We start from the raw sequence: 72,089 nt of genomic DNA on the forward strand, positions 1-72,089 counted from the left end.
GAGATGATCTCGTACGTACATGTGATCTATAATTTGATTGATAATATTAACACACGAGCAAAGATATTAATTATTAAAACGGGAATCATAATCATCTCATATATTTCTTGATCCAGATTCAAGTTTGACTCAAACGAGATAACCCGAGGAATTACTCAAATTCATAAATTGATTTAGATAAGAGTCTAAAATTTTAAAATCTCTGACTGATTTATTTACCCATTCAAAGTCTTTGAAGATGAATTAAACTATATATATATATATATATATATGTATATATATATATATTTATTATGAGCAAAATTGAATTTTCAAAACGGTGGACCGTTAATTTTTCACTTTTACAAATAAAACGTTGCGAAATGTTGTTTTCCAAAAATATATCAAAACCAACCGAATATCATCCTTTAAATCTAGCATCCTGTTTGCCACTCTTCCACGTACAGACACAGGTGCCACAAAGGTGGACAAATTTAGAGATTTAGTATGATCCTAATAGATTATGAGAATTTGATTGTTAATATATGATTGGATGAAATTAAATTAACTCAGGTAAAAAGATAATAAATAATATGAATCAATGTTTTTATGACGGACTTGTAATCGATCCGGTCTATATTATAAAATGGTCAAACAAGTCGGACCGGTTTAATCGGATGGTCGAACATGTATACTGTTAAATTATATAAATATTAATATATTTTAATTTTAAAACCTAAAAAGATATATTTAAATATACAAAAAAATATATTTACCAAAATTTTAAAACTAAATAAATATATACATATATTCAAAATACCAATTATTGTTATATAAATTTTTTTAAAACAAAAATAATATATTAAATAAAGAGTAGTACTACTAAAATATTATTTTAACGAATTCCAAAATTCAAATAATTATTTATATATCTCTAACAAAATATTAAATTTAAGATTTATATTTTATAAAAAAACTATTAAACAATTTTTGGGCTATGACCGGATCAGACTCTTGATTGATTCTCGGTCAAATTGACTGATCTAGTATGATTTTGAAAACACTAATACAATATAAATAGCAAAAGCTTCAAAAAATCTAATAAACTATTTCTAACAATCACTTATTATTTTTTAAACTATCAAATTCATAGATTGATTTAGATAGAGGTCTAAAAATTATAAAATCTCGACTGATTTTTTTATCCATTAAAAGAGTGGTGAACAACTAAAGTTAGTTGAATATATANGTATATATATATATATATATTATGAGCATCATTTATTTTTCAAAACGGTGGACCTTTAATTGAGGAGGTAATTCCCATTTTACAAATAAAACTTGCGAAAAGTCGTTTTCCACAAATATCTCAAAACCAAGCGAATACCATCCTCTGAATCTAACAAACTGTTTGCCGCTCTTCCTCGTACAGGCACAGGTGCCACAAAGAGGATGAGACAAAAAGGAAACAGATCATGATCTGGGATTCACCTGTTCTCGCCATGATCATGATCTATTCCATTAGTCGTCCATTCGGTTCCGGTCCGAAACTTCTGATTGATTCCTTCCTGAGCTAGACTCCTTTTGATCAATCGTTTCCGTATTAATCTAAGTCTCGTTCTTGGATTCTGAGATTTTCTTGGTTAATCCGAAGTATGCGAAATGCCGGTGGGATCATTCAAATGTTTCGTGGAGCAGAAGCTCGGGAAATTCCCACATTTCTTGATATATGCAATTCTCGAATGGGTGATGATAATATTGCTTTTCGTGGACGGTTTTCTCGCCTTTGTTTCGAATGAATTCGCCAAGTACTTCGAGCTGAGGATTCCATGTTTACTCTGTACAAGAATAGATCATCTTTTTGCACACAGGAACTCCAACTTTTACTACAATGATTCCATCTGTGAGCTTCACAAGAAAGAAATCTCGTCCCTCGCGTATTGCCACGTCCACAAGAAGCTATCGGATTTGCGTACCATGTGTGAGGGGTGCCTTCTGTCATTCGCCACGGAAAAAGATTCCGACTGTGATAAGTATAAGTCCCTTGTTGGGATTCTGCACAAGGATATCGATTGCTTTGTTGAGGATAACCAGAAGTTGCTGATGAATTTGGGAAATGGCGATGTTGGTAAAGAGATATCTGATGAAAAGAGTGGTGCACAATTGTGTTCTTGTTGTGGGGAGGCTCTGAAACCGAGATCTTCCTCGAAATATGGGCGGAGTTTGTCTATGAACGCTCCGGCCCCATCTCCTCGAGCTCCCTTGATGGCGAGGAGAAACCACGAGGGGCGTAGCATATTGTTGCCACATGTTAAGTACACTGAGCTGAAGTTTATGTCAGATGCTGAGCCGGAGCTCTCTGAGTATGAAGATGCTACAAATGGAGAGAATCAAGGTGAACATTTTCTTTAACTTGTCTATTTCTGTAACAGGATCTTCTAGTACATGATGTCGGATGGTTTTCTTGTGTTCTATAATAGGAAGAGATGATGTAAAGTCGGCTTCGGTGCCATTGCTACCAGATTCAGAGGAAATAACCGAAGATTCTTGCAGAACTCCTAGTTTTGCCAGAGGGACCAGATTTTTCGGAATCCCATTGTCAGATTCAGCTCAAGTTAGTCCTAGATGGGGCTACAAGGTGGGTCGAAAACAACCAAACATCGATTGTGTTCCTGAACCCAATGATTCAAATTCATTCAATGAACTAGATGGAGACATCTTGAACCGGTTGAAAAGACAGGTTCGTTTGGACCGCAAATCCTTGATAGCTCTATACATGGAATTGGATGAAGAAAGAAGTGCTTCCGCAGTTGCAGCGAATAATGCCATGGCCATGATAACTCGTCTGCAAGCCGAGAAAGCAGCTGTGCAAATGGAGGCCTTGCAATATCAGCGAATGATGGAAGAACAGGCGGAATATGATCAAGAAGCTCTGCAAGTGATGAAAGACATGCTTTTAAAGAGGGAAGAGGATATAAAGGCACTGGAGTCAGAACTGGAGACATACAGAGAAAAATATGGGCTTATCAAGAAAGTAGGAAGTGATATATGTGAAATTGATGCCGATGACGATTATCAAGACATGAAGTCTCAGTCCTTGTCATCCTATGGTGAGAGATCAGAATGCGGGAGCTCAAATGAATATGAACGTCACAATAATTCGATGGAGGATGGGGGAGGGAGTCCAAATGAATCATCTTTGGATTTCGAGGGCGAGAGATCTTATCTTCTTGGTCTGTTGACAGATCTTGAGAGAAAGATCAATTCACCTATAGATGAACTATCCAGTTCCTCTGAGTGCATCACAATCATTAACGAAGATGGATGCAAAGGTAATCAAATGTCTAGTTTGGTTTATGATAATCTAGTAGCATACAATGATTACATTGATCATTATTGGACCTTGTAGGAGATAAACAGGACTCAACAAAAAACTTGCATGAGTTAACAACAATATACTGGAAACTGTGCTGTAGGAAAATCCATTTTGTAGATATGAATAACTCTAAAAGAAAACGACCATATAGTACTATCCGAACTTGTGTATGTTAGTGGTGATCTTCGACCTACATGATTTACCAACGAATGGTTCATCAGATGCAGCATTGAAAAAATAGTTATTCACATCCTCTACTTTGTCCTTCAACATTTATTACTCCTGATTTCACATTCTCTTTTTTTAAGCCCAGATATTTATCCTTTTGTGTTTGATCATAGGAAAAGAACTAAAGGGTATCCTTAAAAGAGAGGTATCACTAATAAAGGAGAGATTGAGGACCATTGAAGCAGACAGTGGATTCTTAAAGCATGCGGCCATGACGCTACAACGAGGAGGCGAAGGAACTAAACTCTTGACTGAAATAGCTCAACACCTCCGGCAGATTAGGGACTCAAACAAATCATCAACAGAGGATTCAGAAGCATGAAACTTATCCTTCAGGTGAGATTTCAAAGTACTATTCGCCACACCACAAGCCTACCGCCCTATTGATAGAAGAATTAAAAACAACTAAATTTCACACATTACAGCAGGCCTGTAGGTCTAGGGGCGTGACAATACACCTCTCTTTCATTCGGAATTTCATTTTAATGCCCTTGTTGAGGGTGACTTGAAAATCTTTAATAAATAAAAACTAGGAAAAAGATTGCAAGATGAGGAAAATTTCCTTGAAATGCAATGAAATCTGATGTTTCCCCCTACTTTCTTTGGTTGCAGTTTTCATTTTTGTTCTCTTCTCCATTCTTTTCTCCACAAGTTAGGATATAGAAACCTGTACATCATGTATTTAGCATTGGGATCGCATGTCACGCCGACGAGGCCTCGCTTGGATGCTTCATGAGCTCTTGGTTCTCTTATATCCTGATTGCATTTGGGAAAGTCAGTTTTTTTTTAATCATTGACAATGTACAAGTATTAATACATAATCAGCACCACTAGATAAGAATGTAAAGTGCTCGATCTTTTCTTGTTTGTTTTAGGACAATTTGTGCAACTGAACAAGAATTTAAACTATTCGAGCTTCTCCTACAACACTACCCATTCACGACTAAAATTCGATTAACTTGTCCAAATTTTGGGTCCCGTTGATTTTTTCAAATTTGGGGAATTTATTAAATATATATGTGCGCTTGGTCTCATTAAACGTAAAACCTACCATTGGCGAAATTGTGAATAAATATCGCTTTAAATATTAAGACAATTTCAAATTTTTAGAAATGGGAAATTAATTTTTTTTATCCATCAACTTTATCTATTTTGAGTTTTGATCCACTAAATTTTTGAAATATGATTTTGGTACATTAATTTTGAATTTTTTTGACTTTCAATCATACTTCATCAGAGTCCTGATGTGACACCGAATATTTCTACTTATATGATGTTACGTCATTTATTGAGCTAAAATAAAAAAAATATTAAAATTTAAGGTACCAAAACAAAAATTTGAAAATATACTAGACCAAATCCCAAAATTGATGAGTTACCGGACCAATCATTTGCCTTCATAAATTTAAGACAAGGAGAGAGCATATCATTTTTTAAATGTTAAAACTTCCTAGTCTTTATTAACATATAAATTTAATTAGCCAAAAAACTAATCTCAAACCCCTTCCTCGCTTGTCATCGCTCAAAAGCCAAATGATAAATTTCTTACTATAAATATATCTTAAATTTAATTTAGTTTAATATCTTCAATATAAACCAAGTAACTCACAATCCAACCAACAATATCCTTTAAATCAACTGCTTTAATGTCTTCTTTAATTGAAAAATATTCATCATGGAATGTCATATTCTTAGCACTTTTTCTGCTTACACCATTTACTTCTTATTCAGCAGATTTGTTGGTCTTATGTGCGACATCTTGAGATATAAATATGAAAATAAAGAATGGAATTAAACACTAAAATTTACGTAAAAAGCCCCCAAAAATCATTAAGGTAAAACCACGGATAAGATGAAAAGATTTTTACTATAATATTTTATATGTTACAACCTCTCACTGTATTTTCAAAGAGAACAATCACTCTCTTAATACATGAAAAGAAATTTTCTCACAAATATTACAAAATAAACACTCAAATAATGCTTATGAGATGAGAAGAACTTGAGAATGAGATGATTAGAAATCAGAGAACGAAGATTTATTTATAGAGTTCTTTTATTACTGTGTTTCCTAATGTGAAACACCAACCACTCATTAATACCACCAACCATTCTTAATTTTGCTGATATTTTTCTCCATAGAAGACAGTGACAACTAGAAAGACAAATGATTAGTTTTCTTTGCAATATCATACAGACTATTGATTTACATAAATAGATTATAAACAACTGAAGAAAATATCACCGATTTTTTTTCAAAATTATCACCTACATCAACTTTTGGCAAATCAGTGTACAAGTTCGGAATACGAAGAGCTGATGATTTCAAGTGATGTTTACAATAGAGGGATCAATCAAAGTTGTACTCTTTTTCCTCGTATATTATTTTTCCCTCATGGCTTTTCATGACAAGTTTTAAATGAGGCAATTAACAATTAATGAAAGATGTCGTACTTTTTTTCCTTCACTAAAATTTTGTCCCACTGGATTTTTACTATCAAAGTTTTAACGAGGCTCATCTATCGTCGGGAAGAAATCCAAAGAAAGTATCTATTGATGTACTCTTTTTCTTTCGTTCGGATTTTTCTTAATGGGTTTTACTGAAAAGATTTTAACGAGACAATATTGATTCTCGATGAAGTTTCTAAGCATCCATCTTGCCAAATGGTTATTTGACGAATCGATTGTTTGTGCAAATAATCATCTAAGATAGAGTGTTATAAATATATTCGCATTGTAAATGATTATCTTATTTAGTTAAATTTGAAAGATTTGTAATCAAGATAAATATGATAATATAATATCTGTAAAGATTTGTATGCTGTAATCTTCTCCTATAAATAGGGTATTTGTGTTCAATGAAAATTACACCTGAGTATTGATCCATTCTCTATTTTCTTTTATGAATTCTCTATACTCATTTCTCTTTATTTTATGGTTTATAATAATATAATTTTTTTGTTACCATATTAATTGCACACATTAATAATTAATTGCTATATATTGAGTTTTTATTAGTGTGAGTTTTTAAAATATGTTGAATTAGACACGTGACAATCAATGGTTAACATAAAATGTTATTGCAGAAGAAATTTTCCCGAAACGACTGTGTGTTATTCTAATTGTCTTGTGAGAATAAACATTACTAATAAGTGGACATAATTCTCGTATTGATAGTACTGAAACACTATAATTCTTATATATTTTTTATGTGTGATACTCACTGAAAATTTAAGGTTTTCCAACAAACGACACTAATCCAGACACAGGTTTCGAATTTGCTCTGAACCTGAAATCACGAAGAAGACCGTTAGAAGGGGGCGGGGAGGGTGTCCCGGCGTAACCCCTCCGACGCTCAAGTCAGAGACTGAGGATACAAGGGGAGAGCAGCTAAGGGTGCTGCTGAAAAATAATAAATATTAAATATGAATGAATTAGATACTCAAACCTGATATTTATAGGAAAATACATGGGTCTGTCATGAGACTGCCTTCTATTTGGGCTAAGGATAGTGCCAGGGATAGTGGGCCCATCCATGAGATATCAATATGTATTTTAATTTTTTACAGCTTATTAATTATTGTCGTCTCGATTATTAGGATTGGTGTTAAAATCCTAAAACATTCCAATCGGCGAATAATGAAAACTGGAAGTGTTATATAATATATAGTAATTAACAATAATTTTATATTTCTAAATCTTATAGTAAGAAAAATTATATATAGAACAAGTAATGAATTTTAGGTTTAATTAGTTGAACACTCGTCCTTTTCCATGGAAACACAAAGTAGGATCGAGAATAATTGTGGCCATTGATAAATAATAAATATAATGTATTATTTTTTTTGTTAATTAAAAAATTGATTTATACTTTATAATTATCTCCTACTAAAACAATTTTTTGTTGAAATAAGTTTTGTTTTATCTTTTTCTTAACATTAATCTAGCTTTCTGCTATTACAAGAATTTCTTATAAAATTGTGTAGGCATCCGTTTTTATTGGATTTTAAAAGTTTCCTTAATAAATATTTGGGTCGGAATTAAGCAAAAACATAGAAATAAAGAGACTACAAAACTATAACCACTCATAATAAATTTTAGTCCTTCCGACTTCCAACCTAGAATTAAGGATGTAAATGAATAAAACCATTGGTGAGTTATTTGAAGTTCGATTAGATAAAAACTCGTTTGACTTCGTTTAATTAGACTCTTTATGATAAACGAACCAAGCTCAAGTTTTACGATATTCGTGTCGTTAGCTCGTGAATAGGTCCGTTAGTAGGTTCATGAATCAACTATTAGGTGAAAAATAATAGTTTTGATATTTTATTTATTGAATTTGCACTTTACTTATTAAAAAAATAAAAAATCTATTCAAGAGTTCGGCTCGATTCGATCACATTACTGCTAGAACATCTCTTTGTTTTGTTGAAATTGAATCCCAAAAACCGTCGCCTGTAGCGACGGTTTTTCTGAACAAGACCGTCGCTAATTTAGCGACGGGTTAAATACAAACTGTCACTAATATTAAGCGACGGTTTTACATAACCGTCGCTGCATAAAAGCGACGGTTTCTAAAAACCCGTCGCTATACTAAGCGACGGTGTTTAAATATCCGTCGCTATATTAAGCGACGGTATTTGAATATCCGTCGCTATATTAAGCGACGAATTTTCGAAATACCGTCGCTATATAAAATGACGGTTTTTCAAAGGACCGTAGCATAATTAAGCTACGGTTTTCTGTAAAAAAAATTAAAAATCATCAAAATACTACGCAAAATTTCAAAAATACGATACACCACAAATATTAAATTTTCGATAAAAAAAACTTTAAAAATCTTACTTGCGCGAAGATATGCAGATCCACGTAACGCTGAAAGATTACACCGACGAGCAAATCTACGAAATTAATACAAAAAAAAGTTAGTACATGTAAAAAAACAGAAAATGCGAAAAAATTGATAGAATTCCGCTAAAAAGTAAAAAATCCGAATAGGCGAAAATTGCTGCAATTTGTTCGCGAACTTCGGTATATAAAGAATTATAGCGACGGTAGTTGAAAAACTCGTCGCCATTAGCGACAGTTTATGATAAACCGTCGCCGATCACTGTCGCTATTGGCGACGGGAAATACAACCGCACTGTTGTTGTAAAACCGTCGTTATAATAGGGACGGTTGTTGATAAACCGTCGCTTACTTTAGTAGACGACGGGTTTATGAATAACCGTCACTATTATAGCGTCAGTGTATAAAAACCGTCGCTATATGAGTGACGGTTGGTCAAAACCCGTCGCTAATGTAGCGACGGTTTATCAAAAACCGTCGCTATATGAGCGACGGTTGGTCAAAACCCGTCGCTAATGTAGCGATGGTTTATCAAAAACCGTCGCTAATCTTTGAATGCGACGGTTTATAAAAAACCGTCGCTATAGTAGCAACGGTTTATCAAAAACCGTCGCTATTCCATCCGTTTTTTTGTAGTGTGTTAACATAAACGGTACAACGTAGATCGGCTATGCAGAAGTCCTGCAAGGGATCAGGATCGGCAGAATGGCAAGGTATGGGAAGCAAAAGTAGATGGAACATTATCATGAAGAAGGAGATTGAGCGAAAGATGCCATTTTTGGTCCTGTTATGGAGAAAATCAATGGAAATTTGATTTATGATGCAATGCAATTTGAAGACGTGCATGCAGTATTTATAGCACATTTTAAAGAAAATAATACTAATGAAAAAAAACAGTGTATAGTGCAAGTCCTTTTTCTGAAAAAATTATCAATAAAATGGAAATCTAAACATCAAATTAATATGTTCCACGAGGTAGTTATTGATGCACGTTGTTTCTAGTCGCGTTTGAACTTTACAGAATCATGTTATAAGAAACAATCGTTAGCACGCAGGAGCACCCCACGTTCTTGAACCGATAGCCACGTTCCGGCTAATTTAGTCTGCTCTGTTGCTTGGGACCAAGTAGGGGTAGCGAGAATGTGTGATTTAATTAAGTGTGGTGCGGGACAAAATTCCATTTGTGCTAGGGCCATCTTTCGAACATTTACGAGAACCACCTTTCTGAATGTGTAACAGCCACCTAAATTCTGGTATTCGGTGGGCAAGCATGTCACATTCTAGAGTAGGTAAATTGTGAGGCTTCTAACCCATACACTTTATTTACAACCTCATACAAAGGCTAATCTAGTAACTTAAATTAATCATGTTCGCAAACATAACATATTCGAATTATATCTTTTATTTATGCATAATCGCGATCGATATGTAGCGCCTTACTGCATTCCTTCTTTTGGTCGATTGCGTTATTTACGTGCCTAAGACATGACTATGATCCAACTCATGAACCATTTTAAAGAAAATGCCGATCAACTTGATCGTCTGTTTTCCATGTGAGGCATAATGTTCTAGCTCGAACAATGAATATTCAGTTGTCATGTTTGGGTAGTTAATTTAACTAGTTGTTAAAACGATTAATTGCAAACTCTATCTGTATAAAATCACGACCTTGCTAAAATTTCATTAAAATAACGATCTATTAACTTCTCATGTTTTCAAATTTTGACCACACACACTCTTATACGTACATGTTTTTAGCAGTACGTGTGCTCAAGATTTGAAAATACGTGGAGTTAATAGATAATTTTTTTCTTGAGAAATTTTGAGCAATATGGGGATTTAATTATATCTTGTCAATGTAACAATGAAATAATGAACATTTGGCTTTGTAAAACATTTATTATAATTTTGAGCACACTACTAATATAAAATTCAAAATTATTCTCGGGTCATGAATTATAAAACCATATTCATGGTACGAATCCAAAGAAAGATTCCTAGACCAACGATTGATATATTATCATAAATTGAGTAGATTAGATAATGCTGACATTGGACACCATAAATTGACCTAAAAATAAAAAAGAATAGACTTGTAAGAGCTCTTTTAAGTCAACTGCAAAAGCAAAAGTCTAAGGGCGATCAAGGTGCGCTTTTGCGGTGTTATAAAAAATTCAAACCGAATTATCATATGCGGTCGGTTAGGATTTTAAAAAAATAATCGCGGTTTTACATGTATAATTAGTCTTATGGTTTTGTACGGTTTCAGACGGTTTCGATTGGTTTACGGTTTTTTTAATGAGAAATATTAGAACATATATTCTAATTTATTTGAAAATAACAATAATATAGTATCTTCAAATATAAAATATAGTTCAAATCATACAAAGATAAAACAATAATCAAGATTCAAAACTAAATTAACAATTTAACAAAACAACACAACACAACACATTCACAACAAAAATGACATTTATAGTATTTTATCCTTTTTTTATTTTCAAACTTCAAACAAAATATTGTGGTAAAAAAATAAATACTCTAATAACATACTAATACGAAGAATAGTTAAGAAAAATATAAGTTTTTTTTGTATGAGTAATAATTTTGAAAAGAGTTGAGATATAATGAATGATGATTTTTTTAATTGAATATATTTGTTTACAAATTATTATAATCATAGGCCAAATATTATGGCAAGCGGTTTAGGCGGTGCGGTTTTTGACAAAAAAATAACCGAACCGCGTATGCAGTGCGGTTTATGATTACTATTTTTAATTACGATTTTTATAAAATGAATTAGCATAAAAGTCATTTTAAAATGATAAAATCAAAAATTAAGAAAAATCAAGATATTATATTTTATCTATTGAAAATTATTATATAAATTTTTGTCCACACCATATTAAAATCCTGGTTACGATTTCGATATATAATGAATATTGAAATAATAATTAAAAAAACAAGAAAAATTGCAGTATATGATGACTATTATGCCCTCGTGAAAATCCCAAATCCGTGCATTAGTTAGATTCTTATTCCACAAACGTTACTCTTGATTTTTACCTCTATTCAAGTGGGTTAATGAGATCCGACGGGCAAGTGTGTAAAGATTCTCACTTTATTTAGATTTATTTGGAGAAAGTAATTCTCCCATAAGATTAGTCCGATTAATTTTGGACACTGAATTATATATAATGGACTAAATATAATTGGTAAACATATTAGTGATAAATATGTTGCTACTAATTAATGAGTATCCATAAATATTAAACATAGTAAGAATTGGGGTTTTTTTAGCCGTTTAAGCACATTTTTTAATACTTTAATAAAATAAAGTAAAAAAAAAATTTGACAAAGTAACGTGTCACGCCTCTTGAAGAGGCGTGACTTACAAGCACTTACCACAACACGTCTGAAATATTCATCTCCGAGCTGATAACCGTAATCGATTTGTTGAGGCTCGATAGGAGATATGAAACGTCGAGTTATAGAATCATACCATGTCTCATAATCATATGTCATTCTAAAATTTTCAACCAATTCACTGTCAACGATCAGATTATGACGATTTTCCCACGCATCCACCATTGGTCTATGATGTTTTACCCAATCATAATTTTTGCGCCCCCGCCTTGAGCATTCATGTAATTGATCTCCATCAAGTGCTGGTATTGGAATGTTTTGTGACATTCCAAATTGCCGAAAAACTCGATTTGGGTGATGCATCTCGACAATGTGAAAACATATCAGTGGGCACACACTTCGTCAGAGAGTGGGATGTCTACATTCTAAGGGCAATGACAAAACATCCACAGCTTCAAGGTCGTATACGAGCCATTTAAATTACAATGAATAAACAAAAAGAATCATGTACAAAAGTAATAATATCTGACATATTTTAAATTTTATATTTTAAACAATGTAAATACCTGATCATCTCTCATTTTGTCAAGCACATCACGAATGAGCCGCACAGAGTGCATAGGTGTATATGTCCACGTGAATACATTACTCTATCTGCATATACATTAAGTTTGCAAGACTTTAAAATAAAGATGACTTTATTAATTTTATATCATATGTTGCAATTATTACCTTGCTCCATATGGTGGAATTGGAAGAATATTATCACCATTATTTTGATTTTCATGTCGCATTATTAGGTTGTATCCTAAGCGGTCATGACATAAAGGAGTCAACTTTATCCAAATCTATAAAACAATTGAGTTTCATAAATGTGCACCAAAGAATAGTATATATTCAAATAAAAAATATAATAAACATACCTGTAAAATGTATAAATGACCTGCGATTTCTTGTTTCCCTGATTCACATGCATGACATAACTCGTGATATAAAAATGCAAGTACAGTGCTTGCCCAACTCTATAACTACGAACCTTTTGCAAATCTTGTAAAAAATGTAAGTATAACAATTTGACCGCACAACCTTCAGAATCAGGTAGCATACAACCACCAATAACCATCAGCGCAACACATTGGGAGTATTGTGCGACTTCTATGTCTGTGTTGTTTTCACCAATTACCGTTTGTGTATAGTGTAAGTACAAACTAGTCAAGTTTAAACTATTTGATATAAAGTCTGTCTCTAGTGACACAAAACCTAACCAATCATAACAGTAACCCTGCCATACATTAAACTTGCGGGATACATCAGTCTTGATGATAGGGTCACCGTCAACATTAAGCCCCCAAATTATCGCAACATCTTGTAGTGTGATTGTTGTCTCGCCAACTCGAAGGTGGAAAGTATGAGTTTCTCGCCGCCATCTTTCGACAAGAGCAGTTATCAAATGATTATCGTAAACAAAATCACCACAGCAGAGGATGCCATAAAAACCCATTTCATGTAGACATAACCGAACACGATGGTGTATTAAATCACTTTTCCACAATTCCCAAATTAAGTTATCTGATCTACGTACTCTTAGGGTGTTATCCAAGTTGTTAGGTGTAATAAAACTAGATATATGTGTTTGATGCTGATAAAGAACAATACCATCAACAGGTCCAACATGTAATGACATTATGTAATTAATAACAAGAATAATATATTATTATCTAGCACAATATTCTCTAAAAATAATAACTAAAAAATCAATTAATAAAACAATTATATTATATAAATATTAACTATATGTAAACCAATTTTCATATAACAAAACAATTTATTTAACACATGCATTATTATTTATAAAAATAATAATGCAAATTATTATGTATTAGAAAAAATAATAAGGGAAGTCACGCCTACCAATGCAAATTATTTGAAAAAATAATAAGGCAAGTAGGCGTGACTTCCTTTTTTATATATATAATTATGCAAATTATTAATGGAAGTCACGCCTACCAAATATTAATGCAAGTAGGCGTGACTTCCGTTTTTTATATGAGATAGTATATTTTTTCAAATAAATTATAAAACATGATATTTTATTTTAAAAAAAAACTATGTGATTTTATTCCTCATTTTTATTCCTCATTTTACAAATAATCTTTTATATTAAATATGAAATAAATATATACATAAACAAATAAATTTAAAATTATTATTATCGTACTATACAATTATATAATTATTATAAAACAATAAAACAATAATAATAACGAAAAAATAACATAAATTTTTTTAACATTTTAAAAAAAAAATAATAATGATAATGAAAATTTATCAAAAGTTTCTAAAAAGAGTCAGATTTACCTCTAAATATCCTATCCATGAATAAGGTTAGAACGATTTTGAAATTTCTTTATAAAAATTAGTAATAACTAAAAAATTACGTAATAATTAAAATTAAAAAAAATAAATAACACTACAAAATTAGTTTAACATAAATAATAATTTCATTTATAAATTTAATATTTAACATAATAATTTATGTTAGTATACATACTATAATATAAGTTGGAACTAAAATTAACCTGCAAAAAAAAATCAAATTAATAAAAATATGTAGGAAGTGAAAAAATAAATTCAAACATTTACGAGAACTTAATGATGAAAAATATGAAAAGGGTGAATGAAATGAGACAATGAAATATTCAATTTATAGAGAAAAATATATAATATTATAATGAATTCGAAATTATTAAAGCTATGTTGCTGCAGCTTTTAATACATGTGCTGAGGCGGCGTGCAACTCTGAAATAATGAATTCGAAAAAAAAATTCATATGGCGTGACTTGTTTTTTTAAATAAAAAAAATTAGGCGGCGTGACTTGATTTAAAAAAAAAAATTTGTAAGTCACGCCTCTTCATGTTACTTTGTCAAAATTTTTTTTTACTTTATTTTATTAACGTATAAAAAAATTGTGCTGTAAACGGTTAAAAAGCCCGTAAGAATTGGCTTTAAAAAAAAACTAAAAATCTATTTTGAGAAATGAATCAATTGTGGGAGCAACTTTTAAATCATAGGTTTAATTTATTAAAAAAATTTAAAAGGTAAAAGGGTAAAAAGGTCATTTCGCACAAAAATAATCTCATTTGTTGGGGTATAATAATTGTTTCTATTTGGTAGAACAATCAAAACGTGGTGTTTGAACTGCTTTACGATTTAAAATATTATTATAGTTGTATCGTTACCTCAAACTATAACTTTTTGTAAAGCGACAAACGTTCGGTCCGAGAATTGGTATCAGAGCCAATGTCATTGGTTCAATTCTTGTTGATTGCAATGAATGCAATTATTAGGAAATGAATTGTTGAAGTGAAATAATTACCTCTATTTGGTATATCGATCGAAATGTGGTGTTTAAGCTGTTATACAGTTTAAAATATTAGAGTTGTATTGTTATCACTAACTATGGTTTTTGATAAAACGATAAGCGCTCGATCCTACATCATTAATTACCCATACATGAAGCACAATCTGACATTTTGGCAAGTGATTAGCCAAAAATAAATTATCTTCTAGTGTCAAAGACTAATGGCTGTATCCTCACTCATTGTAGTTCGATTTTATGGCCCTTGTTCAATTTTTAATTAACTGTAAACTATGAAAAGTAAATTACAAGACAAAGACGAAGACTTTTTATCAATGACATTTCTAAAAGTTAAAAAAAGACATAAAAATTTAATTTAACTGGTTCGTAAAATCATGATAATTGATAATATTTTATTTGATAAACGAGACGTTAATAATGTTTTAAGTAATTTATTAGACGACTTGAGAATTATGAGAACATCAAAAGCAAGAAATACAACGTTGAGAGAAATGTTGACCAGACATTCTTTTCAATTTAATATTACTCAATGCAATAAAAAGTAAACTATATTGATAATGTTATATATTCTGAAATTGTAAAATTATCTTCTAATTAAAATTTTCTTGTTACGTTGAATATGTTGATTGAAGATCTGAAAAACTTGACAAATGAGACAAGTAAAAATTTGTTGGTTGCGCGAGGTTCTGATAAAAGATGATGTATTCCATCCACAACAGATCATATCATTGTCAGAGTTTTTTCTCAAATCAAATTCATGCTTTTACACTTAATGAACATGATAAAAAAAATTTGTGAAAATGAACCGAATATTATCTCTAGCCATTGAATAATTTGTAAGCATTATGCTTTTCTACGATTTGAATTCTTAAAAACAATCCAACCCTATGTAGATGGTGTATTATTGTTCTTATGGGTTGTATACTTAGGCACTTCAATCGCTGCTATTTATATACATTCACATACATCAATGAGTGAGATTAGGAGCTTGAATGTCAAAAAGAAATGTGTATGCATGTCTCAAAAGTCTAAAGTTGTGACAATATATGCATCTGCCGTAAAAAATCGAAGCTATTGTCGATTGCTCAATTTAATATTTGTTTTATATGGGTCATGATACCCCATGAATGGGCCCATCAAGATCGGGCCCAAACAAGACTTTGGACTCCTGACCCATTTCTAACCTATGAAAGTGGCCCATGATAGATCTCATGTTCGCTCCTATAAATAACATGTTTGAACATCCAATTCATTCATTCACTATATTGATTCTCAGCAGCGTCCCTAGCTGCTCTCTCATTTTATTCTCAGTACCTAACTTGAGCGTCGGAGGGAGTACGCCGGGACACCCTCCTGGCCCCTTTCTAACGGTCTTCTTTGTGAATTCAGGCATAGAGTGAATTCGAGGTCTGCATTCGGGCTAGTATCACCTGCTGGAACCGAATCTCATATTTCTAGTGAGTATCACTTGACACCGTCTGTGGGAAATTTGAGCTGAGACGTAAAGATGATAAGTCGGAGAGGGAGCAGAAGAACTAACTCAGTGTCGTCACGTCCTCAGACGAGACCCGAACAACCTCGCCTCGAGGAGACGAGACTTGAACAACTTCGTCCCAATGATACGAGACCAGAACAACCTCGTCTCAATGAGAATGTAGGGAACTTGACCCTGGAACAGTTAGGCCGATTCATTACCAGGACAGTAGACGAGGCCATGAAGAAGAACCAAGAGTCTGTGTTTGCCGAAGAACACGCTACTCGTCAAGAACGAGAAAAGAATGATGAGGGCCATCAAAGCAGGGTTGAAGAGACGCAGCCCCTCCCAAGTGAGGAAAATCCTGAGATGGAGGAGATGTTGAAGGAAATAAGAATGGTGAGGCAACAATTGGGAAACAAAGCTCCAGCGCCCAAGAGAGAGAGTCTTTTTTCTCCCGCCATTTTGGACGAAGGGCTTCCTCCAAGTTTTCGACAATTCAGCCTAGAAGAGTACGACGGACGTACTGACTCAGAAGAACATTTGGGGAGATTTGAGAATGTGGCTTTGTTGCATCAGTACTCGGATGGAGTTAGGTGCAGGGTGTTTCTGGGTATGTTGGTGAGATCAGTCCAACAGTGGTTCAATATGCTGCAACCCAATTCCATAAGGTCTTTCAAGGAATTTTCCAAAGCTTTTTTGCACTGGTTTGCTAGCAGCAAGAGGTTTCAGAAAAATTACATAATCATGTTCGTGATGAAGCAAAATGAAACAGAAATTTTGCGAGAGTTTGTGTGGAGGTTACCATGATTAGGAAGGGAAGAAGTGAGTGACTTGGTCCTGAGGAAGGTACAAAAAGAGCAGAGAGGAAAGTTGGACCCAGAGTGGGAGGGTCTTTTCAGAGCAATCGAGAAGCTTGATTATGGAGCTTATTATGTGGAGATTGCTCAAGGCAAGACTTTAAAGAGGCCCTGAAATGCTTACCACTTTAGGAAATATTACTCTCGACTTTATCGTTGATCTATTTCATTTTTGAATTAGTCCTATATAATCAGTTGAAATTTAATAAAGGCGAGTTCTTATATTAAGTTCGTGGATGTTGTTGCATTATGAGGATGATATGAGTTAAATTCTACCTATTGAGGCTGAGCATAGTAAAGGAAAAGAGGTGAGGAGATTGAAAATAAATTTTACCTACTGGGGTTGAGCCTAGTATAGGAGGAGAGGTGATGAGACTGAAAATTAATTTTTACCTACATAGACTGAGCCTAGTAGAGGAGAAGAGGTGGGGAGATTGAAATTAAATTTTACCTGCTTAGGCTGCGCCTAATAGAGGATAAGAGTTGAGGAGACTGAAATTAAATTTTATCTACTGTGGCTGAGCCTAGTAGAGGAGAAGAGGTGAGGAGACTGAAAATTAAATTTTATCTACTGGGGCTGAGCCTAGTAGAGAAAAAGAGGTTGGGAGATTGAAAATTAAATTTTACCTACTTAGGCTGAGCCTAGTAGAGGAGAAGAGGTGGAGAGATTGAAAATAAAATTTTACCTACTTAGGCTGTGCCTAGTAGAGGAGAAGAGTTGAGGAGAATTAAAATTAAATTTTACCTACTGGGACTGAGTTTAGTAGAAGAGAAGAGGTGAGGAGATTGAAAATTAAATTTTACATAATTAGGTTGAGCCTAGTAGAAGAGAAGAAAAGAGCAGACTGAAAATTAAATTTTACCTACTTAGGTTGCGCTTAGTAGAGGAGAAGAGTTGAGCAGATTGAAAATTAAATTTTACCTACTTAGGTTGCAACTAGTAGAGGAGAAGAGTTGAGGAGATTGAAATTTATTATTTTCTTGCTAATGCATCGCTAGCAGATGAGTCAGAGGGTGAGGATGTGAAAATTTATTATTTTCTTGCTAAGGAATCGCCTAGCAGAGGAGTCAGAGGGTGAGGGGGTTGAAGTTTTATTTTCCTGTTAAGGCATCGCCTGGCAGAGAAGTTAGTGGTGAGGAGGTGAAACTTTTATTTTCCTGCTAAGACATCGCCTACCAGAGAAGTCATTGGGTGAGGTGGTGGAAATTTTATTATCCAGGCTATACCTAGAAGAAGAGTTAGGTCGAGGGTGAGGTCGTAAGTGGTCTTTCATATTTCCTGCTAAGGCGCGGCTTAACCAGAGGAGTTACGAGATGAGGAGGTGAGAGTTTTATTTTCTTACTAAGACTGAAGCCTAGTAGAGGAGCTTGAGGCGGTGAAGGTGAAAGTTGAATCCTAGTAGATGATCTTGAGATAATAAGAGTGAAGAGATTGAAAAGTGGAGAGTGATGGTTCACATTTTTCCTACGAAGGCTGAAGACTATTTGAGGAGTTTGAACTGGTAAAGGTGAAGGCTGGGGCCTAGTAGATAAGCTTTAGGTGGTGAGGGTGAAAAGCTTGAAGTATGGAGGGTGAGAGTTCATAGGGTTCATAATTTTCCTGCTAAGGTTGGAGCCTAGTAAAAGAGCTTGAGCTGGTGAGGGTGAAGTTTGGGCCCTATGTAGAGGAGCTTGAAGTGAGAAGAATGGTGTTTAAGTATGGAGGGTGAGTGAAGTACTCATTTCTCCTACCTAAAACCTAGTAGAGGACCTTGAAGATGGGGACGAGGAGGGCGAGCTGTGGCATGTGGCTGTGGCGCGAGGAGCGGCGGGACTCGAGTGTCGAGGCTAGCGGGTGAAGGAGTTGCGGGCGAGGGTGCGGGGAAGGCTGGACGAAGGGGATGCTTGGGGCGAGTGTGTGCGGGCGTGGATGGCGCTGCGCGGTGCGAGTGCAAGGACTGTGGCTAGGCACGTGCAGGAGAGAAGCTGCCGGGGCGAGCGGTCGAGGCTGAGCAAAGGGGAGGCTTGGCGAGGCTGGGCAAGGGGAAAGGGAAGAGTGGCGGGCGAGGCGATGGATGGGGCGAGGGCGAGGCCAGACTACGGGCGAGGGGCGAGGTTGGCGGAGGGGCGATGCGAGAGCTGGTGCAGGGGCGAGGGCTAGCGAAGGGGAGGCTGGGCGAGGGGAAAGGGAAGCGTGGACAGGCGAGGCAATGTAGTGGCAAGGGCGAGGGCTGGCTTGTGAGGTGCGCGGTAGGGGCAAAGGTGAGAGAAGAGCGTGAGTAAGGCGAGGGCATTAGGCATGGGTGTGAAGGAGCCAAACGCAGATTTGGCCCTTCCAAAACGAGAAGGTGATTCAATTTGTTTTCAAATTTTTGGAGACTAATGAGTAGCAGAGGAAGAATGCATAACTCACATATTGTAAACCAAGGGCAACATAATTAATCGTACTTCGAACATGCGATTCAGTTCGACCTGGGAGGGGGGGATTGGTGATATTCCATGAATGGTCTATCAAGATCAGGTCCAAACAAGACTTTGGACCTCCGGTCCATTCCTAACCTAGGTAAGTGGTCAATGATAGATCTCATGTGCGCTCCTATAAATACTAAGTTTGAACGTCTAATTCATTCATTCACTATATTGATTCTCAGCAGCGTCTCTAGCTGCTCTATCATTTTATTTTCAGTACCTGACTTGGGTTTCCGAGGAACTACGTTGGGACACCCTTCTGGCCCCCTTCTATCGGTCTCTTTTGTGATTTCAGGCCTAGAGTGAATTTGAGGTCTGCATTCGGACTCGTATCACCTGCTGGAACCAAACCCTATATTTCTAGTGAATATCAGGTCATTATATGGTTTGATTTGTCAATATATATCTTTCATACAATCATGAAGTATATATATATAACTCTTTTCAATGAATCTATCTGTTATTTTTGTACAAATCGAGAATAATTTGGTTCCCATTTTCGATCGGGTAAACCGAAAAACTTCAAACTTTTCTTGCTATGCATGCATCGACTTTTACTTGCGTATCAATCAATATTTCTTACCTTGATCAATGTGAAAAAGAAAATATTTGGTCAGCCCCAAATATAAACGTAACTGAATATTGACAATTTGTATAAAAAACAAGCATCAATAAAAGTAAACTTATCCCAACAAGGAGAGGCCCTGGGTGTGATTATAGATGGTAGCGGGAAAAAAACCCACCCATATAATAAAATTATTATTACTATATATTAAACTTGAGGTATCTACACTAACTGATTTGGTCCATCAATATAACACCAATATCAAATTACATATCTAACCTTGAAAGATACACGAACGCAAATATCAAATCAAAATTACACTATCTGATTGAATCCATTTATCACCTCTAATTTGAAAATTGCATAAACCGCTTATCAACTTCTTTCACTCGATATTATTCAAGTTTTTATCATTCCTTATCTTCCTCATTTATTTTAAAATCATTATCTTTCTCAAATTTTGCAGCAACCAACTCTGTAATTTTCATTCTTATCAAAATATTATTTTACAAATGCCACAAAACTTCTCCCTTTTCACCTATATGTAGACCCCCAACTTCATTCTCTATAGTGATACTACTTATTTTAAGTAGTTTTCTTTTGAGACGGTCTCACGGATCTTTGTTAATGAGAAGAGTTAGGTCATGCACGTATTTACAGTAAAAAAAATAATATTTTTGACATAAAAAATAATGTTTATCCATGGTGACCTAAATAGAATATTTGTCTCACAAAATTAACCTCATTAAATCGTCTCACAAGGATTTTTTGTAATTTATTTTATGACATGCATGGTGCATGTGTTTCGACTATATAATTAAACATCAGCTAACAAAGCTCCAAGAATAATCAAAGGGTTAAATTTGGCTAGATTCCTTTATTATGATCACTTCTCTCGTGCTTATATTGTGGATTCTATAAATAATTGGAATTCATATTATCACATATTCTATAAATTATGGACTCCAACTATTATTTTCACATACATAAAAGAAAAAAAAAATGTAATCAATGAAGTTAGTTTCTCAGTACGTTAGAGTTCTTCATCAGAAATTAATATGCGTAACAAGAAAAGAAATCTTTTTTTTTTTTTTAAAAAGGAACAGTGAAAAACAGAAAACCATCAAAAACCAGCAATGTGAAAAGAAGAGAACCAAATCACCATATCTTCAGTGAAGCATTGTTGTCTTGTGCCCCTCTTCTTCTCATCGTCCATAGCATAATCCTGCATCGTAAACCGGCAAATCGGGCACGTCTTTCTGCAAGAAAAACCAAGCCATCTCTCGACACAAACCCTGTGAAACTCATGCAAACAAGGCAATATCCATGCATCGTCGCCTCCGTTCAAACTCGACAAACATATCGAGCACTCTTTATGATCTTCCATAGCGTTGGTGCCTTTGCCATTTCTTTTCTTCGAGAAGACACCGGTGAGCATAGACCATATCATGTCCATTTTATTACAAGCATTGATTCATTCATTAACATTTGTTACAGATTCCATTACCATCGGATTAGATAAAAATGAATTAAGATGGGGTGTTGTATAGCTAGTAATGGGTCACTTTTGCTATTTTGCTTGGTTTCAACGTGAAAGAGTGGTTGAAGAAATTGGAACTGAAGATTATTGTGATTAAATAAAATTGGTTGCACCAATATAAAGATTGATGATACCTTACTCCAACTTTAATTAAAATTTGATTTTAATTGCATATATTACCTCCATTGTAATTCAAAAAGAGATTTTCTTTCGAAACTTGATTTTTTATTAAAAAATATTCAAAAAATTTGTTAATTCTTATACATTGATACACAAAAACTCTTGTGACACGGTCTCATGGATCAATTTCGTGGGTCGAATATCTTATTTGGGTTATCAATGAAAAAAATATATTACTTTTTATGCTAAGAGTATTACTTTTTATTGTAAATATCGGTAGGATTGACCTGTCTCGTAGATAAAAATTCGTGAGACCGTCTCACAAGAGACTTACTCTCATTGATAAAGCTCCTATAAATAAATCATATGTGTGTGAAAGTGTGCTTTTTTTATTTCCTACATTTTAAATTGATTTTGCATCTTTTAAATTGAAGAGAAATAGAGAGGTATCCAATTTTGGGAAAAAATTGTCATGTTTCATTGCCCTTTTCCTTTAGTTGTCAAGGATGAATTAATGTTAAGAGACCGAAAACATTATAAATTCATAAATTGATTTAACTATTGACACACACAGTTACACACACTATATACTAGACGTATGTGTTGCATGCTTGTAAAATTTTGTATTAATTTGTAAAAATTATTTGGAGCTTAATCATATTTTTGATAAATTCGATTTATATTAAAATAAAGATAATATCATAACAATGTAATTTGATGAGTGGCCAACTACAATATGGTGGGAGGCATTGAATAGTAACAACATTTGGTGAAACCTATTTTAATTTTGAAATTGTCTTCTCATACATTTAACTCTAATACATATTTAATTTTGTAGAATATATTCTCATTTTAATATTTTAAAATGGTAAAACAAAATCATCTTAATTACATGGCAAATTTAATATATATATATATAGTTTTGATATCCTGCACAACTATGTGAGCACCGATGAGGTGTCACTCACCCATTGGATGTGCAATTTCTATATGCAAAATTGTATGTGACCTTATCGATCAACATTATCAAACTCTTTTTCCTGCATTAAGATCATCAGCAATGATCGCTATAATATCACACAAAAGATTCAACTTCAAATCATCCCCAGCTACAGGGGATTTATAGGGGCTCTTGAACACACTCTCACAATATTGACCCGCTTCAGCAGTTTTTTTGGCGTGCACGCGAAGATCACGATACCGCCCGCCGTCCAAATCATCCAATATCATTGCCAAACTACGTATAACAGTTGCATTGGCGTTTTCACACAGGCCCAGAAAGCCTTTTAGCTTAGGATCAGTTGCTGAAAGCAAGGAGTAATGAATCTTCATCTGTGTATGTGTCGCAAGAACTTGCGCGGTGCCTATGGCAATTCTTCCGAGCAATGGGTAATCGGCAAATCTTGTGCGTGAGTTTGAACCAAAATCGTATAAGCAAAACTTTTCATCTTTGCATCGACGACATACTTCTTGGAGGGGTAAACCATTGGTTGTGGCAAAGAGCAATCCGTTGGTAACAAGAATTAGATGAATGAAAAAGATTACTTTGGCAAGAGAAAATTCCATTTTCTTGATTTGTGATTGTGTGACTGAGATTGATTTACGCATACATATAATATAAATGTAGCGTTTTTGGAATGTTTAATTTCCCTAAACTTAAAATAGGATAAAACAGATAGGAAATAAACTTAAATTGGACACGAGATACTTTAATAACAGGAATGGAAGATAGAATCTTGGCCTACATTTCACCTCCCATCCAAGTTATTTGTTATGCTAGATTGATATTCGGTGCTGTCTTATTCAAATATCTACGTAACCGTAAAACTTCTAAAAAAATCAAAACCCATTTAAGAGAGATATTCAGAATCTTTTTATCCCAGAAATTATGATAAAAATATTCGGGTAAAAAAAGCTACTTTAGAAATACAATTAAAATATTGATATTACACAGAGTATGCATTCAAGAACCACAAAATTTATATTTGCATCCACAGAACTTTGGCAGGTCTAAAACATTTTAAAATCTTATGAAACGTACATATAAGCTTCTTTAAACCTCAAAAAGCAACGTAAACACAACGATACAGCCATGAGCGGGGAACTCTCGATTACTACGTCAATCACACACATACAACTTATCTAGACATTGGTACCGATCAGTTTCTGTTAGTTTCTATCAAAGGAAAAGTAACAGCATAAAGCTAGCAGGTTTTATTTCTCACTTAGAACAAAATATGTAAGAAATTCCGAGCCAACCTACAAGAATAGTTTGTGCAGCACAAATAAATGTCTAATTCCAGGGACTCGGAAGCCTGCCATCTCTGAAAACGGAAGTGCCACCTGATGCTGCAGGTGAAGGAGAGGAGGCTATGTAACTTGTTCCTGTGACAGAGACCGAAGAATGTACTTGCCCAGCAGGTGCAAATCGTGAAGGACTGGGACTACCAGCAACCCCCAGCGAGTTTCTATGAGTTAGAGGTACCTGCTAGGACAAAAACAAATTTATCTGCCCCATGCCTAAATCAAAACAACATAACATGTCCCTATATTGTTCATTGCAAAAGCGAAAACTATAATATATATTTTGTAATAGGGGGCTCAATTTTCAAAAAAGCACTATTACATGAGCATGTGCGGACGGATAAGGGGGTAAAACAGTAGTCTCTAAATCTAATGAGACACTTACCACGTTAGGGGGAGGCTTCCGCTGTTGACAATCTGACGATGGTGAAGTACTGCTCATGCGTGGCACATGGCGAGGATGGATATTATGATTTAATACATCATCAGATTCTCCTCCATCCAAATCACCACAAGGAATTCTATCTGAGACCATTTTAGGGGTGTTAACCCTTGACATTGACCCTGTATCAGTTGTGGTATCTACTTGTAGTGGAAGAGGAGGACGACCAGAGGTTCCTTGCATACTATTCTGTCTCTTTAACTGTTCTTCTGCAGTCAGAATCTGTCACCACATTCCACTGCATGAGTATGACTATTTCAAGTATAAAAAAAAAACAGAGGCAGTACGATTAGAAAAAGGCAAAGAGCATCCAGAATATATATGCTTCGCAAAACCAAGAAAATTTGTGTTACCTGTTTCAGCACTTGTACTAAACTATGTTTTCTCTCATTCAAAATTTCCAATTTCTCCTCGATCTCCTTCCGTCTTTTCTCTTTATCATTTATAGCATCTTCCGGTTTGACTCTCTAAAAAGAACGAAAAGAATATGACAAATATTGACTGCAATATTGAGAAGTAAAAGACAGGTGTGTAATCAGTAATATACTAGACTAAATATTAGAGTTATCTTTTATTCAAGATTTATGTGAACCAAGACTGTCAAATTAAAGGTCAAAAGGCTCAACTCCAACAGAGCAGATGATTTAAAACACGGACTTACCTGCCTGATACTCAACAACTACTTGTGCAATAGACTTTAAAATTAGGTGGTATTTAAACGTTCAAGATATAAATCAATCTCCCATGCAAAGACCCAGCCCCCTGCCCCAGTCCTCCCCCTTAACAACACCCCAAAAAGAGAAGAAAAAAAAGAGAAAAAAATAGGGGAAAATAGAATCTTTTAATATCAGTCCACAGTTCAGGTTTATTATATCAAAAATGATGCTTGTCCTTCAAAGCTAAAGTTCAAGCCCAAAATACCTAAACGATTAAAAAAGGCAGCATTTGGCTTCAGTCTTCACATTTAAATGATGTTCATATCATCGTACATGTCTTCATTCTAAAATCAATATTTCAACTATCTTGGCCAGGTCTTTAGAATCAAGAGTATAAGAATATTGCAATACTTGACACAACACACTGTCCATGTCCCAAAATGCTCATCCAACAACCTATAAGAATTCTCAATTTGTATTTTCTTATGTATGTCATTAGGAAAAACAATTTTTATAATGGAAGTGAACTGTCTAATTTTAAACTAAATGAAGAACGCAAAGTGGTTATACTGATATGCATACTACTTCTGTGATTTTCCTTGCATGCATTATAAATCATCTTCAGCAAAAATTATGCACACCCTGAAAAGAATAGTTAAAACTCGTTATCTAAAATTTGGTTAGATATAAATTAATCTCAAAACAAATCAACACAAATCCATCCAAATTGATCCCCCATATACAGCATATCAACTCAATTTCCTATCTCCTGTAGACTAGCATAAAATTTGTAATATTGCTGCTCAGACTCTTTGCCACCACAAATTTCACGTCAAGTTTAAGCGCTGTATATACAAAATCCATCACAATCACATATCTTCTCACAAGAAACTTATCTTACATTTATCACAGAAACATCATCCATCAGAAACACATGCATTTAAACTTACAACGGCGATAAATGTGATCTCCACTAGACCTCCTACATGCAAAATTCCATGACAGACCCCAAAGATTGGCATATTCACATAATTTAAAAATCAATAGAAGATAACTACATTAAAAAAAATCTCAAAAACAAGATCAGAACTTCAGTACCTCGTCCTCCGTATTATTAACAACCTCAGTTTTGTCCTCATTCTTCCCAGTTTCCTCATTCTTCTTCTCCTCCTCCTCCACTATCGCGTCACTCTTCTCCACCAATTCCATCAAAGCATCCTCATTCACCTCCACGTCCTTCGCCCCAATCACATCCTTCAAATCCTCCTGCCGTGGCAATTCAGGTCCGGTACTGGGATTATCATTGTCTCCATGGCCTCCATCGCGATTATTGTCCAAATCATTATCCTTCGGGATTGGATCTGGCCTAGAACTGACAGGGGTCAAATTTGAGGCAGGGGTAGGGATTGAAGCCGGGGTAGCGTGAGTGGAGGATCGGATGCGGGCGAGGGCTCTGGAGCGGCGGCGGAGCAGGATTTTGAAGTCCTTGAGCGAGATGTTGGTGGTGGGGCGAGGCCACCGGCGGGGCACGTCGGGCACTTTGTGCAGGTTCCCCTTGTACAGCGATATTGCCACCATCTCCAATTGCAAGCGAGGTTGGGGCGTTCGATAAGATGAGCAGAATAAGTAAATCTTTACCTAAATTTATCAAACGAAAAATGTTTATAAAATCAATTTTGTGATCTACCTTAAAATTTTTTTAAAAAATTGCTCTCAATTCTTTTTAAATTATATATATATTAAAGCTATGACCGAAAAAACCAAAAATACAAACGCTCATAAACATGTAAATAAGTAAATCATACGTTTTAAAATTCATCCAATCATTGACTAGAAAAATAACAGCAGTTACACGAAATCTTAAAATGTGATATGATCAAGAAGTTACTGTTTAACAAAAGAACATCAACGAATATCTAAAATTCTGGCCATCACCAGAGCATAAACGAAAATCATAAACATGTTAAACTACTGTTTAAAACCCCAGACTCTTAAATATAATATGCGGAAGAATGCAAGGTTCTCGGGTTATCATGTACACCCCAACTCCGCCTACTCAGTTTTTAGTATCTCCAGTCTTCACATCTTCATAATCACCTGCATTAATTACACCTAGTGAGTTTAAAGTGTAAGGTTTAAGAAATTCGAACTACATAACATGATTGCATGTAATATAGGGTTTTACTAAAATATGTGTTTAATTATTTTTTTGCGATTATTGCATGATAGGTGGTTTAGTTAATTATTTATTTAAAGTTTCATGCATTAGGGCTTTAAGTTGCATTCCGCGCTCGAACGAGGAACGAAGATCGGGAATATTTAGAAAAAATATTTTTATTAAATAATTACTTTTAATTATTTAATATTTGGAGTAATTAACTGTGATTTTTGAAAATGGACCTTGGTTGGGTATTTTTACTTGTCGAGTCATATTTTTAGCCTGTACATAAATTTTAGCGATTCGGAGGACTTTTTGAGGGCTCGGACAATATTTTCAAAAACGTATCTAAACGAAATATTTTTCGGGAGTGTTATTGAGCTTGACGGATTTATTTTATTGCTTAATGGATCTAAAATTCTTTTAACTCCTTTAATTATTATTAAGAGCCCATTAGTATATAATATTATTAACTTAAACACTACACAACTAAACCCTAACCCTACTCCCCAAGCTCTCGGCCGCCCATCCCCTAGCACCTGCAGCCTTTCTTCAAAAAAAAAATATAGCAGCCATTTCAGTTTTCTCTCTAGGTTTTCAAGAAAACTCCTTCCCTGCTTTTCCAGTGCACGTTTTTTTAACACTCGAAAAATTCAGTACACGTAAACCGCTTGCATACAAATGATTTAAATTGCATATTTATTTTATTTAATTGATTTTAAATGCTTAAATGATATATTTTACATGCTTAAATGTTTAAAGTGCATGATTTCATGAAATTGGAGGATTTTATCCGAATATTCGATAATATGCTAGGAAAAAGAGACCAGAGACAACCAAGATAAATATTTTTTTCAATACATATTTTCAAGGCTTATTAATATGATTATATACGATTAAATTTTTTTTAAAATGGTAGAGTTCAAATTATTTTACTAGACGAGCTTGATTTTATACGAGAATCCGATTTTGGGAAAACAAGAAACTTTTAAAAGATCAAAATCATTATTTTGAAAACTAGTTTTTATAAACTTTTATTTTTCAATTGAATATGTGTTATTGGATCTAATTTACCTAAGATTAATAGGCACAATTGCTCCTAAACCCCAAGGCTCAAAACCTAAGCCCATTATCAAACAAATTAAAATCCATAAAAAGAAATCCTAGGTCTTTTGTACATCATATTAGCCGAAATCAAATGCACACAACACACACAATTTTCGAAAATTTGAGGAGAAAGAAACAAGGATTCTTCGTCGCAAGTTCGTCCGTCTTCGCGCCTTACGCCAACGATAGTATATTCGAGCGTTTTAAATGCAAAAACACATTTCTAAATTCCTTTGATGCGTCATTCAACCCATATTATTCTCTTTTTAATTATTTTTGCATGAAAAATATTGAAGCATGATTCATTTAACGATATGATAAATATTTTCAACGTTTTGACGATTTTACGCTTGTTTGAAAAACGTTATGATTTCCAAAGGACTGGCTGCCAACATAAGATGTTTAATGAGTGAAACATGGATGATTTAAGGTGGAAACGAGGGCTGGAGTTGAGCTTGGCTAGGAAGAAGAGTCCTAGGGTTTCCTATGCGTGCCGTGTCTTCAAGGCCACTGCTAGGAGAGAGGGTGCACCGGGGCTCAGGCAGGGCTAGTCTGGTCTCGGTGTGGGACGTGACTAAGGGCTAGGAAGAGTCCTAGCAAAGGCTACCGGTAAGGAAGAGTCCACAACCACATGGACCCTTCCCATGCACGCATAGGTGCGATCTCGGAGGGGACGGTTAGTGGCTTGGTTGGGGTGGTATAGGCTAGTCCAGTAGGGTCTAGGGAGGATGGTTCAAAGTCAAGGCTGGGGCTTGTGCGGTCGTGGCTTGTGGTGGCGTAATAGGAGAGGGAGAATAGGAGATGTGCGTGGCTGGTCTTGTAATCTGAGGGCTGGTGTGCTGGTCCAGGAGGGTGCGCGAGGTCCAGGAGGGCTAGGGTTAGGTATGGTCAAGGGTGGCTCAGTGGTGGCTTGATGGATTTGGGCCGTGGCTTGATGGGGGGAGCTAGGGTTCGAATTCTCGAGTTGAATGGCTAACCATGGTCCATGGGGGGTCGGTTCATGGTTCACGACGGTCGTTTAGGTATGAAAAGTCGATGTTTAAAGTTTGGAAAGAAAATATTTAAGTTTTAATTAATTCGAGAATTAAGCGCTTTAAAATTAGTAATTAAGAAATTAAATCGAAATCCTCGAGTTTACGCTAATTAAAAATATTAGAAGTCAAATTTAAGCTTAAATAATTATTTGGGATAGTCTTGAGTCAATAAAAGTGATAAAAGGTCAAAATCGAGAAATTTTTAAATCTAGGGTCAAAACAGTCATTTTACACCTAGGTAGTACGATAAGGATTGACAGTATCACGAGGGATCATAACGCATGCTAAATGATATTTTAAAACGTTTATAATGAAAATATGAGATTTTATGATTTATGGTAAAGCTGTAAAATTTTTATTGTTAAAATGCTATTTTTCAAATGTGGAAAGGAAACAATATTTTTTGATTAAAAAGAAAAAGAAAAATTTTTTGAATGATGTGAATTGACTGTGACAAAAATGATAAGATATATGATTTTTGAGAATATCGCGAGGGAGAAGGCCCAGAGGGAGCTCGTTTATGAGAGAAATACCCAGAGGGAGCCCAACGATCGTATTTCCATTTTACGTCGTACCTAGTGCCTGTCCCCATGCGCAATGATGAGCTAAGACTGATCAGTCGACTAGAGGATAAAGGCTAGTCACTTTCAAATATCAAACTTCATCCAAAATGATAAACGATTGAGAGCTTACGATTTGACGATTTATGATTTATTTATGCTTACAAGTTTATTTTAAATAAAAATATGATCATAATGCATGTGCTTGTATATGTATTATTTGTTACTCTTGTTTAGAACGTGCTGAGTCATTAGACTCAGTAGGGTTTGAATGCTGCAGGTGATGATGATATTGAGGTAGGCGCTGACGCTTGAGTAGATCGAATCCGGCAGTACACTCCCGAGGGATTTTATTTTCCGCATTAGCTTGATAATCAAAGTTTTAAAGATTTTGTTAATGATTTAATTAGAGATTTTTATGCTTTATTTTGAAGTTAGTTTGATCATGTTAAAGGTTGAAGTTGAACGTTGTTAATTGACGATTTAGGGTTTTTTATGCACTTGAGATTTTAAATGTTAAATTATTTTGATTTATGGAAATGTTAAGTTATTTTAAATTGTGAATTTCGAAAGTATGTATGGAAAAAAAATTTAATAGGATTTTAAAGTTAAAAAAATAGGAGAGTTTCAGTTCTACGCAAAGTTTTCAAGTGTTTGATCGCAAAGCACGCCCAAAAGCTCGTTTTTCTCTTCATTCACATCTTAATACGCTGGTTTGTGTGTTTATGCATGAGGAATTCTATGATCTATTATGCTGTATCGTTTTGACATAGTTTTGACATGAAATATGCATTGTTTAATATGTAACTCACGTTTTCCTTTGTTGTCGTGTAAGGGGCTTCCGATCTATGATGCTAGGGGGCTAAATATGTCGAGGGCTAAGGTGTATAAGTGCTGGAGTCTCGAGTTAGTCACTTTTTGTAAGGGCCGGTCGCACGTCTTTGTCGAATGGCATAGTTGTGGTTAGATCGGAAGAAATGAGTGAGCCGGCGGTGCAAGGGCTGTTCCAAGCCTTGGACCAGACCCTGGTGGGTCTGAGTCGTGGCCTAAGATCACTCGAACACTACTGGTCATGGTCTTGGGGCCGGTCGAGAGAGTTAAGTTGAGGGGTGTCTCAGATGGGCTTGTTTCGATGGCTCTCGGGTCGTCGCGCTTAACAGCATGCATGGGGCTAGGGTCCTTGGCTAGGTTGGTCCAAGAGGGTCAAGTGGGGAGCTACGAGTGGTTGGTTCGAGTTGGTTGAGAGTAGGGTAGAAGATGGCTTCGAAGTGTTTGGGATGCTTTTCTGCCGCAGGGTTAGCACCGCGGCGCTGCCTTTTAGGCGCCGCAGCGCCTAGTCTTTGAGCTGGTAGTGCCGCAGTGCCACAGTGTCAGCGCCTAGGCGCTAGTCCAGAGTATAAGGGGCTTTAGTTTTAGCGGTATTGTCTCGTTTGGGTATTGATACGTCGTTATGACCGAGTTTAGCTAGGGTTAGATTGGGTCAGAACAAAAACCAAATATACATGCTCAACCAAATATCCAAATAAAACAATCAATAAATTCAAATAATATAAACCCCATAAAAAGGATATCGAGCACTCCGTTAAAATTTTATCTATGAACAAAAAATTAACTTGTAAGTGATATCATGACGCAACAGTCAAACACTGATAGTAACTGTAAGGTCCAAAATACCATGGCATAATCCAACTGCATGCAAATCTAAGAAAAATAGAAAATGACTAATTAAATGGTCTTAAGGGCATGAATTAATTTTGATATGCATGATTACATGTTTAAAATAGGGTTTACTATTAGAATGCACAAAACTGTATTTTTAGAAGGTTATTCGATACGCGATCGAGGAACGGAGACCGATGACTGAAGAAGAGAAAATATTTTTATTAAATGATTGTTTTTAATTATTTAAAATATGATTTATGCTACATTGTATTTTCGAAAACGAGGTGTTTTGAGGTGATTTTATACACCGAGACGTATTTTTAAACGGTATTCGATTTTCGACGAAAATCAAACACACACACACACACGAGATTTGAAGAGAAAAGCCACGGTTTTGAGGGAGAATTCAGCCTAAGGTTCTTACGTTGCCGTTTTTTGCATCGCCAACTCGTTTCGTGCGTAATAAACGCGAAGGCACGCCTTAATATCCTTTTTCTCATCTCTCACACCATGATATTGATTTGAAGCATGTTTGCATGAAAAATATGTTCACCATGTATTTATTTCGTTTTTTGACATGCCATGATCAAGAACTTGTGTTTGTGTGATTTAAAACTCATGTATATGTTGCATAAATGGGCTGCCATCCTAGGATAATAATAAGGGACAAGTTTAAGAGGGTTTAAGGGCCTAGACAAACGTAGACAAGGGATGCACGGGTTGGGAGGAAGCTTGCACGAAAATATTGAAGTTTCATGAGTCTTCAGCTAGGGGGAAAGCAAGCGTGCGGCTCGACCAGGGCTTGACCAGAGCTCGGGCTGGACTTGGTTGGGTGTGAGGAAGAGTCCTAGCCATGCAAAGCGGTTAGGGAAGAGTCCATGCTAGATAGGACTCTTCCCATGCCAACCGAGGGCAGTAGCTGTGCAAGAGATGGCACGGCTTGGCCAGGGGGTCCAGGATAGGTATGACAGGGTCCAGTGATGGTCAGGAGGGTGAGGGCTCGGTGGTGGCTCGGGTAGAAGGGTCCTCTTCGAGTGGGAGTGGTATTATCGCATTATCGGCCACGGCTCACGTGCAGATCTGTGGCGTGGGCTAGGGCTGGTTCAAGGGGTCCGATTTTGTCAGTAGGGTCCCTATGGGGTCTGGTCAGAGGTTGGCTCGAGGTGGCTCAGGTGTGGCTCGAAGAAAACACAAGATGGCTCGGAGGTAATTAAGCTAGGTTTCCGTTATTTTGAGTTAAATGGTTAATGGGTCGAACTATGGGTCACGGGGGTTGATTCACGGTTCACGAGGGTAGTTTATGTATGAAAATTTCATGATAAAAGTTTGGGATTAAAATATTAAAGTTTGAATTAATTCGGGAATTAATCGTTTTACGAATTATAAAAATATTTTAACTTTAATATAAGCTTAAATAATTATTTAGGATGGTCTAGAGTAATTGAAAGTAAGAAAAAGTTAAAATCGAGAAATTCTAAGTTTAGGGGTAAAATGGTCATTTTAAGCCTGAAAATAGTATACGTCATAGCAGTGACCTGAATGCTGTAAAATATGTTAATATGTTTATTAAAATGTTTATGAAATTATATGATGAAACGTTAATGCTAAAAGACATGTTGCATGCTTGGTTTAAAAGAAAAATGATTTTATATGTGCATGAATTTTTATAAGTGGTGAAAATATGAATTTTTCTAACATCCTCTCAAAAAACTCTCAAATCATCATAAATCATAAAATCTTAAAAGTATTTAAATCATTAACATAAGTCATAAACATAAGTGCGAAAAAACTAGTGTTGGTTCTCAGGTTGTGTGGACCTTCAGTCCAGCAAAATCAACCATCAAGTTCCTCAATAACATCAACATCATGCTCACCTGCATCGATCACACCTAGTGAGCCTATTGACTCCACAAACCTTAATCTCGAAAAAAAGTAATACATATACAATCATATGCAACAGTGAAAATACTTTTACTAAAAATATCTTTTTATGAACATGCATAAACTTAAACATTTTTTCTTTTCATCATATACGTATACGTTTTCCTTTTATTGAATTCGGATTGTTAATTTTGACTTTTGTATCAGCTGAAGGTCGATGGATCCATCAACGTGTAGCCACAGTACTGGGTGGTAGGGACATCAGTGACACTCTCACCCGTCAACTGGGCCTTGGTCTTACATATCATCGTATCATCATAATCATCGTATCATCAACATGTTGCCACAGTACTGGACGGCAGGGACATCAGCGACACTTCTAGTACTTTTTAAGAAAAACGAGTCGTGGACATTTCAATTGGTGTCAGAGCAATATTCCTGTAAAGGGTTGTGCCACCGCCAGTTCCGGAAAGCTCAGTCTTCAAGCCTCAAGTCTGTAAGTTTAATTGCTTTACTTGCTTTTTAGGATGATACCTGTATGTTTACATGGTTTATACGTTTACGCTACATGTTTAAAAACTTTTTGAGGTTAAATGTCATGTATGCTTAAAAGTTGCTTATAAAGGGATCCGTATATGTTGCATGATTAGAAAACTTAGATTTAAATGCATGTTTGTTACGTTTAGAATTTGGAAAATGTTCAGATATAATGCCTCCTAGACGCGCACCTAGTACTGATTGCAGTTGAGAATACTGAGGATCGTCAAGGGAATGCACCCCCACATCCTAATGGAGATACTGCTATTCGTGCACTGGAGGGCATGGCTCGTTTATTTGAGTAGCAGTTTCAGCAGGCTCCGAGGCCACAACTTGACGTTTATGATCAGTTCCGGAGGCTAAGTCCGAAGGAATTTTTTGGCACCACCGACACATTTGCTGCTGAGGGTTGGATTAGATCACTTAAGGTACACTTTCGATATCTGAATATGGGAGACGCTGACAGTGTTAGGTGTGCCACGTATATGTTTATTGATGATGCTTTTCTTTGGTGGGAAGGGGCAGAACATGAGATTGATTTGGCTACACTTACTTGGGTATGATTCAAGGAAATATTCTATGAGAAATACTTCACTGCTGACGTCTGAGGACGCATGAAGAGAGAGTTCATGAGTCTCCGCCAAGGGGACACGACTGTGGCCGAGTTTGTGAGGAAGTTTGATAGAGGTTGCCACTTTGTGCCCCTCATTGCTAGAGATGCTGCGGAGAAATTAAGGCACTTAATGGATGGCCTTCGACCTACTATACGCCGTGATGTGATAATGATGCGACCGACGGACTACGCAGCTCCCACTGTCTATGCATTCCAAGCCGAGCAAGCCCTTAAAGATATTGATTATGAGATGCAGCGCAAGAGGCAGCAACACCAGCAGAGCTCTCAACCAAATAAAAAGCCATTTATTGGACCTTCTAGAGCTCAAGGGAAGCAAAAGACCCAAGGGCAAGTGAAGAAATCGGGACAACCAAAGCCACCACAACCAGGAGCACCAAAACCTACAGATAGACCACTGTGCAAAGAGTGCAATCGCTTACATTTTGGCAAGTGCATGTGGGGGACATATAGGTGCTTCATATGCACGGAGGAAGGGCATAAAGCTGTTGATTGGCCGAAGAAGAAAGCACCCACTGTGGGTAGAGCTTATGTTATGCATGTTGAGGAAGCTGAGGAGGAGCCAGACACGACTCTAATCACTAGTAGCCTAGTTATTTAACGTTTTTTATGTTGCTTTTATTGCATGAAATGTTAAATTGGTTATGAGAAATGATGTGGGATGATAAAGAACCTAGATGAAGTTAGGTTGCATGCTCTACAATAGATGAATTTATGGAATGACATTAAAAATTATGGAAATTGAGCATGAAATATGAGCCTTAATAATGCAAGGAATATAATTAAATCCAAATAAGAACGTTAAGGCTTAAAATTGAGAGATAATCGAGAATTGGACATGAATAGACATTTTCAAAAATTTTGAGGACCAAAAAAGCAAAAAAAAAAACGAAACTTAGGGGTTTAATTGCACATAACCGAAATTCAAGAGGCTAAATTGAAATTTTGAAGAGTTCAAGGTCTGAAATTGAGGTAACCTGTAATAGCCCAACCTTTATCATGTTAATCTCTATGGTTTATTATTGTTATGATCATGTTTTATGATTTAATGGTTGAGATTATGTTAAATGGGTTATTGTTTATGGTGTTGTTTATTGAAATGTGATTAGAATGATTATGGTTATGTTTATTGGAATAGTTGTTGGAGTTATGTTATATAATTGTGATTGGGAATGATAATGAATGGGTAGAATAGAAAGTTAATCTTGAGCCAAATAGGAAATGGAAGTGCAGAAACAATATGAAAAATGTGGCAGTAGTTGTGATTTTTAGCATAATGTTTTTTATATTGATCCATGTGAGGCCACTTTCATTAGAAAGATAAGATATAAGGCTATAACTTTCATGTTTTGAGTTTTGTTCAAATCATTAGGGAAGATGAGCCAAAAGTGACGCGAAGTGTGTCGTGTGTATCGTTGTTCTTGCACTGACACATGTTGGGAGAATGAGCAGAACTTTTTACTCAGACCTTCAAATGCCATGAGGCTAATTGTAGATGCAAGCCAAGACATAGAGCTACAACTTTCATGTTTACCACTTTTCCTAATTATGAAGGAAAGAGGCATTTCTGGAGCAATATTTGAGGAAGCTGCGCGCAGAACGCTGCAGGAGGCAGCGCCTAGGCGCTTCCAGGGCCGAAGCTCTGGCGCCTAGGCACTTCCACAGCGCTGCCAAACACGAAGGGCAGGCACCGCGGCGCCATTCTAATCAGTGCAGAAGTGCCATTTTAAAACACGTTTTTAGGCACTAAAAGGTTTATATATTGCATTTGATAGGGCTTATTCTTATTTCCAATTTCTTTTCTCTTCTCCTTGATCGATCAAACCCTTCTTCCCTCAAGTTTTTCTTCCCTTCAATTCTTCACTCCAAATTTAAGGATTATAGTATATTTCTTAGTTGCTCCTACCTAAATCTTCAAGCTTCAAGGTAAGAACTTACTATTCTTGGAGTTTATATGGGTTTGGAGTATTGAGGGTTAAGTTGGGTTCATGATTCATTGGATTATTGAAGATGATTTATAATTATGATTATGATTATTGTTGTAGGATTCATTCTCATTATAGCCATCATAGTGATTGTGGGTAGTAAGTGAAAGCTCTTCCTTATGCTCACATGATTTATATATGTATCAAGCCATGTTATTATTAACTAGCTCCTTCCATTGACATATAATTGATATGTATATTATATATATTCATTGTTCCAAGATTACTATTGAATTCATTGACAAAAGAGCTAGTAACTCATTGTTCCTGCCAAGTGTTTGATGTATTGCCTCAATGAAGTTTCCTATAATTAAAGCCAAGGAATGATAGTAATTCATGCATGTCATTGGCTAATCACATGATTATGAAGTATCTCTCACAGTTTTGATATTTATATCAAAGAGATACTTGCCACAGGTCACAGGTCACAGCACTGTCATTTCCTTCCTTTAATTCATGGCATGATACCCTTTACATTGATTTGAGACTTATGATTCATTTTTCATTGTCATTGCCAAAATTCCATTGCCATAGCCATGTTTTAAGCCAAAGCTATATATATGTAATTGCTACGTACAGCTTTCTATTTACTGAGTTTATTCTAATTCCAGTTAATGTCATGTGATGCAGGTGATAAAAAGGACTGAAATGGATTGTTCGAGGCGGGAGAAGTCATATAAAATTCCATGGGAAAGATTTTTTGGTTATGTCACTTTAAATTGTGGTGGAGCGAACATATGTAAAGCTTTAAAATATCATGTATTTTGGTAATGAATGATGGGAAAACTTTGTATTGGCTTATGATTATGTATAAATAATATGTTGTGACTAGTAATGTTGCTAGTTTTAAGAAATGGTTATCATGTAAATGCTATTTAGTACTTTATCTTTTTGAATGAAATGCTTCCGCGTACGTTATTTGTATTAAATGTTATTGTCATGGGAGTGGGTTGTTTCATATGATGTCGAATTCAGGCATTGGGAGCACGATGAGATCTGAGAGGTGGAATTTTCTATTGAGTTGATGTCGGGCACTGTACCAATTTATAAAGCGCCCCATCGTCTATCACCCACTGAAATGAAAGAGTTAAAAGATCAAATTCAAGAATTGCTGGACAAGGGTTTAATTCGCCCTAGTTGTTCTCCGTTGGGTGCACCGGTATTATTTGTGAAGAAAAAAGATGGAAGTATGCGACTCTGTATTGACTATCGAAAGCTGAATAGAGTCACCATAAGAATAAGTATCCTCTACCTAGAATTGTAGACTTATTTGATCAACTACAAGGAGCATCGATATTCTCAAAAATATATCTTCGTTCGGGATACCATTAGTTGAAAGTGAAAGAGTCCGATGTTCATAAAACGGATTTTAGGACTCGATATGGGCACTACGAGTTTATGGTCATGCCATTTGGGTTGAACAATGTGCCAGAGATCTTCATGGATCTCATGAATCGCATATTTCAACCGTATCTGGATCAATTTGTTATAGTCTTCATCGATGATATTTTAATTTATTCGAAGAGTAAAGAGGAGCATAGTCAACATTTGAGGATAGCACTGCAAGATAGAAAATTATACGCAAAGTTCAGCAAGTGCGAGTTTTGGCTCAAGAGAGTGGCGTTCTTGGGCCACATCATTTCTAGAGATGGAGTTGAGGTTGATCCGAGTAAAATCAAGGCAGTGAAAGAATGGCCCGTACCTAAGAGCGTAAGCGAGATCCGTAGTTTCTTGGGACTAGCTGGCTATTACCGAAAGTTTATTCAAGGATTCTCTTCTATTGCGGTACCCATGACCGCCTTTACAAAGAAGAATGCAAAGTTTATATGGGGATCGGAATGCCAAGAAATTTTTGACAAGTTGAAGCAAGCTTTGATTTCAGCGTCAGTATTATCGATGCCATCGGGGCAAGGAGAGTATGTTCTTTATACAGAGGCTTCGAAACTTTGTTTGGGCCCAGTGTTGATGCAAAACGATCGAGTTATAGCTTATGTGTCTAGACAGTTGAAAGTTCACGAGAAAAATTACCCCATACAAGATCTTGACCTCGCCGCAGTGGTATTTGTACAAAAGATTTGGAGACATTATTTGTATGGAAAGAAGTGCAAGATTTTCACCGGTCATAGAAGTTTGAAGCACTTCTTCACTCAAAAATAGTTGAATATGAGGCAGCGAAGGTGGCTAGAGTTGGTAAAAGACTACGACTATGACATTAGCTACCATCTGTGAAAAGCTAATGTAGTAGCAGACGCATTGAGTAGGAAGACAACAGTCATGTAGGGACCCGAACCTAATTCAACACTTAATTGTTATTAGGATCAAATATAACAACTAAGTAATGTGGGACATAAATTTTTTTTTAATATACAACATATACAAGTGCGGAAACGTAAGGTATTCAATTCTAATACACATATACATCTAGTGGTACAAATCATGTACATCATTTATTTATTTCAGCTAAAGTTTAGTTACTAGATCAAGTACTAAACCACTCTACTCTAAGTCCGGATCTCCACGCTAATCCTGAATCTCTCATCCTCTTCCTACTCCAGGTCCTGCCCCACCTGTTGTCATGCACACATATAAAACAAGACAACAGCCGGATAACTCCGGTGAGAAATACATCCCAGTATAAACAATGTAGACATGCAATCATATAAAAACATATATCAAAGCATATAACAACTATCATTAACATGTAGCAAATCAACAAACATGAATGATATAAAACTGTAAATCAACTAGTCATCTCAGACTCGACTCAATCGACGCGTCATCTCAGACTCGACTCATTCCTAATCTAGGGATCCCGGGGTATGGATATTGACAAATATATCGAATCTCAGTCGATAGGAATGAATCAACCCTAAACGGCATCGATATAATGCATATATCCAGTATCTGGGCGAATCAGCCAACAGAATAAGCGAATCAGCCAATAGAATAAGCGAATCAGCCCAAGGACTCAGCGAATCAGCCGAAGAATAGGCGAATCAGCCGAAGAATAGGCGAATCAGCCTATAACTCAATACATACATTGTCTATGAATCAATAGATCACACACATCAATTCTCATAAATTGCAAATATCAATGCAATAAACTAAAGTATGTGATTTAGGGAAACTCGAGTCAAACCTCACTCGAGTTGTGCAATCCCAACTCAACATTAATTTATACCTTTCACTCTGTTACTCTGACTAAGTCGAAGTCTCTGATTCAAAGCCTGTCAATATCAATCTGGCCATCACAATATATGGTATCAATACACCACTCAATCAATACTGGATATAATCAGAATTCAATCAAATTCCGTTTTAACAGCATAACGTCATAATCTCAATGTACCCAGCAATACCATATCAATCAGATATCAATCCCAACACCTCATAATCGATAACAAATCAATTCTGATATCAAATCAACTCCAAAATTCATAACAATTTCATATGGTATCTGTTCCTCAATCCAGTTTTGATTATACGATGTCTAACATGTCAAGAACATCATATAGGAATCATATCAGATTCTGACAATACCATAATTTTAAATCATATCAAAACGTAGCAAAACTTACGTCCAGTTGTAGTCTACGTCGATAGAAACACAGTACCGCAGTCAGATGCAAAATCAGACGGGCGGATCGAAATCTAAAGGCTTAAGAATTTTCTTCACTTTCCTCGGCCCTTTTCTCTGAACCTTTTCGCAATTCTTTCTGATGCCTTCTGAAGGAATTGAAGGATCTATATATATATATCCCACTTGCATGTCAATGAAATGTGTCTTATTCTCAAGTATTTCAGGCGGCGCTCGGGCGGTTAATCTTTACCGCTCGGGCGTGGCACTTTCTGTCCGAGCCTTTCATTGTTATCCACTGGCGCTCGGGCGGTACTATTCTACCGCTCGGGCGCCAGACGTTCTAACCAAGCACAATCTTTGCAACCACTGGCGCTCGGGCGGTCAAACACTACCGCTCGGGCGCCAGACTTTCTGTCCGAAACATCATCCGATTGAACACTGGCGCTCGGGCGGTTATTTTCTACCGCTCGGGCGCCACTCTTTCTGTCCAAACTTTACACACTTCATATGTTTTGCCCAAATCTGATCTCGGAGTAATCCGGTTATAATCCTATCAAATCATAATCAATAATCTCCGCTTAATCATGATATAAAATCTCGGGCATTACAAGTCATTACTCAATTATCACTTCAAATACCACTGCAGTCCGAGATACAAAGGTTTGAGCTGGCAGTATATGCTAGGGGTGAGGCCCCTAATCTTGCCACCATGACAGTACAATTGACTTTGAAAGATAGAATCCGTGAGAGACAGTCTACTGATGAGCAATTGCAAAAGTGGAGATTGAGAGATGAAGCTAAGGGCCGGAAACTGTATTCTGAGGTGGATGATATAGTTCGGTATCGAGATCGACTTTGTGTTCCTAGTGACGATTCTTTGAGGGAAGTCATTATGAAAGAAGCTCATGATACTCCTTATTCCATTCATCATGTGAGCACGAAGATATACAAGGATCTTCAGTTATTGTATTGGTGGCCGGGCATGAAGCGAGATATCCTGCTATTCGTATCTGAATGTTTGACATGTCAACAAATTAAAGCAGCGCATCAGAGGCAGAAAGAGAAACTTAAGCCACTTCCTATTCTCGAGTGGAAATGAGAAAATATCACTATGGACTTTGTTGTGGGATTACCAAGGACTATCAAGGGATTTAATGCTATTTGGGTGATAGTCGATCGTCTTACAAAATCAACGCATTTTATATATATCAAGACGACATTTGCCTTGACACAGTATGCAAAGCTATATATACGAGAGATAGTTCGACTGCATGGGATTCCAGTATTCATTGTTTCTGACAGAGATCCGAGGTTAACATCGTCCTTTTGAAAGAGTCTGCATGCAGCGATGAGGACTAAGTTGTTGTTCAGTACAACATTCCACCCTCAAACCGATAGTCAGTCCGAAAGGGTAATTCAAATATTGGAGGATCTACTTCGAGCTTGCGTGATTGATTTTCAAGGAAGTTGAGAGCCTAAGTTACCTCTAGTGGAGTTTACCTATAATAATAGCTATCAATCATCAATAAGAATGGATCCTTACGAGGCACTATATGGAAAGAAGTGTAGATCACCCAGACATTGGGACGAGGTTGGCGAGCGAGGAGAATTTGGTCCAGACTTGATCAAGAAAACAGCGGAGCTAGTAATCAAAATCCGAGATAGGATGAAGACTGCACAAAGCCGACAGAAGTGGTATGCTGATAAGCGTCGAAAAGAGTTTGAGTTTGCAGTGGGTGACCATGTATTTGTGAAAATAGCACCTATGAAGGGTGTTATGGGATTTGACAAGTAAGGAAAACTTAGTCCAAGATTCATAGGGCCATTTGAAATTTTGGAGAAGATTGAGACACTAATTTAGAGAGTGACGTTGCCATCGATGCTAGCTAGAGTACACAATGTTTTCCATATCTCGATGCTGCGGAAGTACATGTCGAACCCTTCACATGTACTATCATGAACCACTTCAATTGACTCCAAACATGACATACGAGGAAAGACCTATACAAATTTTGGGTAGAGAACAAAGAAGACTCCAAAACAAAGTTATACCAATGATCAAAGTCAAGTGGCTAAATCACTCGGAGGAAGAAGCTACTTGGGAAACGAAAAGAGACATGAGGAGTCGCTACTCGGAGTTATTCGGTAAGTTCTAATTTCGAGGACGAAATTTTATTTAAGGGAGGGAAGAATTGTAAAATCCAAAATACGATGACATAATACAACCGCATGAAAATCTAGAGAAAATAGAAAAAGACTAATTAAATTGTTTTAAGGGTAGGAATTAATTATGATATGCATGATTATGTGTTTAAAAATAGGGTTTACTATTAGAATGCACAAAACTGTATTTTAAGAAGGTTATTCGAGACGCGATCGAGGAACGGAGACCGATGGCTAAAAAAGAGAAAATATTTTTATTAAATGATTGTTTTTAATTATTTAAAATATTGTTTATGCTACATGGTATCTTCGAAAACGAGGTGTTTCGAGGTGATTTTATACGCCGAGACGTATTTTTAAACGGTATTTGATTTTCGATGAAAATATGAACTTTTTGAGAATTCGGCTATTATTTTCAAACTTTTTCTAAATAAAATATTTTAAATATTACTTCATGGGCTTAATGGGCCTAGTATACCATGTTAATAGGCCTAAGCTTGTACTAGGTGTTTTAATTAAAATAAAAGGCTAGTAAACCCTCCCCAAAACCCTTATATCACACGTCCCATCCCTCTAATTAATTACTAGAACTCTCCCTAGCAGCAAACACACACACACACACACGAGAGATTTGAAGAGAAAAAGCCACGGTTTTGAGGGAGAATTCAGCCTAGGGTTCCTACGTTGCCGTTCTTCGCATCGCCAACTCGTTTTGTTCGTAATAAACGCAAAGGCACACCTTAATCTCTTTTTTCTCATATATCACAACATAATATTGATTTGAAGCATGTTTGCATGACAAATATGTTCACCATGTATTTATTTATTTTTTGACATGCCATGATCAAGAACTTGCGCTTGTGTGATTTAAAACTTATGTATATGTTGCTTAAAGGGGCTACCATCCTAGGACAATAATAAGGGACAATTTTAAGAGGGTTTAAGGGCCTAGACAAGCGTAGACAAGGGTGCACGGGTTGGGAGGAAGCTTCCACGAAAATATTGAAGTTTTAAAAGTAGACATGCGTGCGGCTCAATAAGGGCTTGACCAGGGCTCGGGCTGGACGTGGTTTGGTGTGAGGAAGAGTCCTAGCATGGCTAGGGAAGAGTCCATCCGAGATAGGACTCTTCCCATGCCAACCGAGAACAACAGCTGTGCAAGGATGGCACGGCTTGGCCAGGGGGTCTAGGCTAGTTCTGACAGGGTCTAGTGAGGGTCAGGAGGGTGAGGGCTCGGTGGTGGCTTGAGTAGAAGGGTCCTCGTCGAGTGGGAATGATATTATCGCATTATTGGCTGCAGCTCACGTGCAGATCTGTGGCCTGGGCTAGGGGCTGGTTCAAGGGGTCAAGGCTGGTCAGTAGGGTCCCTAGGGGTTCTGGTTAGAGGTTGGCTCGAGGTGGCTCAGGTGTTGCTCGAAGAAAACACAAGATGGCTCGAAGGGAATTAAGCTAGGGTTCGGTTATTTTGAGTTAAATGGTTAAGGGATCGAACCATGGTCCACGGGGGGCGATTCATGGTTCACGAGGGTAGTTTAGGTATGAAAAGTTCATGATAAAAGTTTGGGATTAAAATATTAAAGTTTGAATTAATTCGAGAATTAAACGCTTTACGAATTAATATATAAGAAATTAAATCGAAAGCCTCAAATTTAAGCTATATAAAAATATTATACATTTAATATAGGCTTAAATAATTATTTAGGATGGTCTAGAGTCAATGAAAGTAAGTAAAAGTCACAATCGAGAAATTCTAAGTCTAGGGTAAAACGGTCATTTTACACCTCAAAATAGTAGACGTCCTTGCAGTGTCCTGAATGCTGTAAGATATGTTAATATGTTTATTTTAAATGTTTATGAAATTATATGATGAAACGTTAATGTTAAAAGAGATTTTGCATGCTTGGTTTAAAGGAAAAATGATTTTATATGTGCATGAAGTTTTATAAGTGGTGAAAATACGAAAAGTTGAAGGGGACGAAGTGATTGTGATTAATACGTTGATTATGATGATACGATAATATGTAAGGCTAATGCTTAGTTGATGTGTGAGAGTGTCGCTGATGTCGCCGCCTCCTAGTACTGTGGTTAAACGTAGATAGATCCATCGACCTTCAGCTGATACGAAAGCCACAATTAACGATCCGAATTCAATAAAAGAAAAATGTATATGTATATGATGAAAAGAGACGTGTATATGATAAAAACGAAAAATGTTTAAGTTTTGCATGTTCATAAAAAGATATTTTTAGTAAAAATATTTTCACTGTTGCATGTGATTATATATGTATTATTTGTTATTATGATTAAGGTTTGCTGAGTCAATATACTCACTAGATGTGATCAATGCAGATGAGCATGATGTTGATTTTATTGAGGGACTTGATGGTTGATCTTGCTGGACTGAAGGTGCACACAACCCGATGATCAGCGCTAATATTTCCGCACTTACGTTTATGACTTATGCTAATGATTTAAATATTTTTAAGATTTTATGACTTATGATGATTTGAGAGGTTTTTGAGGGGATGTTAGAGTTAAGTTATTTTTGGAAAATGTTAAAGTTAGGTTTGGTAAACGATTTACGATTTTATATTTTGAATTATTTTCTTTTTGTTTTTNTTGGTCGAAAGTAATGTAAAATGGAAAAAAATTTCTAATATTTTTTGAGAAAAACGAGTAGTGGACATTTCAGTAGCTATCATGTTAAATAACAACCTTAATTTGGGCAGATTTATTATTCACATGAAAGCCGACCAACTATCACATGTTTACCACCACAAATGCATATGTAATTATATTAAATATTAACATTCTTTTGGGCCGATCAATATCCATATAAATCACATATACCATAAAAGATGTCACTCTGACGACCCGCACTCCCCAAAATCACGTCCCTGAAACGTCTGCTATTCGTTTTCTTAAAACGTGCTAAATTTTTTTTCTCTCTCCTTAATCTCCATAATTTAAAATATACATATATATACTTTAAAATACCTTGACACCATTTTTAAAATAAAAACAACCAGCTAAAATTTAAAAATCCAAAGGAAAATAGTTTGAAACATAAAATCGTTAAACATTTTATCAAACCTATAAACATTATTTGAAAAGTATAGCCCATACTATAACCTCTCAAAAACCACTCATAAACATAAATAAATAGTAGTAAAAATATTCTTTAACATGACTTAATCATAAATCATAACTAGTGCAGAAAATTAGCGTCGGTCCTCGGATTATGTGCACCTTAAGTCCAGTAAAGTCAACCATCAAGACCTCCATTATCATTAACAACAAACTCACTTGCATCAATCACACCTACTGAGTCTAAAGACTCAACACACCATAATCTTAATAACAAGTGATACATATACAGATCACATGCAACAGTGAAAAATACTTGTACTCAAAATAACCTTTTCATGAAGATACATAAGCTTTAAACATAACCGTTTTCATAAACATTTTCATGATGCATAAAATTTAAATAAAAACATTTTCATAATAATGCATCACTTTAAACATAAACATTTCCATAAAATTTTCATAAACATTTTCATAAACTTTTGCATAAACATTTTCTGAACATTTGTGTTAACCTTTTCATATCCTCATAAACATATTCATATGAACATGCATAACTTAAACATCAACCTTTCCTTTTCTTCATTTTATAACATATGTCCTTTCATCATGAGCATAAACATTTTCCCTTTTTATTGAATTCAGATCCATCTACATGTAACCACAGTACTGGGCGACGAGGACATCAGCGACACATTCTCGTCAACTAAGCCTTGGCCTATCCTCATTGAATGGAAATATGATCGTCGGGCTCCCTCTGGAGCCTTCTCCCATAAATGAGCTCCCTCTGGGGTCTTTTCCCTCACGATATCTCCATTCTTATCCTCATATCCTCAATAGTCACAATTACTTCACTTTTTTCAACGTTTTACTTTTCATCACTTTATAAAAATCATGCATTTAATATCTTTTTTCTTTTTAAAAACAAGCATGCAACATATCCTTTTAACTTGATCGTTTCATCATAAATTCAATAAATGAATCATAAAATTATATAAACCTTTAAAATAAACATTTTAACATATAAAAATCCTTAAATATTTAAAATAACAATTTAACATCAAAAAATTTAAAATAACATTTTGACATATTAAATCATAAACATTTAAAATAAACATTTTGACATAAAAATCTCTAAACATATAAAATTCCATAAACATTTAATATAACCATTTTAAAATATAAAATTCCATAAACATCGATAACCATTGAAAATAATCATATTAGCACATAAAACAGCATTCAGGGCACTGCCATGACGTTTACTAATTTTAGGGTGTAAATTACCGTTTTACCCGTAGACGTAAAATTTCACGTTTTTGATATTTTCTTAATTCCATTGACTCTAATATGCCCCAAATAATTATTTAAACTTACATGAATTTTTTCATATTGACGTTTACTAATTTTAGGGTGTAAAATTACCGTTTTACCCGTAGACGTAAAATTTCACGTTTTTGACATTTTCTTAATTTCATTGACTCTAATATGCCCCAAATAATTATTTAAACTTATATGAATTTTTTTATATTTTTATTTAGCTTAAATCGAGGACTTTTAAATTAATCTTTAAATATAACATAATAATGCATTTTAAATTCAGATTTAAACCAAACCTTAATATAAAATTCTCAAATTAAAAACTTAGACTTTTAATAATTATTTGAGTTTAAATATAATTTTCCATAATTTTATTAAGCTTAAAACTAGGCTTTTCAATAAATTCTTTAATTAACGTTTAATGCGGCGATTAAATCCCGAATAAATCCAAAACTCGTTATTTTGATCTCAAATTTTAAACATAGCGTTTTTATTATTTATTCTACCATTGTGAGTTATGAACCACATCCGTGGACCTATGGTTCCCATTTTCCTTCTTTAATTCTAGAAACTGACACATATATGAACATACCGAGCCATCTCCCAAATTACTCGAGCCACGCCCGAGCCAGTGCTACTACTTAAATTATAATTCACCCAAGTGTAGGTTGTCTGCAAGTAATATATTTCGTAAGTACGAGATCGATCCACAAAAAAGTTATTTTAAGTTTAAATTTATTAATTTATAAACAACCAAAGGTAAGAATGAAGTTTACAAATTATTAATTTTGTCAAGGATCAAGGATTTATTCTTTGTTTATGTAATATTGTTCAACTAAAAGTAAATAAAAAGAAATCACCATAAATAATGGTTCCAAGAAAATTAAATATTTAAACACACACCTAATATAATATAGTTCCCACTATAGAAAATATCGAATTCACCGATATTTTATATTTGGTACCTATAATTATATATATAACTATATAAATATATAATTGTATAAAGTAAATGTTAAATTAAATCATTATATTTCCTTTAGAACAACCGACAGAGCCACGCTATTGCCTAAATGAAATATATGATTTAATAAGTTAGTTGCGGGAAAGTAAAAGTTAGTTGCAGTAAAGTAAAAGTTAGATGTAAAAAGTAAAAGTTAGTTGCCNAATATTTATTGTATCAAAATTAAACAACAAACCAAGATAACCACTTCAATGATATCAAGCATTTGATGTAAATTGATAACAACAAATAATTCATTTTTATACCTACAATAAAAAGAAGTTAGCAAAATGAAAAGAAATAAAGAAAGAATATACAAAATATAAACAATCTTACTTCACCAAGAATTCATCCTCTTCACCTTGACATAATAGATTTAGCTTTCCATGAGCTTACTTTTGATCAACACTAAAATCATCACTCATAGTTGGAAAATGAAAAATATATTGGAACTTATAACTTTTATACGCACTCACACTATATTTTACAATGAGATAGAATGATTCTCAAGCTAGCACAAGGCGTCTATTTACAGGTCAAATGAGAGAAAGGGTCAAAAATTTTATTAATGCCATGTAGTTGTAATAGTAGTCTTTGTCTCCTCCAACTTTAATTCCATGTCTTTTCTTTCAATGCTTTGTTCCACGACCTTAATCACAGAATTTGACTATGCTCAAAACAGCAAACATGTGGGAAATCGTCTGTAGATGAATTTGGCCACTTGGTTCACCTCATTTGGTTAACTATTGAAATAGTTATAATTTTTTTACTATATGCTGGTCATGGTAAAAATAAATTTGTCCTCCTTTTGATATTTGCACAATTTGATCATCTTAACGAACTTTTTAGGCAATCATGTCTTCTGCAAAGTTGTAGATAATTTCTCAAAAAATCCAAACATGTTTGAATCACCTCAATTTGAATTTTCTAGTTTGAGTTATCATTATTTTACCAACACGTAGAAAACATGAAAATAAAACATATTTAGTAAGACATTTAAATATAAACAAAAAATACCAAAATAACATAATTTTATAATTTTAATGAAACTTAAAATTTTAAAATACAGGTTTTAACATATAATAAATTATTAATTTAAAGTTCCATAAGCCACCTTGAGCCAAACCCAAGCCAACCCACCTAGGGACCCTACTGAGCAAGCCCAGCCAAAAGAACCAGCCCTGGCCCGCTCAGAAACCTCCCAAAACTTGACCCACGTTTCTGCCTGTGTGTGTGCGTGTGTTCCCTTGAACAAAAGGACTCCCCCCTAGTCTAGGACCCTTATAGCCCTTAACCACTTTACCCCTCATGACCCTAACCTTCCCTGGACCACGTCCAGACCCAGCCTAAACAAGCCCAGCCCTTGGAACCCAGCAGCGAGCCATCTAAATACAGAAGCACCACCTGCGCACATGCTACCTCCATAGTGCCTCCCTCACGTTTCTGTGTTTGGCTCGAGCCACCCTGCACCAACTCATGACCAGCCCCTCTAGGAACCCTCCTGGACCCTTAGAACCCATAGGACTCAAGCCCAAGTTGAGAACTGAAGCCCTACATCAGACATAAGCTATGGCCTTGATTAGCCTCTTACCCAGCGAGCTAGTGTCACGCCCCAAGTCCGAAGCATTGGTGACATCCGGCATTGTTTAACAATTATATTGAAAACAATAAAGCCTCGTATCAAATCAAACCAGTCTTTTTCATAAATAGCGTATTGTCTTACAATGACAAAGAAGTGAACTTTTACATCAGAGTTTTTCAGAAGCTAAACAAAAGAAAAGGGTACGAATTCTTGATTTCTTGATCTCGAAATCCAATCACCATCCCCAAAACGCTTTTTGTTCCTCCTCGTTCACTTGCTCTTCATTTTTATCTGAAATTTGTAAGGGGTGAGTGTTTTGGGAAACACTCAGCAAGTGGGGGTCGATCGATTCCAAAGATACACATAGAACTTAATTCTTTAAAAATTCCTTTTAACATACTTTCAAAACTTAATATTCTTATCTTAACAGAAACGAATCGAATAAAAAACAGAACTTATCAGATGATCCAAAGCAATTCAGAAACAGAATAGATCGATTCAGAACATACACAACACTGTTACTCATCTCATTTCCATGGTCAAATTGTCCCCAATATGTTAGTCCTCTAAGGGGTAAGGCCAGAACTCGGTTTTATACCCACCAGTGGGGGCCAAACAGAAATGGTTTTATACCCACCATTGGGGGCCAAAACAGAACTTACAATTCTCGTCCCATTTCAAATTCGAATCGTAACAGTGTAAACAGAATTCAGAAGTAGTAGACAGAACTTAACAGATTTTCAGATTTCAGAACGTTCATACGAACACAGCGGAATCAACGAATTTCGATGCATAGAAGAAAACACTTAATAGATCGAAATTTTAAATAGATCAGTCAGCAATTTTCGAAAATATGAACATACATATAAGCATGTCATATTATGTATATCAAAGTTTAAAAATACAAAAGATTACGTAACAAAGCCCACTTACTGATTTCTTGTACGAAGCTTTCTCTTGAAATTTCGGCAGAGCTTCGGTTCAACTCTAACAAACACTGTCTTTGGTCGGGCAGCACCTCGACGTAGAATTCTAGCACTCAAACCGTACGAATTCCTCCTTCTTCTTCCTTGAGTATCGGCCGAGAGCTATTTAGGGAGAGGAGGACCAAAATTTTTGTGTTGCTTTGTGGGATGATTTTTCATTCAGTTGAGTTGGTATTTATAGGAAAAAAAAAGTCCTTCCACCTAGCCTTGGCCGATTTCTTGGCTTCCAAGAATGAATTTATCATGTTCATTATGGTGGTCAAAGGATATCCAAGCATCAAGAGTCATTCTTTGCATATTAAAGATATCCTAGCCCTTAGCTCCTCCCGCAGGTCCATCATGGGTTAACGCGAAGGTTATTTCTTGCACATTTAACTTGTCTAAACTCTTGGCTCAACTTATAGCTCCATGTTTGGTCTTGTTAGGACAAGCTTGGTTGAGCTTCTTCGAGCTGACAGATTGAGTCCTTGAGCTGGGGTTTTACTCCTCCCGGGACAATACTTTAATGGATGCGATTACTTGTAGCTTGGCCTCCCGTTGAGTTAATCTCCGAGCTTTGAAGCTATTTCTTCGAGTTAAGTTAGCTGAAATCTAAGTTAATATTCAAGTTATCTAGTTGGAATGAAAATTTTAGAGCTTCGTTTGAGTTAAACTTCAAGTTCGTATTACTTACTTGATTCACCTTGGATCGTAAAATCTCGGGTTCTCACATCCCTCCCTCCTTATTGAAAGTTACGTCCTCGAAACTTGCATTAGCTTGATCTTTTGAATCGATGAGGGTATTTTGATCGCATTTTCTCCTCGTGTTCCCAAGTTGCCTCCCTTTCAGTGTGATTTGGCCACTGTACCTTGACATAAGGTATTGTTCGGTTTCTCAACACTTGGTCTTTTGAGTCCACTATTCGGGTAGGGACTTCTTCGTATTTAAGTTCTTCGTTGAGTTTTCCTTCAATCATCAGTGGTGTAACCTTGAGTACATGATTCGGATCTGGAACATATTTCCTCAGCTGTGAGATGTGGAAAACATTGTGAAGCCTGGACATATCAGGCGGTAAAGCAAGACGGTAGGCTAAGGTTCCCACCTTTTCAAATATTTCGAACGGTCCCACATATCTCAGGTTTTACTTTCTGGATTTACTGAATTGAACTACTCCTTTCATGGGAGAGACCTTGACATAAGCCTTTTCACTGATCTCCAATTCCAACGGTCTTCTCTTCAAATCTGCCCAGCTCTTTTGTCTATCTTGGGCTGTCTTGAGTCTTTCCTTGATTATGGCTACTTTGTCAACGGTTATTTGAATGAGCTCTGGCCCAGTAACAGCTTTTTCTCCGACTTCATCCCAGTATAGAGGCGACCTACACTTTCGGCCATACAGAGCCTCATACGGAACCATCTCAATGCTACTGTGGTAGCTGTTATTATAAGCAAACTCTATCAATGGTAACTGCTCACTCCAATTTCCATGAAAATCCAGAGCACACGCTCTCAACATGTCCTCGAGGGTTTGAATTGTCCTCTCGGTTTGGCCATCAGTCTGAGGATGATAGGCTGTGTTGAGAGTTACTTTGGTTCCCATGGCCTTCTGAAAACTTTTCCAAAATCTTGATACAAATCTTGGGTCTCTGTCAGATAGTATACTTACTGGGACTCCGTGTAGTTTCACTATGTTGTCCATATATAAGGTAGCTAACTTGTCCAAGTTGTAATTCATCCGCACTGGCAAGAAATGTGCAGACTTGGTTAATCTGTCAACGATTACCCAGATTCCACCATGACCTTGTCTTGATTTTGGTAGTCCAACTATAAAGTCCATGGAGATGTTATCCCACTTCCATGTTGGTATTTCCAATGGCTGTAAAAGTCCTCTAGGCCTTTGATGTTCTGCCTTGACTTGTTGACAGGTTAGACATTTGGAAACAAAGACGGCTACGTCTTTCTTCATTCCATTCCACCAGTAGTTGTTCTTCAGGTCTTTGTACATTTTGGTGCTTCCTAGATGTACTGAAAATCTCGATTTATGTGCCTCAGTCATTACTTCTTCTCGAATTCCATCGACATCGGGCACATACAACCGTCCTTCCATCCAAAGGATACCATTCTCATCAATTTGAAATTCTGGAAGTTTTTCTTCTTGGATCTGTTCCTTAATTTTAAAGATGGAGGTTTCTTGGCTCTGCTTCAATTTGATGGTTTCCCGGAGTCCTGATTGTGCTGATAGTGAAGCTAAGCTTACTTTTCCAAAGTTTCTTTGGCTTAAAGCATCTGCCACCTTATTCGTCTTACCCGGATGATAATTGATTACCAAATCATAATCTTTTAGAAGTTCCATCCACCTTCTTTGCCTCATATTTAATTCTTTTTGGGTGAAAATATACTTGAGGCTCTGGTGGTCAGTAAAAACTTCACATTTTACTCCATAAAGGTAGTGCCTCCAGATTTTAAGCGCAAATACCACTGCGGCTAACTCCAAGTCATGAGTGTGGTAATTATGCTCATATGGTTTTAGTTGCCCTGAGGCATAAGCAATTACCTGACCCTCTTGCATAAGTACACACCCTAATCCTCCTTTTGAAGCATCACTATATACTGTGAAGTCCTTGCCATCTTCAGGGAGGATTAATACTGGTGTAGTTGCAAGTTCTGTTTTCAGGGTTTCAAAACTCTTCTCACATGCTTCATTCAAAATGAACTTTGAGTTCTTCTGAGTAAGTTTAGTAAGAGGAATGGCAAATGACGAAAATCCTTCCACGAACTTCCTATAATAGCCAGCTAAACCAAGAAAACTTCTTACTTCAGTTACTGTCTTCGGTTGTGGCCAATCCTTGATTGCCTCTACTTTCTTTGGGTCTACTGACACCCCAAATTAAGAAATTATATGTCCTAGGAACGCCACACTTTTTAACCAAAATTCACACTTCTTGAATTTGACATATAGTTCCTTTTCTCTCAGTGTTTGCAACGTGAGACACAAATGTTCCCGGTGTTCTTCTTCACTTGGTGAGTATACCAAGATATCATCTATAAAAACAACCACAAACCTGTCGAGGTACGGTTTAAACACTCGATTCATCAGGTCCATGAATGATGCAGGAGCATTTGTTAAACAAAAAGGCATTACTGTGAATTCGTAATGTCCATATCTCGTCCTAAAAGCAGTTTTAGGGATATCCTCAGTTTTGACTTTCAGTTGATGATAACCAGATCTTAGATCGAGTTTTGAGAAAACTTTGGCTCCCTTTAGCTGATCAAAAAGATCGTCTATTCTTGGGAGTGGGTATTTATTCTTTATGGTGATCTTGTTTAACTCCCGGTAGTCAATACATAGCCTCATACTTCCGTCCTTTTTCTTTACGAATAGCACTGGGGCTCCCCACGGAGATGCACTAGGGCGAATCTGTTTCTTGTCCAGTAATTCCTGAAGTTGCTCCTTTAACTCTTTTAATTCAGCTGGAGCCCTTCGGTATGGTGCCCTTGAGATTGGTGCAGCACCAGGGACCAAATTGATTTTAAATTCTACTTCTCTATCGGGTATCTCACCCGGTAGTTCTTCGGGAAAAACGTCTGGAAATTCTTGAACAATTGGAATATCTTCCAACTTTAGGGTTTCTTCTTCTTTAATCTCATTGATCATTTCAAGATAAATTTCCTCTCCTCCTCTAATGGCCTTCCAGGCTTGTGAGGCAGATAGCAGAGATTTTCTTTCTTTGGATTTTCCGTGATATACGACTTCCTCTTTGGTCGGAGTCTGAAGTCTAATTTCTTTCTTTTGACAGTCTACTATGGCATGGTTTTTAGCTAACCAGTCCATTCCAAGGATGATGTCAAACTCAACCATATTGAGTTGAATCAATTCTACTTCAAAAGTTTGTTCGCTGATACAAACTTTACAGTTTCGGTATACTTTGTGTGTCTCTATTATTTTGCTTGCCGGTGTTGCCACTCTTAATGGTTCATTAAGAGTCTCATGTTCAAGTTTAAGCTTCTTAGCAAACCTTCTAGACACAAATGAATGTGCGGCACCACAATCAAACAAAGTATATGCAGGCATTTCATTGATTAAGATGGTACTTGCTACCACTTCATTGGTGTTATCAGCCTCCTCCTGAGTTATCGTGTACACCCGAGCATTAGTCTTGTTTTCGTGTTGCTTGTTGGGTCCCATCCCCTTGTTCTTGTTATCTGGACAATCTTTGATTCTATGACCCACCTGTCCACACTTGAAACATGCACCTGTCTTCCGATAGCATTCTCTGGTATGATACTGTTTACAGGTGTCGCACCACTTCCCTTCCTTATTGCCAGAACTTCCTTCGTAAGGCCCTCTTGAATAATTTGGCTTCTTAAACTTGGGACCATTCTGAGTGGATTGATTGACCATCGGTCATTTGTTCTTATTTTCTTCCTCGCGGAGTTTGATATCCGTTTCTGCGCTCAGTGCAGCGCCCATCAAATCCGCAAAATTGTTTGGCTTGAATACTGCCAAAGCTGACTGAATACGGCTGCTGAGGCCCTTTTTAAAACGATGCATTTTTAGCATTTCATCAGACATGATCGTTGGGACATAGGTTCCCAGATCATGGAACTGTGAAGTGTATTCCATCACTGTCATGCCCAGAGCCTGTTTGAAGTTTTCGATCTCGCTCAACTTCTGCAGACGAAATTCGGCTGGGTAGTATTGTTTCAAAAACTCTCTCTTGAAAATCTGCCATGTGATCTCTTCCACTTCAGCTAGAGATGGTGACATAGTTTCCCACCATTTCCTAGCTCGGTCTTCCAAAAACGGTGTTACAACTTCCACTCTTAGTTCTTCAGGTATTTCCAGTAAATGCAGTTGTGTTTCGATATTCTTCAGCAAGTTGTGGCTGACTTCCGGGTCTGGGTTCCCATCGAAGGTTGGAACTCGATTTCTTCTTAGAGATTCATAATGGTATTTAATTCCATGAGGTTGTGGTGCTTGGGGTGGTTGGATCGCGTTAGCCAATGGGTTCAAGAATCCTTGCAATGTCGCTGCTACGAAAGTAGCTATCGCCATCATGTCTTCTTGACTAAGATTCACTCTCGGTGGTGGTGGTGGATTTTCATTTTGGTCGGCGCCACGAGGGTTACGGTTGTTTCGGTGTGGTCTGCCTGCCATTTCCTATGATAAAGATTGAGGTAAAGCATCAGAATCGTATAAAGGATAGAAAGGCACAAATAATAGAAATAAAATTGTCGTGGAAAATTTTCGTTATTAAGAGTTGCGAAACGATCGAAGGGATAGATTTTTGAAGTTGATCGAAAGTTTCGGGAATGTTGTACATAGGTTGGGGTACACTAGGCTTTTGCCAAAATTTGACTTCATCAAATTTTGTCTGTGAAAATCCCAGCGGGATTATGAACCTGGCAACTCTGATACCAATTAAATGTCAAGCCCCGAGTCCGAAGCATTGGTGACATCCGGCATTGTTTAACAATTATATTGAAAACAATAAAGCCTCGTATCAAATCAAACCAGTCTTTTTCATAAATAGCGTATTGTCTTACAATGACAAAGAAATGAACTTTCACGTCAGAGTTTTTCAGAAGCTAAACAAACGAAAAGGGTACAAATTCTCGATTTCTTGATCTCGAAATCCAATCACCATCCACAAAACGCTTCTTTTTCCTCCTCGTTCACTTGCTCTTCATTTTTATCTGAAATTTGTAAGGGTTGAGTGTTTTGGGAAACACTCAGCAAGTGGGGGTCGATCGATTCCAAAGATACATATAGAATTTAATTCTTTAAAAATTCCTTTTAACATACTTTCAAAACTTAATATTCTTATCTTAACAGAAACGAATCGAATAAAAAACAGAACTTTTCAGATGATCTAAAGCAATTCAGAAACATAATAGATCGATTCAGAACATACACAACAATGTTACTCATCTCATTTCCATGGTCAAATTGTCTCCAATATGTTAGTCCTCTAAGGGGTGAGGCCAGAACTCAGTTTTATACCCATCGGTGAGGGCCAAACAGAAATGATTTTATACCCACCATTGGGGACCAGAACAGAAATGGTTTTATACCCACCATTGGGGGCCAAAACAGAACTTACAATTCTCGTCCCATTTCAAATTCGAATCGTAACAGTGTAAACAGAATTCAGAAGTAGTAGACAGAATTTTACAGATTTTCAGATTTCAGAACGTTCATACGAACACAGCGGAATCAACGAATTTTGATGCATAGAAGAAAACACTTAATCGATCAAAATTTTAAATAGATCAGTCAGCAATTTTCGAAAATATGAACATACATATAAGCATGTCATATTATGTTTATCAAAGTTTAAAAATACAAAAGATTACGTAACAAAGCCCACTTACTGATTTCTTGTACAAAGCTTTCTCTTGAAATTTCGGCAGCGCTTCGGTACAACTCTAACAAACACTGTCTTCGGTCGGGCAGCACTTCGACGTAGAATTCTAGCACTCGAACCGTACGAATTCCTCTTTCTTCTTCCTTGAGTATCGGCTGAGAGCTATTTAGGTAGAGGAGGACCGAAATTTTTGTGTTGCTTTGTGGGATGATTTTTCATTCACTTGAGTTGGTATTTATAGGAAAAAAAAAGTCCTTCCACCTAGCCTTGGCCGATTTCTTGGCTTCCAAGAATGAAGTTATTATGTTCAGTATGGTGGTCAAAGGATATCCAAGCATCAAGAGTCATTCTTTGCATATTAAAGATGTCCTAGCCCTTAGCTCCTCCCGCAGGTCCATCATGGGTTAACGCAAAGGTTATTTCTTGCACATTTAACTTGTCTAAACTCTTGGCTCAACTTATAGCCTCCTTTTTGGTCTTGTTAGGACAAGCTTGGTTGAGCTTCTTCGAGCTGACAGATCGAGTCCTTGAGCTGGGGTTTTACTCCTCCCGGGACAATACTTTGATGGATGCGATTACTTGTAGCTTGGCCTCCCGTTGAGTTAATCTCCGAGCTTTGAAGCTATTTCTTCGAGTTAAATTAGCTGAAATCTAAGTTAATATTCAAGTTATCTAGTTGGAACGAAAATTTTAGAGCTTAGTTTGGGTTAAACTTCAAGTTCATATTACTTACTTGATTCACCTTGGATCGTAAAATCTCGGGTTCTCACAGCCAGCCCTTGAACCAAACCCACATGCACCCTCCTAGGACCCTAAAGAGTCGCCCTAACCCAACCCATAGCCCCCAGGTCGAGCAACCTTCTCCATTGCACTCTGCTGAACCTTCGCACTCCCTTATCTTGTTCTCGGGTGGAGTCATAGCTTGCTAGGACTCCTCCCCAACCCTGGTCTCGAGTCCTTGCCTGGCTAGGACTCTTCCCTTGACTCATACATGACCCTAGCCCAGCCCTGGTCCAGCCCCAGCCAAGCCAAGCCACAAACCCCCGTCAACCGAGCCCCTTGATTAACATGACAGAAAGTTTGTTCCAGCTTGTTGTTCTATTCATGTGTGCAGCAGCATATTGGTTTGATTTAGGCTTGAATTGTTTGGGCTTAGGATGCGATTTTCTAATTTTTAAAAAATTTGGAGTAAATTGATATTTTATGAAAATTAGTTCAATTTATTTTTGAAAAATTAATTTTTGGAAAATTAATAATTTTCTTGTAAAATAAATAATTAGAATATGATTTTAATTGTTTATGGTAAAATGAGTTTTACAAAGAAATCAATTATTATTGAATTAATTAGAAATTAAATAAAGGTGTTTATTTAATTTATTAAATTCTTTAATAATTGTGGTGGTTAGTAATAAAATTATTAGATGTATGATTTATCAGTTAATTAAATTTGTTTAATTAATTGATGTTAATATTTGATATAAAATGCCAAAGGATGATCGAGAGCCTTGATCAATGTGTTAGGTGTATGTTAGGATATTTTACTGTTTTATTCATTTTGTTAATATTTGATATTATTAAAGTGGGCTTGGCCCTGGTTTATAACCTGTTCCCACCCCATGAGATGTATCTTTTATGTGCCATGACTATTTAAATGTAATTATTAGAAATAGTGGGAGATCAAGATTGGAAGATGGTGGGCTTGATGCACAAGATGAAGATATGTAAAATATTGGAAGCTTTTGTAATAAGTTGCATTTGCATCCCTACATTCACCTAGGTTTTTGGGTCTGGATCCATGTCTGGTTCACATGGATCTAATAGTGTTGGCGATCGATCATCCTTATTTATTGTTGAATGTCATATTATGATATATATGCGATATATAGTAGTATGCATGTATGTATATTATTACATAATATAGTTGCATGAATCCGGCAAACATACAAACTCGTGGCATGCGTTTTTAAAATAAAATGATGAGACAATTTTAAAACTAAAATCCCTCATTTTGAATATGATTCAAAATTTATATCAAACCGTAAAAGTTAAAATTAAAAGAGTTTAATTTTTCATTGCCTTCCATCAACCCGTTGCATGTTGATCGCTACCCGCGGACAGTGTCTGGCTCATATTATTGGGAAGGCCTGGACGTCGGAAAGCTGTGAGTTCCACCGGACATATGATGTGAATTGAGTAGAACTCCCATGACTTCGGCTCATATTATTGGAGAAACTCATGGCGACCGTCTACTACAATTCAATATTGATGGGTCGGTTTGACACGTGAAAATAAACGGCGTCATATTATTGGGTCCTTATTAAACGTGAGGCAAAAAACGCGGGGGTTGCATAGGGATGCAATTAGATTCTACCTTTTAGAAATTATAATATTGACTGATATTATTCGAGATTATAATGGGTTAATTAGACTCTACGTGCCCACTAAGGAAATATGATTTCCCTTTTTCATCAGAGGGTGGTGGAAATGTCAAAATAGTTGGAGGAAAATTTATAAAATGAAATCCATATTTTATATCTTAGAATTATTTTAAAATTATCAGGAACCTTTATCTATTTTCATTTTCAGTATATTTACGATGACTACTCGTAATCCGCTTTCAATCATTCTCGATCAAAACAAATCGACTGGCCCTAACTATCATGACTGGTTTTGAAATTTAAATATTGTTCTGAAATCGAAAAAGATTGCGTATGTGCTTGATAAGAAGCCACCAAAGGAAGCAGCTGCTAATGTCAGTCAGACTGAGTTAGCTAAGCTTGAGAAATGGTGGGACCATGATCTTCAAGCTAAGAGCTACATGTTGGCTTCTATGTCGAATGAACTTCAGAGGAGATTCGGGGAGGCGGTGAATGCTGCTGACATTTACCTTCATCTGAAAGAATTGTATTCTGTACAAACTCGTTCAGAGAGACATGCTACTGTGAAAGAACTAATGACTACACTCTTGCAAGACGGGGCTTCGGTCCATGAGCATGGTGTTAGGATGATTGGGCTCATCGAGAAGTTGGTGGGACTCGACACGATTATCCCTAGTAAGCTCTCGACTGATATTCTTTTGATGTCTTTGCCTGCCTCGTTCGATGGATTTGTGGTTAATTTTAATATGAACAAGCTTGAGGACACTCTTGAAGAGTTGGTCAATATGCTTACTAATTATGAGGCCACAATTAAAAAGGAAAAGCATGTTCTTCTAGTGGGTTCTTCGTCCGGTAAGAAGAAGGGAGCCCCAAATAAAGACAAGAAGCGTTCTGCCCCTCTAAAGAAGAACAAGCCCAACAAGAAACCATACAAAAAACCAACTCCGGGGCCCACAAAGCCCGACAAGTCAGAACAAGTCTGTTTTCACTGCAACAAGCCTGGACATTGGAAGCATAATTGCACGGAGTATCTTGCCCAGAAGCGTTCTGACCATGGTATGTTTTATATTGAAGTTAATGTTTCTACTATTTCCTCTTCTTGGGTATTTGATACCGGATGTGATTCTCATTTATGCAATGATTTGCAGGAGATGGGAAGAAGCAAGAGGCTTAGAGATGGTGAGACCTTTCTAAGACTAGGAAATGGAGCAAGAGTTGCTGCCACTGCCATTGGAGACGTTACTTTAATTTTGGACAATGATTTCATGTTGTTTTTGATAGACGTTTTATTTGTTCCTGAATTGGTTAAAAACATTATTTCTATTTCAATGCTTGATAGGGATGGTTATTCTTGTGTTTTTGCTAAAGGTGTTTGCAATTTATACAAGAATGAATGTTTGATTGGAATTGGAGAATTAAAAAACGATATCTATAACTTAAAATTAAAAGATATTCTATTAAACAATATCCAAGCGGATACGAAAACAACAACAAACAAAAGAAAAATAGAATGTAAAACCCAAGATTTTGTAATCGTGTTAATATTTTTGTAATTTAAGTGTGCTATGATTATTCAATCTTTGGGTATCTATCTCATTATAAGATGTAAGATTTGCAAGATTATCTAAAGGTTGAGTGGATAATTTTATCGTGTACAATATTTTTGTTTGAACTCAAGATTCAAGATAATATCATGTATATTTTCGAACTGATGAGCAGATAAAGATCTAATATTTGACACGATATTGAGGTAACATGATAAAGATCAAGCAAAGGATAATGTGATCCCTTTGATTTCGAATTAGTGGGTATTTTTTTGTATATAATTTCGAATTATTCAATAGATGGGGATGTAGATTTCGAATATCATCCAAGATCATGGATAAAAGATTTATAATTATCCTAGATTTAAATTTGATTCAAAATTCGAACGCGAGGATGATACACGATAAAGATATCAGCCAACCCCTATAAATAGAAGGGCCATGTAACTCGAAATTCACACCTCAAAAACTATCAATATTTTCGAGTTTCTCTCTAGTCTCCCTAGGAATTTTCGAGATTTGATCTCGTAGTTATGCCGAGTACCGAAACGCTGCTGCAGTCCAAAGCCAAGGAAGGAAATTCGAAATTTTCTAGTGCAAGAATCCCCTCTCTTTCCACGTTTTTCATCTAGAATTAAGGTAAGTGGGCTTGTTTTAAAGATTAAAATTCATTATGCACGTTCCTTCGTTTTTATGAAAATACGGTCGAGTACACCTTCTTCTTCTACTCCGTTCTTGTGTTGGTTGTCATGTGGTTTTGGGCACTATGAGGATTCGACTGTATATGGGTGGTAATCCCAACCATGATATGATCCTTACACGGTGGGGATATAACCGATATATGGTCTTACCCGCTTATAGGAGTAAAAAATAGGGACTTATATTAGTAAACTATAGAAAATTGAAGAATTTCAGTGTCTGATAAATGTTATGCATGTGATATGAATGATGTTATGCAAGTCATGTGATTTCAAAAGTTTAGGCATGTTGTTATATTGTGCTCGAACGGCCTCCACTTGCTGAGCCAAAATACTCACCCCTTACTCTCCCCTCCCCAAATTTATCCGAAGAAGAGGTTGAGGAAGAAGAGTCCGAACAACTTTGGGGCTGGTGATTTTCGAGATTTATTAATATCCATGTTATTTTTTTATTTTGGAATTTCGTATTCTAATTCCATGTAAGACGTTTCCGCATTAGTTATTCAGTTGTAAAGACATTGGTATTTTTTTGAGAAATTATGAAATAAACTGGTTTCGGTTTACACTGTGCTACGAGGTTGGTTGTTTTTCGATTGTGTGATAGATGAACAACTTCGATGTCGACTAACCTCGTTCACGAGGCGTGACATTTAAGTGGTATCAGAGTTAGGTTCATAATACAGCTGAGGAAAATTTTACCCAAAAAAAAAAATACTATTATGTAAAAATCTGAGATAAGAGTTATAATAAGTTTTGAATATTCCAATATAGAAGTTGATTTTTGACAGTAGTTAAATGTGTGAACATTAATTTGGGTTCTTAGAATGCTAAGCGTTAACTTTAAATATGTATGATTTTGGGTTATCTTATTTAAATGTGTTGGGAGACAATATCTTAAGGTTTAGTAATTTATATTATTTTGGGATAAATAGTAGATTACGATCTTATGTGAATAAAATAAGTTATGAGATATTGCTGGATCTTGAGGAAAATAGAGCATGATAAGATTTGAATGTTGTTACGGTACTAAGAATGATTCAAGGAGAAAGACATTCAATAAAAATAGTTTGTGTTATAGCTATCTAAGCTCATGGTCTTGAGGAAAGTAAGGTTTAGTGAAAGTAAGATTTAGCACAAGAATTAATTGAGGATTAGTTTCATTCGTACAAGGTTGAATAAAATTTTATTTTATAGCGACTGAGTTATAATTTTTGAGATTTAAATCAACAGGCTATAGATTGATATTGAATTAAGTTCTAAGATTTTGTATGAGTTTTAAGTTTTGAGATGATAATCGTGATAATTTCAAGATAGAATAAAATCAGTATCTATTCGCATATATTTAGTGCCGACTTGATTCAAAGCACTTTGGTAGATTTTGATGTCATCATATGGATGGATCAGTTATCTAAGAGCAGTGCAATAGCAGATTGCCGGAGTAAGAATTTCAAACTCCAAACCGCGAACCAAGAAGAAATCATGTACCATGGCAATGCCAAGAGATAGAAATACATTCTTTCTGCTTCCCAGACATGGAAATCCATAAAATTCAGATAGAATTTACCTAGAAATGGTGAACAAAATGCAGGAAGAAATTGAGCTCAAGTTGGAAAATACTCCAATAGTGCGGGAATTCTCGGATGTTTTTCCGGAAGAATTACCTGGGATAGTCTCGGATCACGAGGTTGAGTTCGAAATCTATCTAGTTCCCGGTGCTGCACCAATTCCAAAGCATCATACCGAATGACACCAGCTGAACTCTAGATGCTAAAAGAACAACTCCAAGAGTTGATAGACAAAAAACAGAGCTATGGTCCTATTAGTAAATAAGAAAAAAATGGAAGTATGAGATTGTGTATAGATTACAGAGAACTCAATAAGATCACAATCAAGAATAAATATCTTCTTCTAGTGATAGACGATTTTTTCGATCAACTTAAAGAAGCTACAACTTCTCCAAACTCGGCCTGAGAACAGGCTACTACCAATTGAAGGTCAGGGCTGAATATTTGCCAAAAACAGCCTTCCAAAAAAGGTACATGCATTATGAGTTCACAGTAATGCATTTTGGCTTGACGAATGTGTCGGCAGCCTTCATTGATTAAATGAACAGGAGTTCAAGTCATTCATTGACAAAATTTTAGCGGTGTTCATCAAGGAGATCTTTATTTACTCACCAAGTGAAGAAGACCACAAGGATTTTCGTCTCACTTTTCATAGGCTAAAGGAGATAGAATTGTATGTCAATTAAAGAAATGTGAGTTTTGGCTACAAAACGTCAATTTCTTAGGTCACATAATATGCGAGGCATGAGTATTTGTGGATCCTAAGAAAGTAGAGGCAATTATAGACTGGCCAAGACCAAAGACAACGGCAGAAATTCAGAGCTTCTTAGGATTGGCGAGTTATTATCGGGGATTTGTCAAAGATCTTCCCTCAATAGCAATACTGCTTACAAAACTCACAAAAGAACTCTAAATTCAATTGGAACAAAGGGTGTGAGAAAAGTTTTGGAACCTTAAAGATGAAACTTGCAATCGCAATGTTGTTAGTGCTACCTAATGAAGGCAATGATTTTTTCAATTACAGAGATGCGTCAAAGAAAGGTCTTAGATATATGCTCATGCAAGAAAGAAGAGTAATTTCCTTTGTATCAAGGCAATTGAAACCGTATAAGCAAAACTACCCAACCCGCGACCTTGAGTTAGCCGCAATAGTTTTCGCATTAATGAATATAAGACATTACCTTTACGGCGCCAAGTGTGAGATCTTAACTGACCATCAGAGCTTCGAGTATTTGTTCACGCGGAAAGAATTGAACATGAGGCAGAGATGATGGATTGAATTATTTTGACGTAACGATAAGCTACCTCTGACGCTTTAAGTCGGAAAAACATGCGTAAGACGATTGTCGCCTCTCTATCAGTACACCGTAATTTGAGAAATCGTTAAGCAAAACTAGTTTCATGGTCTTGATGGGAAATTAAGATTTAGTATTAGAAAAAGAAAAGAAAATTTGAGATTATAATTTATGTGAAATGATCGATTGGAATTTTAATTTTTATCTTTTGAGGTTTACTTTAGGTTAACCGTATTGGGTTATAGTTTGACTTTTGAGAATTTTACATTACTACAAACATTTGGATATAAAACAATAATAATTGAGAATCAGTGTATGCATTACATAGTCGATAAAATTTAAGACATGATTTTTGGGATCTATATTGGATTGAATAAGAGACTAGTCTTGATCTTAAATGTTCAATGGAAAAGTTGATATTGATTTCGGATTTCAGTTAGAGTGATATTATTGGACTATATTTGGATTCAAAAGATTTTTATTAGGATTTTCCTCTCTCATAAGAAACTAGTTCATCAAATTATGATGATGAGATATGCGACTATTGGGTTATAGTAAGTTGTTGTAGAATCAACGATTCTAATAATTCTGGTTCAATAGAAGTGATATCTTTGGATGTAGTAATAGAAGTAATAATAAAAAAATATGATGTTATAATTATAATTCAAAGTATGAGTAACTCAGCACTTTAGTTATTAAGATGTCTGACAAGAATCACTGGGATATGATTTAGGAATTTTAAAAGATTTCTAATCATACTGAAAGAGAAGTCAGTTGGGAACTAGAATGGAAACTGCGCGAGCAGTACCCGTACCTCTTCTTAGACCAAGCCAACCCAAGTTCCGAGGACGAAACTTCCTATAAGGAGGGAGGGATCTAAAACCCAAGATTTTGTAATCGTGTTAATATTTTTTTAATTTAAGTGTGCTAGGATTATTCAATCTTTGGGTATCTATCTCATTATAAGATGTAAGATTTGCAAAATTATCTAAAGATTGAGTGAATAATTTTATCGTGTACAATATTTTTGTTTGAACTCAAGATTCAAGATAATATCGTGTATATTTTCGAACTGATGAGCAGATAAAGATCTAAAATTTGACACGATATTGAGGTAATTCAGGATAAAATCAAGCAAAGGATAATGTGATCCCCTAGATTTCGAATTCATGGGTATTTTTTTGTATATAATTTGGAATTATTCAATAGATGAGGATGTAGATTTTGAATATCATCCAAGATCATGGATAAAAGATTTATAATTATCCTAGATTTAAATTTGATTCAAAATTCGAACGCCAGGATGATACACGATCATGATAGCAGCCAACCCCAATAAATAGGAGAGCCCTGTAACTCGAAATTCACACCTAAAAAACTCAACAATATTTTCGAGTTTCTCTCTAGTTTCCTTAGGAATTTTCGAGATTTTCTCTTGTAGTTCTGCAGAGTACCAAAACGCTGCTGCAGTCTTAAGCCAAGGAAAGAAATTCGAAATTTCCAGTGCAAGAATCCCCTCTCTTTCCACGTTTTTCATCTAGAATTAAGGTAAGTGGGCTTGTTTTAAAGATTAAAATTCGTTATGCATGTTCCTTCGTTTTTATGAAAATACGGTCGAATACACCTTCTTCTTCTACTCCGTTCTTGTGTTGGTTGTCATGTGGTTTTGGGTACTGTGAGGATTCGACTGTATATGGGTGGGAATCCCAACAATGATATGACCCCTACATGGTGGGGATATAACCGATATATGGCCTCGTCCCCTTAGAGGAGTAAAAATTAGGGACTAATATCAGTAAACCATAGAAAGTTGAGGAATCTCAGTGTCTGGTAAATGTTATGCATGTGATATGAATGATGTTATGGAAGTCATGTGATTTCGAAATTTTATGCATGTTGTTATATTGTGTTCGAACGACCCCCACTTGCTGAGTATTCTCAAAATACTCACCCCTTACTCTCACCTCCCCAGATTTATCCGAAGAACATGTTGAAGAAGAAGAGTCCGAACAATTTTGGGGCTGGTGATTTTCGAGATTTATTAATAGACATGTTATTTTTTTATTTTCAATTTTCGTATTCTAATTCCATGTAAGACGTTTCCGCATTAGTTATTCTGTTGTAAATACATTGGTATTTTTTTGAGAAATTATGAAATAAATTTGTTTCGGTTTATACTGTGCTACGAGGCTGGTTGTTTTTCGATTGTGTGATTGATGAACAACGCCGATGTCGATTGTTTTTCGATTGTGTGATTGATGAACAACGCCGATGTCGACTAACTCCGGTCGAGGGGCTTGACATAGAAGATCCAAATCCCGCACAAATATGACACACTAGACTAGGTCATATTTTCCAAAGAAAGATGCACAAGCTAGTGGAAGAAGGCATGTTTGACTTGTCAGACATAAATTATCTACCTACTTGTGAGTCATGTCTAAAAGAAAAATTAACTAAGACTCCATTCAATGAAAACGTGGAACGTGCGCATGGTCAACTGGATTTGATCCACACGGACGTTTGTGGCCCGCTAAGTGTTAGCACAAAATTTGGACATTCCTACTTCATTACCTTTACTGATGACCATTCGTGGTATGGGTACGTTTATTTGATGAAACAAAAATCTGAAGCATTTGAAAAGTTCAAAGAATTCAGATCTGAAGTAGAAAATCAACTAGAAAGAAGTATTAAAGCACTTCGATCTGATCAATTTAGAGAATACTGGAGTGCTGAATGTTTGGGTTATCTAAAAGAGAATGAGATTCTCTCATAGTAGACTCCACCAGCAACACCACAATTGAATGATGTTTCTGAACGTCGTAATCGAACCTTGATGGACATGGTTCGATCCATGATGGGATTCACTGAATTGCCTACATCGTATTGGAGTTTCGCGCTTGAATCTGCGGCAATGTTTTTGAATAATGTCCATACTAAAGCAGTGGATAAAACACCATATGAGATATGGATGGGAAAAACTCTAACATAATCTTACATGAGAATATGGGGATGTCCTGTGCAACGTCTACTCGTTTTAAAATGCGGAAATATTATTATTTTATGTAAAGCTCTCAATTTGAAAATAACATTTAAATAAATCGCATGCATACAATCCTACTTAAAAACATCATTTAAAAGTTATCATAATTAATTTCCAATAAAATATACAGAGTAACGGCGAGTAAAAATCCTAATATCAACTGTAAAATGAAACAGCGTATAAAATCAACGTATCCTCTCCAAAACATAAAATCGTATAAGTGCAGAAAAATCATAGGCCCTCGGGTCGTGTCGTCCACCAGGTCCGCTGACTCAGAGTCCAGCACCTCCAGACTCCTCAGAATCCAGCTCACCTGCATCACACACGCCTAGTGAGTCTAAAGACTCAATACGCCTGTACCCGGAATAATGAGTACATATACAGGCACACAGTAATAAAAAATATCATACTCAACATAACATTCATGAACTTAAAAGCGTAACGTAAACTATCGTGGAAAATCATATCATGTCAAATCATGTCATCTCATGTCATCATGTACATGTCAAAACAGCTCATCGTATCAGCATAAACTTAAACATTTTCTTTTACTTGAATTCATTTCATTAGTTGTGACTTTCGTATCAGCTCTATCGTATTAGCTCTATCGATGGATCCATCTTCATGTAACCACGGTACCGGGCGGCAGGGGACATTAGCGACAGTATTACCCGTCCACTGAGCTCGGGCCTCAGCTCATCATATCTCATGTCAACATATACATTGTGATACCCTTTTCCCACATCTTAAAAATCAAAGATTTAAAATGAGTTTATAATGGCTTACAATAGAGTTCTATAGAAACTTGGGTTAATCATTTTCGTAAAAGCGTTGACGAATACGAAGTAGTTGCTATAGGAGCCCATTGTGCAATCACACAGCCGCGGGCCCAGGCTCGAGGCGTGACAGAATGGTAACAGAGCCGGTCACCGGCATGAAACACGGAGAAATAAGTGCTATGCAGGGTAAAGTGCTACGTGCATGGGAGCCACCTCTTGAACATGTAGGAGCCACCTCTAGATTCTCGGTGCTGGTGGGTCGAGGGGTTAGGCCGCGACGAGGACATCGCGTTCTGAAGGAGGGGTGATTGTGATACCCTTGTCCCACATCTTAACACTCAAAGATTTAAAATGAGTTTATAATGGCTTACAATGGACTTCTATAGCAACTTGGGTTAATCATTTTCGTAAAAGCGAGAACGAATACGAATTAGTTGCTATAGGAGCCCATTGTGCAGTCACGCAGTCACGGGCCCGGTCTCGGGGCGTGACATACATATACATTGTCAGTCACAACCAATTCTCATCCTTCAAAAATAACATCATATTCACTTAATAAAACAAGCACATACGTAATTATTCCTTTAAACCAAGCATACGACGTATTTATCATATTTACGTAAAACTCGTAAACATGATGCATAAACATTTTAAAATATCGTCAATTTGTGCTCAGCGCTACCAAGACCAAAATCTCACTCCGGGTGCAAAATGACCATTTTGCCCTTGGGAACCCGAAAATTATCGTTTCACCCCTGGACCTCTAAAATTGACCCGAAGGTTACCAAACTCCTTAAAATGTCCCAAAACATATTTATAAGCATTCCTAGATGTAAACACGAGCCCAGTTTACAACTTAACCGATTCATTTTAAAACTTGGACCGGGGTCCCGGTTGTAACCCGAATCGACTCGAAACTTAATCAAAATTTTCCCAACTTTGTACCATAATTTAAAAACACTATAAAGCTCCTAAAACCATAACATCAGACCCCTAGGCTCATGGCTAAAATTCCAGAAATGGCAAAACCTTCGGCCCTCTCCTAATCACCCCTCCCTCGTGCACCTCTTTCCAAAACACTCACACCACTCGCCAAACCCGACGCACCAACCTTGAACCCGCCTTCCAAGGACTTAGACCAGAACCTAAGGCGCCTAACCGAACCAAGCCACCACCCCCATGCACGCTCCTAACAGCTAGGAACCGAGGAATAACCCCAAGCCACATACCGAGACCCATGCGTCTCTACCTTGTCCGATCGAGCGTCCCGTCACTCCTGCACGCTTTGAGCCGCCTCAGACCCCAACTCAGTCCCATCAGGGTCTGGTCCAGGGCTGGAGGAGGCCCTCCTACAACTGGTGTAGCAGGTAGGGATGGCAATTTCCTCCGAACCTATTGGAGGATCCGATACCCGACCCGAATAGAAGAGGGTATAGAGGGATTTTTAGACCCGATTAAATAATTGGGTAATCGGGTATGGGGATTTTCGGATTCGGGTATGGAGGCGGGTTTGATATAATCCGACCCACACCAGACCCGAATACCCGTTTAAATTAATATATAAATATATATATGTGTATGTATATATGTATATATATAGTAATTATATTTATTTATATTAAAGATTCATCAGTCAATCCACCGATTTTCGGAGTTTTCAATACATATAATCATAAATTTGAAAATTAAAGAAAACGATGCTTTGTATACACACACACACACACTTATTATAAAGCGTGCATAATTTTTCTTTGTTCATTTAAATATTCATAACTTCATTGAAACAATTTAAATTTGAAAAAATTCAATTGTATATGATAATTGGGTATTTGGGTAGGGTATGTGTATCCGATAATTCGATGGGTATGGGGATGTAGATGAAATTCAATACCCGATGGGTATGGGGATGAATTTAATAAATGGATATAAGGATGGATGTATGAAATCCGACCCATACCCTACCCATTGTCGTCCCTAGTAGCAGGAAGGCATGGATTGAACCCCCTTCACCCTCACACCTGATCGGCCCTCACTATATCACATCAAAACTCGACCGAACTGCACACCAGCACTTAAACCTTATAAGTCACGATCTAGACAGCCCCTTACCATCAAAATACGGCAGTCCCTTGCATTAAAAACTAGAAAACATGAGTACAAATCATAGGATGAAAAAATACATGTAAAAACCGAAAGCCCTTCTTGCTCATGCTTGGATCGAAAGTTTTATTGCATGAATGCATATACATCAGTAATATAAACATGGGTGATGCAAAAAGAATATTACAAGCGTGCCTTATGATGTTTGGAGAGCAAGAATGATGAGAGGAAACCCGGATGAAGTTTTCTTTGCAAGAACAAATGGAAAACCGATGCTTTCAGCTGCCTGGGGTGATGAAACCGAGGAGAAGGGTTCTGAAAATGAGAGTGTCGGCTGTGGGAGATTGTGAGTAGGTTAGAGGGTGTTTAGGCTTTAAAAAATAGTTAATTAAAAAGTTAATGGGCCCTAACCTTGCTAATTAAAAGTTTAAAAGAATAATTAAGCCCAACAAGCTTAAAATTAGGCCCATTAAATCCAAACACACTCCCGAAAAATATTTCGTGTTGGTAAGTTTTTGAAAATTTGCGTACCGTATAAAAAATTTTGTGTTGGTAAGATTCGATAAAAATTAGGCCCATTAAATCCAAACACACTCCCGAAAAATATTTCGTGTTGGTAAAATTCGATAAAATTTGCGTACCGTATAAAAATAAAATAATAGGGGTAAAATACCCCATAAAATCCCATTTTTGAAAAATTCATTAAAACACCTTATATTAATTAATAAAAATAATTTTCCTGAAAATTCTCCAGTCTCCGTTCCTCACTCGAGCGTGAAATGCACTTAGAAACCTTAATGCATGAACGTCTGAAAATTTCATGAAATAAATCCTATCATGCGTGAATTATGCATAAAATACATCAAAATAATTAAACCCATAATTTTTTTAAAAAAATCCTAGATTGCATGCATTCAAGTTACGGGAATTAAATTCTTGGACCTTACATCCTGCTTACGTGAAGCAGACAGTGGGAGACAAATTGGATAGTAGATCCACTTTGTGATAATTTGTAGGATATTCAAAGAATTCTTTTGGATATTATTTCTATCATCCCAATGAAACAAAAATGTTTGTTTCAAGAAATGTCACCTTTTCGGAAAATAAATTTTTATTAGATAGAAAAGGCAAGATGATAGAACTTGAAGACATTCAAGATACTCCCTCAACTATAGAAGTTGAACCCATTTCCCAACAACCAGTAGTTAAAGTACAAGCTCCTAGAAGGTCTGATAGGGTTATTAGACCACCTGCAAGATATACGCTTCTTCATGATCAAAGCCATGGTGAGGCTTGTGTTGGATATGATCCAATGAATTTCAAAGAAGCAATATCTGATACTGATTTAACCAAATGGCTTGAATCCATGCAGTCTGAAATGGTATTCAAACCAAGTGTGGACATTGGTGGATCCACCTGAGGGAATCGTTCCCATAGGATGCAAATAGATCTACAAAAAAAAGCCTGGGACGGATGGGAAGGT

The 72,089-nt window shown here is 36.2% G+C and overlaps 4 protein-coding genes across 6 annotated transcripts; 1 reads left to right on the plus strand and 3 right to left on the minus strand.

Moving 5' to 3' along the window:
* The first annotated feature begins 1,305 nt into the window (after positions 1-1,305).
* Positions 1,306-4,355, plus strand: LOC140991014 (probable myosin-binding protein 5). 2 transcript variants are annotated; one of them, XM_073460916.1, is made up of 4 exons: positions 1,306-2,374; positions 2,460-3,311; positions 3,697-3,919; positions 4,009-4,266. In XM_073460916.1, exons 1-3 carry the CDS (start codon positions 1,642-1,644, stop codon positions 3,903-3,905), a joined length of 1,794 nt encoding a protein of 597 aa, XP_073317017.1. In that variant the 5' UTR covers positions 1,306-1,641; the 3' UTR covers positions 3,906-3,919; positions 4,009-4,266. The 2 variants fall into 2 exon arrangements, with proteins under 2 accessions (XP_073317017.1, XP_073317016.1); XM_073460915.1 differs by having other exon boundaries at positions 1,311-2,374; positions 4,196-4,355.
* Positions 4,356-21,647: 17,292 nt separating this feature from the next.
* On the minus strand, positions 21,648-21,980 carry LOC140991156 (uncharacterized). Its single transcript, XM_073461113.1, has one exon. The coding sequence runs from the start codon at positions 21,978-21,980 to the stop codon at positions 21,648-21,650; it is 333 nt and encodes a 110-aa protein (XP_073317214.1).
* Positions 21,981-23,210: 1,230 nt separating this feature from the next.
* On the minus strand, positions 23,211-23,750 carry LOC140991157 (pectinesterase inhibitor-like). Its single transcript, XM_073461114.1, has one exon. It carries the CDS (start codon positions 23,748-23,750, stop codon positions 23,211-23,213), a length of 540 nt encoding a protein of 179 aa, XP_073317215.1.
* A 462-nt stretch (positions 23,751-24,212) lies between these two features.
* On the minus strand, positions 24,213-27,223 carry LOC140956294 (uncharacterized). 2 transcript variants are annotated; one of them, XM_073413010.1, is made up of 4 exons: positions 26,685-27,223; positions 25,284-25,397; positions 24,874-25,152; positions 24,213-24,669 (listed from the first exon to the last, which is right to left on the minus strand). In XM_073413010.1, exons 1-4 carry the CDS (start codon positions 27,162-27,164, stop codon positions 24,478-24,480), a joined length of 1,065 nt encoding a protein of 354 aa, XP_073269111.1. In that variant the 5' UTR covers positions 27,165-27,223; the 3' UTR covers positions 24,213-24,477. The 2 variants fall into 2 exon arrangements, with proteins under 2 accessions (XP_073269111.1, XP_073269112.1); XM_073413011.1 differs by having other exon boundaries at positions 24,213-24,672; positions 26,685-27,219.
* Positions 27,224-72,089: the final 44,866 nt, after the last annotated feature.

Source organism: Primulina huaijiensis, chromosome 13 (genome assembly GCF_012295235.1).
Source record: "Primulina huaijiensis isolate GDHJ02 chromosome 13, ASM1229523v2, whole genome shotgun sequence".
Classification (NCBI taxonomy): Eukaryota; Viridiplantae; Streptophyta; class Magnoliopsida; order Lamiales; family Gesneriaceae; genus Primulina; species Primulina huaijiensis.

Bases quoted from the DNA above. Each gene is read 5' to 3' on its own strand.
- LOC140991156 (XM_073461113.1), bottom strand. From the start codon at position 21,980: ATGGACATGATATGGTCTATGCTCACCGGTGTCTTCTCGAAGAAAAGA.
- LOC140956294 (XM_073413011.1), bottom strand. From the start codon at position 27,164: ATGGTGGCAATATCGCTGTACAAGGGGAACCTGCACAAAGTGCCCGAC. The intron at 25,398-26,684 runs GTACTGAAGTTC...CGTTCTTTTTAG, and splicing joins TTAATAATACGGAGGACGAG to AGAGTCAAACCGGAAGATGC. The intron at 24,673-24,873 runs GTAAGTGTCTCA...TTTTTGTCCTAG, and splicing joins GGAAGCCTCCCCCTAACGTG to CAGGTACCTCTAACTCATAG.
- LOC140991014 (XM_073460916.1), top strand. From the start codon at position 1,642: ATGCCGGTGGGATCATTCAAATGTTTCGTGGAGCAGAAGCTCGGGAAA. The intron at 2,375-2,459 runs GTGAACATTTTC...GTTCTATAATAG, and splicing joins TACAAATGGAGAGAATCAAG to GAAGAGATGATGTAAAGTCG. The intron at 3,312-3,696 runs GTAATCAAATGT...GTTTGATCATAG, and splicing joins TAACGAAGATGGATGCAAAG to GAAAAGAACTAAAGGGTATC.
- LOC140991157 (XM_073461114.1), bottom strand. From the start codon at position 23,750: ATGGAATTTTCTCTTGCCAAAGTAATCTTTTTCATTCATCTAATTCTT.